The sequence below is a fragment of the Ciconia boyciana genome, chromosome 16, assembly GCF_034638445.1.
Source record: "Ciconia boyciana chromosome 16, ASM3463844v1, whole genome shotgun sequence".
NCBI lineage: Eukaryota > Metazoa > Chordata > Aves > Ciconiiformes > Ciconiidae > Ciconia > Ciconia boyciana.
Window position 1 is genome coordinate 5,699,704 of NC_132949.1, and position 72,089 is coordinate 5,771,792.

General features: G+C 42.0%; 2 protein-coding genes across 3 annotated transcripts in view; both read right to left on the reverse strand.

Annotated features, from left to right (window-relative positions):
• Positions 1-7,195: 7,195 nt before the first annotated feature.
• Positions 7,196-45,104, reverse strand: HLF (HLF transcription factor, PAR bZIP family member). 2 transcript variants are annotated; one of them, XM_072881313.1, is made up of 4 exons: positions 44,768-45,104; positions 42,992-43,327; positions 14,760-14,980; positions 7,196-11,603 (listed from the first exon to the last, which is right to left on the reverse strand). In XM_072881313.1, the coding sequence occupies exons 1-4, from the start codon at positions 44,871-44,873 to the stop codon at positions 11,385-11,387; spliced, it is 882 nt and encodes a 293-aa protein (XP_072737414.1). In that variant the 5' UTR covers positions 44,874-45,104; the 3' UTR covers positions 7,196-11,384. The 2 variants fall into 2 exon arrangements, with proteins under 2 accessions (XP_072737414.1, XP_072737415.1); XM_072881314.1 differs by having other exon boundaries at positions 7,196-11,600; positions 44,768-45,103.
• A 20,651-nt stretch (positions 45,105-65,755) lies between these two features.
• Positions 65,756-72,089, reverse strand: part of STXBP4 (syntaxin binding protein 4) — a gene marked incomplete in the record, with an annotated part of 77,254 nt that continues 70,920 nt past the window's right edge. The window contains 1 exon segment of the mRNA XM_072880802.1: positions 65,756-69,867. Within this exon segment, the coding sequence (XP_072736903.1) occupies positions 69,756-69,867 (112 nt within the window).

Consider the following 72,089-nt stretch of genomic DNA (forward strand, 5'->3'; position numbering starts at 1 on the left):
ACCAAACTGAGCTTAAATTGAGTGGTTGAAAGCAGCCATCCATCCCCAGCTCAGTCTGGAACCGGGGATAAAATCTGGCTGTGGCAGGAGCCAGCCTCTCCTCGCTTTGCTTCTCATTAGGCAGAGCAGGACCCGTTACCCTGTGCCGAGATTTACAGCCCCGCAGCGCCCTGCCTGGGCGGTTTCACGTGGGCTGTTTCTGGAGGTAACTTTATAAATATGGTACCGCATTTTATGTCTTTATCCTGCCTGGCATGGGTGGGAAGGGGGATTTTTCAGTCCCTGAGGTGGGGGCTGTCTGGGTGGTGGGAGCGGAGGGGCCATGGTCCCGGGGTTCTCTGCCAGTGTCTCCTCACGGGCGCCCGGCCGGGCCCCGCAGGCCTCCAGAGGGCACCAGGCACCGGCGGATTAAAAACTCAATTAAAAGCTGCCTTGATTGAGCCGGTTCTGGGTTCTGGTCAGCACGGGCGGCTGCGCCTCGCTGGGCACCAGCGTCCCCCCGCTCTGGGGCGGTTTGGGCCGGTACCTGCGGTGTTTGGGGACCGCGTGGCTGTGCGCGGGTTTGGGTTTGCAGCCCTGCAGTGAGTTTTGAGGGGGCCGAGCCCCGGTTCGGGCACTGCTGAGCAAAGGGGTGATGGTGGCCCCTCGGGTGGGTGCACGGAGCCAGTCAGTATCGGTCACGGGTGGGAGTTACTGTCGACTTTGTTTTAATGGTTTGAGGAGAGGGGTTGTGCCCGTTTAATGTTCTTTAACATTGGTAGTAAAGTAACCCAGCATGCCCCGAGCCTCTGCAGAATGGGGAATGTGGGACGGGGATGTGGGATGGCTTCAGCCCAGGCGTGCACCTTGGTGGGGCCGGTGTGGCCAGGTGGCCTGGCCTGGCTGGGGCTCCTTGCACAAAGGCTAAAATCCTGGGGGGGATAAGCTAAACCGGTGATGCTGCAGTGGAAAAGAGCCCGTCCACCTGCAGCCCGTGTTGCACGAGCAGAGCTGCACCACAGAGCTGCACCGCACGCAGAGAGCCAGCCCGCCCTGGGCCTTTCTCCTCGTGGTGATGCTCAGTGTCAGAGCCCCGCGCTGGGTGCACGGGGGGGTGGGGTGGTGGGGGGTCTCTCTCGTGAGCATTGGGGTGGGCGGTGGGGTGGGGTGGGGTGGGGGGTCTCCCTCCCTCTCATCTCATCTCATCTCAGCTGGGCTGCTGGCGGGTGAGCCCACACGGGTTTCGCACACCTCGATACCCTCAGCTCATCTGGGACGCGGATGGCCTGTGCGGTGTCGTTAACCTCCAGCAAGGGCGCAGGGGGCCAGTCCCGCCAACGGCTGGGCTGAAGCCTGGTCAGCAGCGCCTTGACACGACCTGACGGAGGCTTTGGCAGACGCCCCAGCCAGCGGAGGGGACGGACAGGGGAAACAACACACACAGAGCACACACAGACAGACACACAGACACAGACAGACAGACACACACAGAGCACACAGAGACAGACACACACAGACAGACACACACAGACACTGACACACAGACAGACACATACAGAGCACACACACACACACACAGACACACAGACACAGACACACACACACACACAGACACAGACACACACAGACACTGACACACAGACACAGACACATACAGAGCACAGACACACACACACAGACAGACACTGACACACACAGAGCACACAGACACACACACAGACTCACACACACACACACAGACACACAGACACACACAGACACTGACACACAGACACAGACACATACAGAGCACAGACACACACACACACACAGACACTGACACACAGACACAGACACACACACACACACACAGACACAGACACACACAGACACAGACACACACACACACAGACACAGACACTGACACACAGACACAGACACACACAGAGCACACAGACACAGACACACACACACACACACACACACAGACACTGACACACAGACACATACAGAGCACACACACACAGACACTGACACACACAGAGCACACAGACACACACACAGACTCACACACACACACACAGACACACAGACACACACAGACACTGACACACAGACACAGACACATACAGAGCACAGACACACACACACACACAGACACTGACACACACAGAGCACACAGACACACACACAGACTCACACACACACACACACAGACACACACACACAGACACTGACACACAGACACAGACACACACAGAGCACACAGACACAGACACACACACACACACAGACACTGACACACAGACACATACAGAGCACACACACACAGACACTGACACACACAGAGCACACAGACACACACACAGACTCACACACACACACACAGACACTGACACACACAGAGCACACAGACACACACACAGACACTGACACACAGACACAGACACACACAGAGCACACAGACACAGACACACACAGACACTGACACACAGACACAGACACACACAGAGCACACAGACACAGACACACACACACACACACACACACACAGACACTGACACACAGACACATACAGAGCACACACACACAGACACTGACACACACAGAGCACACAGACACACACACAGACACACACACACACACACACACAGACACAGACACACACAGACACTGACACACAGACACAGACACATACAGAGCACAGACACACACACACACACACACAGACACAGACACACACAGAGCACACAGACACACACACTCAGACACAGACACACAGACACACACACTGACACACACAGACACAGACACACACAGACACAGACACACACACACAGACACACACACATCCTGCAGCAGGTTTGCTTTAAACACACACACATATATACATGTACATTGTGTATATAATATACGTGTACGTGTGTGTTTATACATAAACTATGGTTACAGCTATGTGTAACATATATAAAATGTTACACAGATCTGTCTAAGTATATATCTCTATACATAGTTTTACATATACACACATTGAAATGTTTTACCTATCACCATAATCTATATTATATATATAATAGATTATTTTATATACTTATGTCTTATATTAATATGCTACTAAATATGCTCTATTAATAATTCTTAAATTTTATATGTAGATGTGTATGCTAATGATTATCTAATTGCATGTGAAAATCTTGTCATAGATATTAATGTATATAAAAATACAAACATCTCCAGAAGCATGTATTATCCACTATATACATTATATAAAACATAATAATAATAAACGATAATAATAAAAAGCTGCTAAATATACGCCTCATCTAGAACACATAACCCAGTACACATGCACTGTGTGGTGACTGGGATCTTATCTTTAGTGGGACTTGGCACCCGACAACGTTTGGTTCCTGTGGGCTCGGTGTGGGTGGGGTGGGGTAGCGCTGATGAAGGTGCATGGCCCGAGGATAATTTTTTAAATTATTTTCCTGTAAGCATGCCTTTATATACCACTAAAATCTATTTTCTATATAGAAATATAAAATGAATTTATTAAAAACATGCTGCTAAATATGCTTTCTGAAAACATAATTATTACATTTATAGCTACTTATCGATATAGCTACATCTGCACATACACAGCAAGATGCTCTGTGTGCACGTGTATTACAACTATGTGCATAAATATAATATTAAACACAGAACTTTATAGCAATAAAACATATAATTATAGATACATAAATATAAACCCAGATTATTAAATTCTGCTAAATATGCTGAATGAAAATATAACTGAATTTGTATCTGTATATAGATATATAAATACACAGAGATACAGCTACATAGACACACAAGCACACACATACGAAAGCGAGAGTGCATGCATATGTGTGTGTATTACGACAAATCTATTTTGTGCATAATATATAGCATATGTCATAAAAACAGACCTTTATAGCAATAAAATCTGTTTATATGTATTACAAAGCTATATTAGTAAATAGTGATAAACATACTATATGAAATATCATTATTGCATTTGTAGCTATGGAGAGATACAGAGAGTGAGAGCGACTGAGCGATACAGGCGTGCATGCCTATACACACACAGCGTGTCGGGGGAAGGCGAGCAAGTGTGTGCACGCCCCTGTGTGTGTATTGTAGCAAATACATTTTGTGCATAATATATATAATATATATATATATCTTAAACCCAGATGTTTTTATCAATAAAATGTGTGTGTATGAAAAGATATAAAGCCATATTAATTAACTAAATGCTGTTAAATATGCTACATGAAAATATAATGATTAAATTTATATCTATATCTTGTTATGTGGGTATACAGATATATAGATGCGTGTGCATGTGCATACACACACAAAGCTGGGGGGGAGAGAGAGAGGATTAGAATGAATATACTTTGTGTCTCGTATAACATATATTAAAAACCAATCCTTTATATTAATAAAGGATTATTATAATACATATTATTATATATTATAATATATCATTATAATACATATTATTATATATAATATATTATTATAATATATTTATAAATAAATAGAAAAGTGTAAAACTGCCTATTAAAATTAAAATCTGCTAAATATGCGATATAAAAACATAATTTTAAAACTTTTATTTAATACACTTTTTTATATATGTGTGTAAATATACATTTTTAAAATATCTCTCATGATTGCGCATGCACATACACACGTACATGCACACACACACAAGATGGTGGGGGAGAGAGTGTGTTTCTGTGTTATTAAAACATATTTTGTGCGTAATATATACTACATATTTAAACCCAGACCTTTATAGTTCAGAGATGACTATATTTATATGCATCTTTCTACAAAAATAAAAACACTACTGTAAATTCTATTACATACACTATATGAAAATATCATTATTAAATTTCTATATGGATAAATACTGAGAGAGTGAGGAGTGCTGGCGCACGCGTCTGTGTGTGTGCATGCGTGTGTATATTATACCTAATATACTTTGAGCACAATATGTACTGTATACTAAAATCAGACCTTTATAGCAATAAAATATATAATTACAGATACATAAATATAAACCTAGATTATAAAATTCTGCTAAATATGCTGTATGAAAATAGAATTGAATTTATAGCTGTATATACATACACAGATATAGCTAAAACGTCTGAATGTGCGTGCACATGCATATGCATGTGTATCATGACAAATCTTGTGCATAATACATAGCATTTATTGTAAAAGACCTTTATAACAATAAAAGCTGTCTTTATATATTAAAAAGCTATATGAAGCATTAAATTTGATAAATACACTATGTGAACCATAATTATTAAATTTATATCTATATAGACATGCAGAGAGAGAGAGCAAGCGTAAAAGCAATACAGGGTGTATGCGTACACACAGAGAGTGGGGAGGAAGGCAAGCGTGTGTGTGTGTATTACAGCAAATACATTTTGTGCCTAATTATAACATATATAGTAAAACCAGACCTTTCTAGCAATAAAATGTTGTATGCACGTGTGAGAAAAGTTCTAAAGCCATATAAATCAAGTAAATGCTGCTAAATATGTGATCTGAAAGTATAGTTATTCAATTCATTGCTGTATATAGCTATATAGATATACAGATATATAGAGCTACATATGCACATGCAGATATACACAAACGGGGCGGGGGGGGGCAGGCGTGCACACATGAGTGTGTGTGTATATTAAAACTAATATACTTTGTGTCTCCTATATATCAAAACCCAGACCTTTATATTAAAAAAATCTGCTGTGTATATTTATAAATAAATATTAAAACATAAAACTAACATTTAAAAATAAATTCTGCTAAATATGGTATATAAAATATAATTTTTTAAATTTTTTTCTATATACACTTTTTTTGTATATGTGTTAACTGTGTAAAATATATCCATGTATATATTCTCATATATATAAAAAAAACTAATGAGAGTGTGTGTGTGCATGTGCGTGTGTACACACACACACACGCGTGGTGGGGAGAGCTTGAGCAAGTGCATGTATCTGTATTACTAAAACATACATTTTGTGTATAAGATATGCTATATATGAAACCCCAGGCCTTTGTGTGTGTATCTATATATCATGCTCTGTATCTAGCTATGTGGCTAGCTAGAGAGCGAGGAGTGTGCACGTATGTGTGTGTATTATAACAAATATACTTGCTGCATAATACATAACATACCTATATTGAAAACAGCCCTATATCAATTAAATCTATTTTTATATAGAAAACTATTTTATTAAAATAAATTCTGCTAAATATGCTGTATTACAATAGCATATTATATGAAAATATAATTACTAAATTTCTAGATAGAGAGAAAAAGAACACGTGTATGTTTGAGAGCGTGTGTGCAGGTACGCACACATGCATATGCGTGTATTATAACAAATATACTTTCTGCATAATATGTAACATATATATTAAAACCAGACCTTTATACCAAGGAACTCTGTATACATATACAGATACATGCATACACATATTTTAATGACTAACTTGTATAAATAAAGTGTTAGCAGTAAGTTAGTTACACTGTCTCTCGCTCACTGTATGTACTGCATAAACTGCATAAACTATATATCTAAAAGCATGTAGTATCTGCTATGTCTTCATTCAAAATATTAAGTCTAATGGCAATTAAAAGTAATGAGTTACTTTGTAAACTAGAATAAAAATACTCCTTAATATACAGAATTTTTATGGATGTATTACTGTGTATTAATAAACGATCACACCTCATTATAAAGTGTATATAAAACATGTGTATATATATATATATATATGTATGTAAATGTGTAATATAGTGTACACTATAATTTTAATACTTATATGTAAGTAAGATACTTTATTAAAATATAAAATAGTTCTAAATATACTACACTTAGAAATACATTATCTCATTTAAATACACATTTGGTATATATATACCCAAGTTAACTCTCGCAGCCGGGCTGCCACCGTCGCTCTGGGGCCTGGCAGCAGCTGGGGCAGCTTGGGGGGGACATTTCCACCCCCAGTTACCTGGGGTCCATCCCCCCGGTGGGACACAGCCCGGGCTGGAGGCTACGGGCACTCACAGACCAGCGTATGGGGGAGAAAAAGAAAAATATACCCTCCCAAAAGCCTTCTGCCCAACCCCTGATACACCAAAGCAAGCACACAGGTGAGAGAAGAAAAATTTAAAAGTTTATTAAACATTAAGAATAACAGACAAAAAAAAAAGATTTGGGCTGAACAGCATACAGGATGCAATCCATTTCATGTCATACCGTTAATTTGATCTTATTTGTTAAACTTGTATTTAAACAGATGCTGTCTTGTGGTGTTGCCAGAAATACGATGGTTGATCACTTGTAAGTTTTAATATATTGGTTTTTCTTCACATAAAAAAAAGTCAACAAAATAAAAATAAACTGCACATCTCTATTGTAAATTACATGCAAAAATAGTTTTAAGCAATAATTGGGGTTATTACAAACCCACAGAGGCAAGATATTCAAATGTAAGGGGCCCTTCGGCACTACTGAACTCATCCCCCTTGCCCTTGCAGTTACAGAGCGCGTCTGTGCTGGTCTGTGTAGGCACAACTGAATAAGTCAAGCATGAAGCCTCGCTCAGGTGCCTTCCTTTCATTTTGAATTTCTTGCTTTTGTGGATCCAAGTCAGAACTTTATTTCCATGGTGCTAGGTTTAGTGACTTTAGCACCATTCAAAAAAGAAAAAAAAAAAATACCCCCCCACCCCCCCCGCAATGGGCTTTCCCATGGAGAGCCCCAGCGTCCTCGTATTCACAAATACATCTCAAATTCAATTTATTTTTAGAGGGCATTCTTTTTCAAAAAGAAAGAATTAACTTCTAAGTTTCAGCAAAAACAAACAAACAAAAAACAAACAAAAAAAAGACAAGCATTTTACCAATGCTTATGGTTTAATAGAGGTCAGTGAATTATTTAGACACGCTATTAATTATTCTGCAAATATATATATTTCTATTTTTATAAAATTACAATTTCATATACCTACAAGCTCCTTCATGAGCAACAAAGCCATCAGAGGTGTGATGAGCCCAGCTAAGCTGTCCTTGGGAACTGAAAATGAGCTAAACTTTCATTTATTTATTTGTTATTGTTCTGTTGGGGAGACACCCTGGTTAGAGAACCTGGTTTTTTTCCAAGTTTTAGCCCACATATTTTGCCTTCCCCCCCCCCCTTTTTTAAGGGTGAGCTTTTCAGAAGAGCCAGGGTACCTAACTCCCGTGGTAAGTGGTGAGTGCCTAAATCCCACAGGCTCCTCTGAAAGTCCTCACCCCCAAAAAAGAGAAGGCGCCGGCCTGTGCTGAGCCGGGTGCCCTGGCTGACGCTCAGCAGCCCTTCCCGCTCACTCCAGCACGCTTCCAACCCCCCGAGCTGCACGCTTGCCCGACGGCCCTCCTGCATGGCAGGATGGGGCGAGGAGGCATCTGAGCAGCTTTGGGGTTGCTGGACGAGGTAGCTGCTGGGAACCTCTGTGCTCCTCCGTGGCCCTGACAATAAATCTGTGATATCCAGCCTACAAAAACTACCATCTCCCACCCCTTCCCTGCCCAAAAGAAACAAAAGAATTTTCTGTAATTTTTTTTCCAAGCTGCCTTTTACATTTTGAAGAAAGTTTTGTGGTCACAATGCAACCCACCGATAGCCCTAGCTAGGTGCATACCAGCTGCTCTCACACGCACCGTTCCTGCTGTTCAAGCATCACACCAAGAATAATCATCGCGAGGGCAATTAGTTGATGCAATTTGCTATGTTGCTGCTAAAAGTGTATCCACAGCAGCGGCTGGCTGAGCCCTGCCACAGTCATGCTTCTTCCAAAGGAAAAAAATTAAGTTTATTTCATAGTGGCTATAGCAGATACACCGACTTGTGCCAAACACTGTCAGTCTCATTTCTCTACCCATGCATCCAGTGCTTATACTGAGCTTTAGAAAATAGCTTACTACATTTTAAACTTTGCTGCAGCACATGGAAATTCAATTTGCTGAATAAATGGTCCACAGGCAAGTACTGCATGTTAAGGGACGCTGACAAGTTGGGTATGTTTGAGGAAAAATACTGGAAAAAGGCCATTGATGCGAGGACATTTTTAATGCTGCACAAAATGTTGAGTCCTTTTGTAACAATCTCCTGAAGCAGAAATAATGATTTAATGGAATGAACAACCTTTTTATTTGAAAATAATGTCAAAACACTTAGAAAACTGTGAGCAAGACTTGTAGCACCATATTTTCCTCACATGTTAATAACCGTATGCAGTACGTACAACTGTATACATGAACAGAGCTATTTATAAAAAAATTTCAGCTGGAAACAGATTCTAGCAGCAGCAGCAGATCAGAAATGACTATGAGTTTTTTTGTGTTATATATTATTTTTCTGCCTTTACAAAATATTGTGTAGTCCAATCAATAGTTGACTAAAATCCATGTTGTGCTTTGTCCCTATTAAACAGTTTCTTTATGTGTTTCTGATGGAAAATAATAAAGTCTCTCTTTTTCAGTAATATGGAACACCCTGGAAAGCCATATTACTTCCATAAAAATTTAATTTAAAGCACAGAACATGCCGGTGTGCCAGTGGTAGGCTTAAAATATTAAAGATTAAAAAAAAAAAAGACAACCAACAAACCCCTAAGCATTGCCTTTCTGTACAATAATGGAGAATATATATCTTTGCTATATATTTTAAACATGGAATAGCTTTTTCTTTTTGCTATATATATGTCTTTCAAAATACATTGTCAGTATTTGTACTTGAAAAATACTGTACAAAACGAACATACTATAATTATTCTGTATAAACTTTATACATTTTATAATATCTATTCTTTTGGTCTATAGTAAACACTTTGATTGATTGGATTAACCACAGTATATGACAACACCATCCCCTTCTGAAATACACCAGTGTCTCTTACATTCATTTTTCAGAAGTCCACTTTATATTAGAACATACGTGTTCAAAAGCAAATAGAGTTTAAAACAATAAAACAAGTTTAAAACAAGTTCAGAACCATCAGTTCATGTCACACTCAAAACAACAATCACTAGGGAAAATGGGCTTTGCAAACCAGTGACTTCTTCTAACTGAATAAAAGTGATTTTTAAAACAGCAAGATATAATCCACAGAAAATATATTACAGAACATGGGAAAAAACAACTGAAGTTATGTATTTATTTAATTTTTAGTCACAAAATGGAACTTGAAGAAATGCATAACTAACTGAAAACAGAAAAGCCCCTCTGATTTCAACATCGGATCTGATTTGAGACTATTAATTTTGTTCTCGTTTCAACTAATTATCCTGCTTCTTATACATGCGCTCCCTACAGCAGGGATACAATTAGCATGCTCACGTTAATGTGTCTTTTACTTTTCAACTTTTTGTTAAAGACATCAAAACTCCTCTTGGGTAGGGAAACCATCCTACGTCCACTAGGAACATCCGGGCAGCATGCGCACTAGTGTACAATAGGATTATTGCTTCAGGTACAGACAGTGCAAAATACACACTCTGTGGTCTATCAACAGTACTCCTACCTACCTGGGGTCTGTGGAAATAAAAGGAACCTTAATAGCTATAGAGAAGCCATTATGGGATCTATAATGAGTATAGCTAACTCAGTCTAACAGCACTTTAAATCTGAAGACAATTATCACCAAAACTGAAAATACAACAAAAGCAATCTATAAATTAATATTTCTGCAGTGTAGTACTAAATTATTATTTGTGCACTTTATTAGCATGTTAACTTTTCTGATTAGACATACTTAAACAATAGCTTGTTACTCTCGAAAAAACTGAGATCTACTTTTTTTTCTTTTTTCTTTTTTTTTTTTTCATTTTTTTATAATTTATACTGGGATCTTTCCAAATAAATCAGGAGGATGGAACTGGTTACAATAACATAAAAACCCTACTCTGAAGCAGCACTGGAAAAATATAATAAAAAGCTTACTATGGCAGTTCTCGAGAGTCCAGGTAAAAATGTGGCACCCTTTGAAGAGGGCTTCATAAAAATGGGAAGTGCTGAGATGCGTGCGCGCGCACACACACACACACACACGCACGTGCACACACACAAGCGCACACATACACGGACGTGTGAACACACATGTGCACACATACACAGGTACACGCATACGCAAACAGAAAAAATAATGTAAGTCAGTTTTGTTTCTGCTTCTGGTAAAGTGCTGAAGACAGAAAGGTTGGTTTGGGTGTGGTGCTATCAAACAGGAAACACATTGTCCATCTATTCAAATGCCAACCCGCAACAAAAAAAAAAAAAAAAAGAAAAAAGAAAAAACCCCCACTCCCCCCCTTGAATTTACAGGGGGCCGTGTCGAGCTTCGTACTTTGCAAGGACATTCTTGCATTTGCCCAGCTCTTTCCGTAAGTCGGCCACCTCTTGGCGGAGAGCCGAGTTCTCCTTCTCCAGAAACGAGGCGCGGATGGCAATCTGGTTCTCCTTCAGCCGGCGGGCATCCCTCGATCGCTTAGCAGCCATGTTGTTCTTTCTACGCCTTGCCCAGTATTTGTCATCCTGCTCATTAAACACAGAAAGAAACCAACAAGATATTAGATTTCAGTAAACTGAGCGGCCACCAGGATGTGCTCTTAGCCACAGCCTGCGGGCTGGGGATGACTTAACTCCGCACATTTTGCTTGCCTGGCCCAGCGAGCCCTGACAGTGCCAGGCACTGCTGGGACAAAAGTTACAGATTTACATGGCATAATCCATCCAGGGAGCACAGATGCCTGCCCATGTTTCTGTCAAAATGTTTACGCTAACTCCCTCATCCTCTTGACTGTGAATTCCTCCAAGGAAAAATGAAGCAGTATTCCAGTGGTACAATTCATCTCACATCTACGCTGACCTAGTTAGCACATCCACCTTCGCATGTGATGACTCACCCTCTACCAGTTGCTGGAGCAGTACTGATTACCTCGTGTACGTCCCTGCTCATCTTTGCCAGCCAACACCTGGTTCACTCTGTTGGTGTCATCCATTTCATCTACGGTTCAGATCTTTTTCTCTGTTCAAAGCTCTTTTTCTACAGAGCCCCAAAGCTTTCCTGTTTGCACCCTAGAACAGCAAGTCACTGAAGAGGATTCCTTGGCACAAGGATGGCTGCTTTGGTATCATCCGCAAAGAGATTAGTACAATAGGCTTTGACTGTGGAAAAAAAACATTTGCCAGAAATAGGTCCACTAACTTCTGAAGTTTTGTAAGCTAACACATTCCCAAAGCATTATCCCTAAAGACTCGCCTCTAGGAGATCACCTTATTGCATTGGTGCATCAATGGTGCTAAAGTCACGACTTAATTTCACCTGATTTTTCCACTCTTCAAATGAAGTGGCCTTCAGTGAAATGGCAGCTTCAATGTTGCTTTGAATTAGAGTTCTAGAAATTTGGAACAACTCAGTAAATACAAAGTAGGCAGAATCTCTCACGAAAAGTGAAATTCAATCCCCTGCAGAACAAGAGTGATGCAGCCATTCAACCCTCAAATTGCCTGTTCAAGTCATACAGCTCAAACTTCCGCTCCCACAGTCATCCCGCCATTCTCATATGCTTACATTTGCTTGTGTGGCTTTCTTGTTTCACCAGGCATGGTAGCACAGTTCCATATCCACTACAAGGACCAGGAGCCATCTGCTCCTACATTGCACTGAATAGACAAGTACCCCACCTAGACAAACACCCCACCAGTCCTCTGTCTTTCAGCACGAAGCATGCCAGGCCTAATACTGCTGCTCTGCATCTTCTCCTGCTGCCTGCATAAAGGCAAAGCAAGAGCAAAACAACTGCTAGAAGTACTCTACAACTGCTTTATATTAGTTTAGCTTAACGAGGTGTGCAGCAATCATGATTTGGAGCCAGCGTATCTCTAAATTGCTCTTCACCTGTACTTAGATGGGACCCCCAAAAATCCTCTTAAAAACAAGCATGGAGGAAAAAGCTATGACCCAAATCTTGTTTATAATTTCCCATCTCATTCCACTCTATAAAAATCAGCTTTAAGCAATTTATTAGTGTGCCACCTAGGCTTCATCCATCTTTATTTTAACAAATTGCTATGGCAAATCCCTTAATCCAGGCCTGAAAGAGGTAAGGCTGGCATTTCAAAATCACATGCAACCCAGAGACGATTGACTGGTCTAATCTGCTTACCCTCCCCCAGAACTCAACAGCCATTCCACATGCCAGGGCAGAAGCAGCACTTGGGTCAAGCACTCTGAAATGAGTCAAGGGCAACTGATGTGATTATCTCAGGGAAATAAAGAGACCCTGAACTTCCAGTTCAGTCTTAGGTTGAAAACCTATGTGCCCCACTGCTGCATGCAAGACACTGATATTTTCCACCTCTGGCATGAAGTAGTGCAACAGCATCTTTGGCAAAAATTTGCTTTGACAAATAAGGATACGTAGGAGATAACAGAAAATGACAAATGGCACTAAGGGGCAAACTCCAGTCTCCTTACACCCGCATAGCCATTTCTGTATCGAACACCTCTCTTTAGGCAGACCTCTTGGCACACTGCAATGCCAACACAGCATCACTGGTAGTAACACATTTGCCGAGGTAAGTAAGGGCATGGTGCACATAAACCTTTCTGAACGAAAGCAGAGGATACTGCACACAAAGTGACAGCAACGTACTGCCTGAACACTACTGGAACTGTGATTTCTGTGCTTTTAACTTGCACAACATTATCCTTAGGGATAAAAATAGCGAACAGCATCAGCTTCTCTCCTAGCTAATAGCTAATGCTATCAATCTGGTATAAACACATGGCATCCCAGTCTCTTCGCACGCACAGCCAGAGATTCCCACCAACTCCAACAGGCTTTCAGTCTGTGTCCTGGGGGGCGACAGCAACAGCAGAATGAAATTCTGCACTGACTACCTCTCATAAAAAAGGTCCTCTTAGAAATCATGTACTGGGGATAGAATTTTGCAAATAATGACAATTTTCACAGTTGTTTGATAAACTGAATCAGTTGAGCAATTTGTTCTGCTCTCTTCATGCTCTTTGCTCTTCACATCTCAGAAGCAGTGACAGGCATAGACAAGGGTGCTCTTTCTTTTTAAATATTGTATTATTATTATATTTTAAATATTGTATTAAAATACACTTCTCAGCAGAATAATTTTGTTCTGTTTTTCTACAATTAGTTTAGATTCTTTCATCTAGATTAGTAGTGTTTACTATAGTGTTCCCATTGACTATTAAACACAGAGCTAAACCAACTTCCAAACAAGACACAATATACTTCATTCTGTCATTATCAGGGACCTCCATGCACCCTGTAAGAGACGGATTCTTCCTTGAAGAATTCACAGTCTATGCTGATGAGACAAACAGAGGATGGAGGAAAAGGAAACATGATCGGACTGTTTCATAAGTGGGAAATATGGGACAAAGCAAGCTTGTCCAAGGTCACGCAGGAAGTTTCTGGCATACAAAGGAAATGAATATTGATCTCATGAATTTCAACTGTTGCATAACTAATAAGGGACATCCTCCCCTCAGTCTTATTCAGAACCATTAACAGTTTCATTCTACAACAAAGTCATGTTTAGTTTGGCAGATTTACCTTACATGAGAAAACAGATTAATGTTCCAAACCTGTACCTCAGAGAGTAACTGTCATAGAGTCTCTATGAACAACCTCATCACCAGTTCCAATTTACCTTCAGGTCATCTGGAATGAAGACTTTGCGAGCTTTCTTAATCATCGGCTGTGGTTTCAGCTCTTCTTCAGAGAATTTGCGCTTACGAGGGTCAAACATCTCCTGGCCAGGAATACTGGAAAGAGCAAGATCTGCAGGATCAGGTTCGTAGCCAACAGGAACTTGGATAGTCTCAGGATCAATGGGACTTGGTGTGTTTCGGTTTGCTGGCAAGATTTGACCTACAGAAATAAAGGATAAAATCAGCTGTGTTAGAAGAAAATATGTAAATAATATCACTGAACATGAATTTTAGAAGATCTCTAAATACTTTACAAGCAATAATTCTTTAAGCTTTCACTGTAAATTTTATATCTACTCTTGCTAAATATTAGATTGTCCATTTCGTAGGGTGCATATTCAGATCCAGACACGCTCTTGCCGTTATTTTCAGAACTGGTTCCTAATTCTGGTTGCTAATCTTGGATGCCCATGTGAGATCACTGAATCCAACACTGAGTTGCACTAGACTGCACGCAGAAGACATCACTCCAACCTGTGCCAGTTCATTAAGATCACATCCTCAGGAACAAATCATACGTACTGTCACTTATCTCCGATTTATCCACCACACTGTAATCCTTCCCAGTTTTCTCGTACACAGATTTCTTCATATATACCTTTGAGGGTATGTTTAGTTTACAATCAAACAATGTACAGCACTTGCAATAGGACAATATCTCATGAAAATGTACTTTCAAGCTGTGCTGAAGCACTCCACTAAGGAGACTGCTATTTCCTCTGAAATCCTACCAGTGATATTCTAAAAGACAGTGAAGGAAACTAGCAACATGAAAGGCTACAATGACTACTTAAACATGCTCTGCAAAAATGAAAGAACACTTATTTATGCCACATTGCTCTTTTATGGTATATAAAATCTAATAAAAAGGAGCCTATCCCCAGACAAGAATAGCATCTACTCCATTTTTCTTTTTTAATCTTAGATATAGCCTTCAACATCCTACAGCATCAATTCAGGCACCATTCCCACTAAAAATCCAATTTAAAATCTCATCCAAAGGTTCCAAAAATAGGATCCTGAAGTCAGCTGCCTAAACATGGACTATCCCGGGGGCAAAATTTTCAGAAGTTTTCACATGCCTCAGAAGTACAAGCCTCATAGACTTCAGAGGGAGGACTTCTGATTGAAGCAGATATTCTTTTATAATTTTGGCTATTAGCTAATTCACTTTGACATGAGAGATATGACGGCTTTCATAATAACTACACAAACATCCTGTGACTGCATAATATTTCCTTATTTGTGCCCGCATCTGCAATATTTAGGATGTAAAAATGAAAAACATTACATGTCCAAACCAAGGCCAGTATTAACAATTTAGTTTTTATTTTAATCTAGAAGATCACGGCAACAATATTGGGACTGCACAGAAAACGCACGGGGGAATTGCATTGCGCAAACCAGGGCTTGCTAACAGAGACCTTGTGTTTTGCAACTCACATTTTAAAACAGCACTGATAAAATCAGCTTCCAGGAAAGGCTAGTAAGGGCCTGGGAGAAGAGAAAAGGAGGATCAAAGTTATTAAAATATATATACATCTACAGGAGAGCGAGCGAGAGGAAAGGATCCCGCTAGCCGCGTTGCACCAACAGCACAGCGCGTCCTCCTCTGCCCCCGCACCCAGCACGCCGCTGCCAGCACCTCGGTGCTGAAAACTCGACGTTTCCTGCTGCGTGCCTCGTTGACAGAACCAGAAACCACCGCCTGCCCGACTGCCGGCCACAGGGGCGGCGGCCCCTCTCCGCGCTGCCCGCGCGGGGGCGCGCCCGGCCGCCGCCCGCCCGGCCAGCCCCGCGGCGTGGCACGGGGCCGGGGCGCGTTCCCCAGCCCCCGCCCCGCGTGCTCCCGCCAGCGGAGCGAAAGGGAATTGCAGGGAAAGGCTACGGGCAAGGCTGCAGCCTGCTCGGCTTTGTTTGCCTGGCGGGTTTTCACAAGCAGGCGCTTCAGCCCTCCCTGGAGAGAGCTGCGCTTAATGCACGCGTGTTTAAAGCATTCTGATGTCTGTAAATGCGGCGGTGGGGAGACCCTGGCTAGGAATTGCTTCAAAGCCAGCCCAAACGGCTCAATGCACCGAGGCGTTCTCGTAGCCTTGCTTTAAACGGATGGCTGATGTCATTACAGATATATGGGCTGGCAGAAACAGGCTTATTTAAAGGATTAAATGCAGGAAAGCTTCCTTCGATATGAGCATGCTTGTACCAGAGCAGCCAGGTATTTTTTTAATGCAGACAAATACATAGACATACACACATACAAATCTTGCAAATTCTGTAATACAGATAAAAATGGAGCATGACACCAGCTCTGAATACTTGTATAATATTTCTGGTGAGCATGCAGGGTGTTTCTAAAAGTCAAGTCAATTGTGAAATCTGCCCCAGCTTTCTAATTGCCCTAAACAAAAGAGCCTGTATTTAAATATTGCTGAAGTTGTAGATACACGGTATCAGTTCACATATCATTTATCTATAATGTGCCCTATTACACAATTACATGAGCTTTGTAATCACTGGCCTCAATAAATTTTACAATCTCTCTCTGAAAAAGGAAAGGGCAAAAATGCTCCTTTTAAACATGGGAAATTGATGTATTGAATCTTACCAATGGAATAGCAAAATAAAGGAAAGAGCGATGCATCTCCAAGGTGATCTGGGAGAAGAACTACAGCAATCAAGATCCTGCCTTGTTCCCTATGTGTGCACATTTCACTTCTCCCGGTCTAAGATGCTCTCACTACTAAAGACCTGGTCCTTCAGCAAACGTAAGATGTCCCAGGCGCCAATGCGAAGCTCGTTCAAGGTGAATGCTCGCTAATGCAAAGCCTGAACAAATCATGCACACAGCTAAACGTTATCACCTAGGAGCCTGAAGACTATAGCCCTGTAAGATATTCCTATACGCACACTGCATGCACACCTCTGTCAGTCTACATGGGCTCACTCTCCATTCTGTCACGCTCCTGGTAAATGATCAGGAACTCCACTGAGAACAACAGAGTTAATAAGGGTGTCCAAAACCCCAGGCAGAAAAAACAGTATTTCCTTGTCCAGCATTTTACGCTAGGCAACTCCTGGCACTTGGTATCTTTTTATTTATTCTATCAAGTTTTGCCAATAATACAAGCCAGGAACCTGTCTTCGTTCATTTACTGGCTAATGGCCATTACATCTATGTGGTGCTGGAACTCGTCGTAACCCAAGATGACAGCGTGGGCTGCGCTGGACCTGGCGCTGCTATTACCGCAGGAGTACAGTACGTGGCCTCACATTACATTGCTCTCCAAGCTCCTCTCCCTGTGTATGCATGGCACTTTAGCTGTGCATCCTCCTGCCAAATTTGTTCAGGGTGTTATTTTTATACACTAAATTCCTCGCAATTGGAGGTAGGTCAAATAAGCACAGCAATCTGAACGTCACGTGCCCAGCAGCCGACTAATCCTCACATCAGCAAGCTTCACAGCTGTCACAACATCCAGAGAAAGAGCTGGTCAGAGGCTATGATGCACAAGGAATCAGCCAAGGAGGAAGCCTACAACACCAGCCGCCAAGGCCAAACAAAGGTAAAGCACCTCACTGCTTAGCATCGGGAGCCAGATGCCTTTGTTGCCAGTCTCTGTATTATTTAAACACTCTGCGCTCACAACAGCAGCCAAATTTTCACAACAGTGAAGCGGCTGGACTGTTTAATGTGCTTAGCTTTGTTCTCAATGGGGGCTGACGATTGCCAAGTGTTTTGGAAAGAACTTAGCCCCTCTATTTAAGTTGCTGAAATGAGAGCTCTTGAGCATTAAGCTCTTTTGGAAATCCAGCTGCAGAACTTCACGGCGGTGGTGGATGCAAGCTGGGAACAATGGTTAATGGAAACTTCCCCTCATACCACCCTAGTGATGTCTCTCAACCATGGCCTGGAGAGACCACAACTATGTCAACACTGGCCTTTTGTCTGGAGACTTTCCCACTTGTAGAGCTCCACTCCAGCAACACTGAGTATGCCAGGACAGACGCAGCTCCAGGTGTTTCCTGGCAAAGGAATCAGCAGGTTTTGACAACCCCAGGACTTACAGCTGCCCCAACACCTTGCCTTCACTGATGCTCTTGGTGTTGCTCTGGCAGATATTAGCAATAGCGGAAAATTTTCCAGAAAAAAGGATTTGAAAGAAAGTTGGCTGTTCTAACCCTTTCAGTCCTCCTCCTCCCAGCAGAGACTGCCAGTGAGGAAGTCCAATGTAATGGCAATATTTTCAGTGTGGTTCCTTGTTCAAAAAGAAATGGACTGAGGCCATTCACTTGTGTCATCTAGGTCACCAAACGGCTGGTAAAAAAACCAGCAGCTTTTAATTGCTTGCAATAATTAAAATGCACAATTCAAAAGTGCAGTGGCATTTTTATACACCTGCAAGAACAAAATGCTGATCTGGTATTGTGGGGAGCTCAATCACCGCATCCCGACTCTTAATTTCCCCCTTTTGAAACATCTCACCTACCAGCTGTGCCCAGGAGACTTAAGACGGAAATAACCTCTTCAACTGCACCAATGCTTGACAGGCTTCTTATTTGTATTGCAAGAGATCCCCAGTGAATTATGTGGAACTCAATTTTGAATCATTCAACTCCCATAGAAATGTGCCTGATTTTCAGAAAATCTCCCTTCTCGCAGCCCTTCCACACTTGTCATGAGCTCAACAGCTGGCTGGAGAACAGCGACAGGAAAAAGAAAAGAAAAGGGAGTGAAAATGCTCTAATCAAAATATTTTTCCCTATTTTTTACACATCTATTGGAGGGAAAGAAAAGAGGAGTTTCTTATTCAGTTTATTAGCAGCCCAGAGACAAAATATATGTTTGCTAATAATTTTTCTTTATATAAGCTAAGGGCACTTTGGGTATGTCAGTCGGACTATATAGTACGGCAGTTAAATTGACAGATAATCCTCACCCAGAGCTGCTCCAGAGAACCCCATTGCTCTGCCGACATGTTTTCCAAATTGTCTATCCGCTTGGCAGCTGGCCAGCTATTTGGAATAGTTCTCTTACTCCAAATCATAGCCTGTCCCAGACTAATCTGTCATCTACTTCTGCATTAACTCCTTCAGCCTCTAGGAAAAGTTATCTCATATCAGAACACAAGGCAGCGTGCAGGAATCCAGACAGGCAAAAATCCCCACAGGCAGTAAAGTAAAAGGATTATTCTGGAAGCCAAGACTTATCTAAGGACAGTATCTTGTCACGTTATAATTCCTCAGTTACAGTATTATAAGCATCATATAATTTCCCTACTGTTAGGATTTTAGTGTCTTCCAAAAACGGAAACATTTACATGGATAGTAAGACCGTAATCTATACTAGCACTAAAGGGAATAACAAGCCACACTGCATGAGCTTCCAGCCCTCACATGGCAGGACAAAACCAACCAGTCTCTGCCTGGGGGTGAAGATGACACTTCACCCCTGGGTATATTTATGTAAGCAGCTATTAGAGGAGCTTTATTTTCTTCCGAAGCAACAGGAGATTACTGTATTTTGACCAGTGCTCTACCCTGGCACAGCCATTCCTCTATTTCTTATCTTACACAAACTTGATGCTGCCGAATGTGGGGTGACTGCAAACACTTCTGTGGAAAGAAGGATCTTAATCCAATGCAACCACAACACAGTCGCTGCTCTTAACACACACTAAAAGACTGGCACATAAAAGTGTTTTTAAAACGTGTTACTTCTTAAAGATATCAGCATTGTTTACAAACCTTGTGCATTTAATTATAAAAGAATTGTAATTTCCCCTCTCAGCATTGTGTGCCGCCTGCTCAGGGCCTCTACAGTATTACAGGCAGGACTGGTAGTCTTAATTAAGATCGTCTGACACTTCCCATTAGAGGATGCTATCTTCAGTTCCTTAAACCTTTGCCAGATTTCAACCTTTCTGTTTGGATTTCTATGTGCCAATTATGTTTCTGCCAAAATGGTTCTACAGTTTCCCGAAAAAGGTTCAGCAAAAATACTTTGTTTTGAACCTCTTAAAAATTTCTGGCAAACTTTTCACTGAATTGTGCTAGGGGCCTGTGCACCAGAATAGAGGGCAGCTCTTGGATCAATGTCATTTCCCTTTCGTTTGCCTTCTTAAAATCTAGCTACTGCAAGCATGTTAAGGCTGGGTGAGAAAGGGGCAATTTGAGTAAGTGGTTAGAATTGAAAGCTGAGAAGGGGGCAAGGAGGTGGGGAAGGTGAGGATGAAGGAGACTGGGAGCCGAAGAGGTGAGTAGAAGTGCCTGGAAGAGGAAGGCTGCTTCAGCAAAGGCTGGGATGAACGTGTTCAGTAGAAGAGCATCGTTGAAGGGAACAGGGTAGGAGAGTGCCTGTGCTGATGGTACAGATGCAGCTCCAGACTCCTGAGTCCCACAGATCCTCTGCTATCAGCAAACAGTGAAGTGCACTGGCAAAGCTCCCTGTCCCCCTTCACCTCCTCACAGCGAGAGTAAGTTGTCATCCTCTACTCAGTCCAAGCGGCAGGACACTGTGGGGTGCTGTCAGGTCCATTCCTACTCATTTCCACTGTGCCTGTTGTAGGAGTGGCACATGAGAAAATCCAGGTTGTCTTTTCAATTTGTTTTTAAAACTAAATGCAGGAGTTGTTTTAAGAAGCACAGTCATGGTTGCAACAATCTTTAAACCTCGATCACATACTACTTTTTCCAGACTCTTTCCTCATGCAGGAGTCACTTGTTTCTCCCATTTTGATTTATGCAAATGAGCCCATACATTACTTGTCACAAATTCTTCCAACCTCCTGTAAAGACACAATTAGCAACTTTTCAGGAGTTCCCTCCAGCACTGATGACTACTGCATCTGCATGCTTCACAGAAACAATTTTTTTCCCCACAAGATCCCCGTGAAAGAAGGGGCAGCACTTCCTCTTTGCAGGTGCAGGACAGAAGTACAGACATTTTAAATCAAAAGTACGCAGCCAGCCTCTCAGGTTAGCTAAAATTATAGGCATTGTCTGCATTTCAAATCAACTCTCACCGACTGCTGTGGCAGGTTTGGGGGCTGTACACCGACATAAGTGAGGGCCACGCAAGGTATCAAACTGGGCTCCTCACAAAAAGAGAAGCAAACAAGCAATGTGACAAGGTCACATAATCAAGTGACTTGCTCACAAATCTGCTGAAACTTTGTGGCAAAATCCAGTCTCTCTAGACAAAATCCTTCTGTCCTTCCTGCCAGATTTTCCCTTCTCCTCCTGCTGTTCCCTGCATCCTCTCACATCTGCAGTAAATGAGGTCAAGATCCAAGATCCTACAGACAACCGCTTCCTTCCTGATACAGCCCTGATTCAACGCAGAGCTGGTCTGACCTCTGCATTCAAAAAGGGAAAGGGAAAAAAGAGGATATAATGTAATTAAAGCCTGCATCTCCAAGCAGACGGGGTGTCTGTGTGTATGTGTGTGCGCTATCTGAAGCTGCACACATGGCCTTTGGTCGAGTGTTTGCAGGCTTTTGAGGTCTCAACTTTGCAACTCCTGCATGGGGTTAGCATAAAGTGCATGTAATATGCTATGCCTGCTGTGCCAGTAACATTCTGCCTTTCAAAAGCAACAAACAAACAAACATGAGGCACCACCAGTTAAAATTTTCCACTATGCCTACTGGACTTAAGACTCTACCCTTCTGTAAGATCCATACTCTGAAAACCTTACCCTGTCTTTAGCCTGCGTAAAGGCAGCACTTAGCTCAATGAGGCCCCATTTCTGAAAGCCACCAGGAAATCAAGCTTTCCTTCCCTCCCAAACCAGCCCCTGACAACTAAACTGAAAGAGGTCTGAAAGCAGTTGTTCCTGTTCTGAACATTTCCTTTGCAGACGTGCTACCTGCAGAAAAGCGACAGGTTTAACCTGCTCCTGGGACGCTGCACAGGGATTTTAAAATTCTTGAAAAGCATGAAATCCACAGCCCTCTTAAATGCTTTTCTGATTTTTTGTAGGGTCCTGCTTTCCTTACAAAGGTAGGCCAAGATGACATTCAGTGAGGATAGGGCCTGAAGAGAAGCTGCAGGGAAGAATGTTCAGACAGGTATTTCATTTTGATTTACACTTGGCTTAGAAGCACGTTTCACTTCAAGATGCTGATATTCTCTGGTGCATTGGAGCTTCGTGACATCCTTTGGCATATCTGTGTATATTTTCATTAATTGGCAATTCACATATAGTAAGGTTCCTCAAAAAGTATAATTCTTCTTTCTTTTCTTAAAGGGAAGGTTCCAGAAAAGCATCAGAAGTGTTAACCTGTTCTGAAGGAGACAAAAAGATCCATTTTTCTCTTTCCTTGGACAATTACATACCGAGCTTTAATAAACCAATCTCAAACGGCAGATTTTAGAGCGAGCCCCTGCTTTAGATAACAGCCTCATACGGCATCCATAAATATGCCTTCACGTGGAATACCACTCAAAACAAAGACAACACTTGTCCTCAAGATGCATTCATGCCACTGCCAATGTGCTCTGCAAGACTCCAGACCAAGTAAGTTCCTCTCACATTGTTTTATTTATTTGGCTAATGAACATCGAGGACAGCACGCTCTCAGTAAAGTACTCAGTCAGTAAACAGGTCTTGCAAAAAGCCATCGTGTAATCCTGAAAGCATATGCCACTCATGACTCATGTATCTATTACCCAGTTCTGGTACCCAAGCCCATCTTGCTTGGGTGTGTTATCAAAACACAGCCACGTGAGATTTCAAATGGCATGGAAAAGCCACGTGAAACAGGTACATTTCCTCTAACTCCCAATCAGTAGCTAATGGCAAGCCTGAGAGACAGACAACAGATGCTATCAGCTGCTCTCTGAATACAAGAAAAAAGGGGTCACTGGGCAGAGTTACAGGAACTTGAAAAATCTCGCTTTCTCTTTTGATCTGTTCTGTACGTACAAATTTGAACTATCTGTTGAAGTAGCTTTCTATTTTTACTTTTTTACATTTTTTTATTCACTAAAACAAAGTATACTCTTTGTGTGACAAAACTAAATTGATGCTTTACAGAGGATGATTTGTATAAAATAATCACATTTTAAGAAGTAGAGATGCCAGAATGGGGACGCACTGTTCCCATAACCTTCTAAGTAAGACTTAGTACATTTTCTTTTCTCTCTGACTTAAATTAGGACCCTCTAACATGTTGTGGGAAAAAAACCAAAATAGCAAAACCCCAAAACTTGTATTTGGGCTGTTACAGCCCAATAACTGCAGAGGTCTAATTTGCTTTTACATACTAGTTTTATTCCCAATGAGCACACACAAAGAAAGCACAAGGGTGTATGGCTGTATCTTTTTCTCTACTGATATATTTATCTTCATTTACAAAGTATACAAATGCATCAGTCTCCGGTAGTCTGAAAAATGGGTCAGAGGAGGAAGGGAACATGTAACCACGGCTTAGGGAAAATTCCAGGAGAACAGACTCTTGCATACGGACGTTACCCGTGTATCCGTAATTACTTCTTTACAGCTGCTACATAATACAGGTTTCCGTGGCACATCAGACACAGGCAAAAACAGGGAACTTCAAAAAGTGACTCTGATTAAAAGAAATGACGACACTGAACTCCAGGCAAGACATTGTCTTATAAATTCACTTCTAAACGTGACTTCTAAACGAGTCATCTAGCACCAGAAAATGGCAAGAAACTACTATGCTGAGGAGTCTCAAAAACCAAATGAATGCCTGCAGAGATTTGTGCATCTAAGACCAGCGGTCACATTTTTATAGAAAGATGAAGGTAAAGTGAGCAAAAAAATCTCAGGAAAAATTGACCAGAAAAAGCAACATGTAACAAAATCTTTATGTTTTTATCTTTTAAAAATAGTAGCAGTGAAAAAGGTTGGTGATGGAATATTTCTTGAAGAAATTCTGGAATCCTAATACTTATTTTCCTTCTTGTGACCTCCTCTGCAAACTGTCCATAGCCCTGAACTGAGACTCTGAACACACTACGTACGCATGTTCTGAACACAACAGATATGCAAAACCTGTGAAGATTTTGAACTATGTCAAAAATTAAATGAAAATACCCCAAGACACAAAAGTCAAACCTCCTTCCATCTACTGAGTAGTGCATTTATTGTGATGCCTTCAGGAAGCATCTCAGCAAAACGGATCAGTAAAACTTAACTTGACTGCCATTTGAGATTCCTATTTCTTTCAAACTCTTTTCCCCCAATTTGCAAGTAATAGAGGTTTTACTTTTGCTATCACACACAGTGTGGCTCTTTGTTGCCAATCAATGATCAAAATATTATCAAATTAAGTTGATATATTTAAAAAAATAAATATATTAAAAATAAAAATATATTTGAGTGTAACCTTCAGGCCAATGTGAACTGGCAAATCACTTATCAATTCACTGCATATGGGAGCTTTTAAACATATGTGGCTGTGTTTTATAAATGTACATAAACACAGAGGACTCTGTTCACTGAAAATTATCATTAAGACAATGGCAGCCAGCATACAGTAACTGTATTTATTAATAAAGTATTTTCATTCCAGTAAGCATAGCTGCAAATTTCAAAATTAGCTGCCAATCCAGACATACCAAATAAGTTTCAAACAATATCTTGGCACTGAAACATTTCTTGAACAGAGACCCTTCTACCCCTTTGAATACAGCAAATTTCATAGAAGTCTCTGCCCGCTCGGAAACAAAGCCCTCTGCATGCTGCGCTGTACTCGGCGCTTCCCAGCAGCCAGCCAACCAGCTCAACAGCACTCCGATTAAAAATTATATGTTTTCCTACTTTCATAGGCAACTTATCGCTGGTGTGCAGCACCATTATTTCAGGTTTACTTGGGAGGGGCGAAAGTGCCAATGTACTTACCTGTGACACCTTCAGTTCTACAATACTTACAATTTATAATAAATATAACAGTGCTTTACTAAAAGCTGATTCCCACATAAGTAAATGACTGGTCTGGCTTCCTTTTACAACAGTGCTCATCCCATTCTCTATATGGGATACCTGTGAGACAGTATATGCCTTATAGTATTTTACTGTCCAAGGCTTTTGAGAGGACTTGGGGGGAGGACGGGACACGACACAATCCTTCGTGTTATTTTCCTCTTATTCACCAGGTCACCTGTAGGCAAAGACACTGCAGGCTTCACTGACCCCGCAGAACTCCCACTATATGCCCCTGCTGAATACAGGATCGGGTCTGCAAGAGTTGGCCATGAAGAAAAAGGTGTATCTATGCGCAAATGAAAGGAGAAACTCTGGAGAGTTGGAAAGCACTGCAAGCTGAGGGCAGCAACAATTCATAGGCTTGGAAAATTATGTGGGCTTTACCTTTTACACTCCTGTTAACTCTGATTTTCATGGAGTAGGTGGTGTTGCTACAGCAACTGTCATATCACATCACTTCTGCTGTCTCTGTCACAGAGATCATCTTATTTTATCTTAAACTCAGATATGCAGCTTTTCTTCTCCTATTCTAAAGCCCTCTGTATTTTGGATATAAAAATTACACAAAATAGAGCTGTCCCATATAAATGATATTTTTTAAAAATGTAGCAAAGCTTACAGAACGTTTTTATTTGTTCTCCTTTTATAAATGCAGAAGGAATAAAGAAAACAGCACTGACCAGATTTATGGTAATCCAGAGTTTCAGAAATAAATTAAGAACTGGTCTCATGATAAAGATGCTTTGTGCTACCTTTAATGTGTTCTTCCTACAGAAGCTAACCCTGTATTCTGGTGCACTTCACCAGAAGTAACTCATCTATTCACAGGTGAAAACACCATGCTTCCTCATGCCCAGGCCATTTATGTACATAAATTCCACACAATTCACACCCAGCTTAGACGATGCTGCCCATCCACTGCACACAACACGCTGTTCAACTCGCATACCTCACCCACCTAACCTGCAGCCTGGAAGAAGCATCTACTGAAGCAGTAGTCTCAACGCATCTTTACCTGTTTCAGGTTTGTCCTAGCTGCTAGGGATAAGGTCACCACCTGGCTTTGCAGTGCTCAGTAACCCGAGAACTTGGCTCTACTTCCTTTGCCTCCATTTTGCTGCCTGGATAAGGTCTTTGAGGACTCAATGCACAAGCAGAACTCAGTAAAATCCTGACGACAGAAAGGCTCTATTAAATTTTTGTTATTAACATGCATTCCAACTCATGCACTCACAGATCTTCCTTTAAAAAAGTAAAACACCCATGTGGAACAGTAGTAAATATTCAGTTATGCCCTCAGGCTACTCAGGAACCGAAAGAAAGCCTTATCTATAGTCAAAGGTTGTTGCACAGACCACTCAGCCGCTAGCACAGCTCAGACCTCCAGATCAAGCTCTGCCACAGCCTAAGCTGGTAAGTATTTGTATCTGCTTCTTCGTAAGCATTTCCAGTCACTTTCCAATCAATCAATGCAGTCACCAAATTACACTTCACTTCTACAAAGACAGGTCCTGGGCAGATGGAAATCTGCCTGCACGGATCTAACCTGTGAGCAAGAACTGTATCTTGTGTACCTGGTTAAAGGCTATGCACACAATTAAGATACCAAGTGGCCTTTCTGTTCTTTCAATGACTTTGCAAGCTTCCTTTCAGTGCCCCAGTACTTGACAGTTATTCTTCAGCTCAATTTCCTAGAGAAATGAGCTTTGTGTAATCGTGCTGTCCACTTCTGTCTAGCCTCCTCCCAACAACTTCTGAAACTGTTGGCCAGTTTCAAACAAATTTGGCAGAGAGGTATGGACATGTATCACTAAGCAGCTTTGTGAAAACAATGTAAATGAAAGAAGCTCTTAACTCTCTGGCTGAAGGAAGGCTGCAGGAGCCTTATTATACACATCAGAGAACCCACAGATTTTGCTCCTCATGGAACAGATTCCTTGGGCATGTAGTAGGAAGGAAAAAAGGAAAGTATTCACCAAGTTATTTGTTACGGCAGTCAAGAAAGTCACTTAGTCCTCCTGTTCTCTACTGGAATTGAGAATATCTTTTCACCTTATCCCACCCATTTACTATTTCCAGTAATCATAAGCAAAATTATTTGTTTGACAACTGCACTGCCACTTGACAACCTCTGAATTTCACACAGACACATCTGGTATTGGTAGCCATTAAAACAGTCATGCACATGTCCTGTCTTAAAAATCAATGTAGAAGACAGTCAGATGTGGACAACCCAGCTGCCTGGTATCATCTGAGCATTTATTTATTCTCATAATATGTAGTGAAAACCAGAGCTCTACTAGAAAGAGCTTTTTTCTATTATCCACTGCACTTACTACACAAGTAATTTAAGTCTTCCAACCAAGACACAGTAGGAGTGTTTGGGAATCAACAAATTTGCTCTGGCAGCAATGAAGCATTCATTATTGGGTTTGGGGTGGGGAGGGGTTTGGTTGGAGGGGGGAATTTTTTTTTTTTTGTAAAGATTTTGTTAAAATGCAAGACAAAAAGCTAGGTCAGGAATGCTGGCTAGGACTCACAGCTAAGAATTAGAGTGCTCTAGATTTATGCTGGAAACTGCATGTCTCTGCCCATTTGAGGGATACACACTAACACACAGATCAGTATTTGAAGGATCAGAGATCCCTTCTAACCCTCTTCCTTCTTACTCTCACTGCTGTTATTTCAGTGTTACTAACGTCCACAATTACTGAAGCTTGGGGAAGAATGGGTTAAACTTAGCAAAGAAAAAACAGGCAAGAGAAACACCTTTCCTCTTTCTGCTTAACTGGATAATTGCTTACCAGGAACCTGCTTGATGAGTTTCAGCAGCTCCTAGAGATCAGGCAAGGCTGTTTCTGAGAGAGGCTAAAGCTGCCGACTGTATAAACATCTTTAAGCTGACCAACAGGGTACCCCTTGCTAAGGTTGGTTTTTTTGACAACTAAAATTTCCAGAAGGCAATGAAGCAGTTTGTATACCAAAGATCCATCCAAACCCAGTAAAAGCAGAGAACTGAACTATTTTAAGCAGAATATTTTATAGATGTTATATACATAAAACTGTCCTATGGTCAGAATAAATAGATGGTTTAAAAATGTTTAAGGAAATGAAGTAAGACTAAGTAATTCTCACGGCAATGGAGAGAGCATAACAGTAAGATTCAAATGAATAAATAACAGGTTCTGTCCGAGTAATTTAAGGCGCTAAGAAAATTCTAGTTCTGAAGGCTCATGTGACAAATCAAAGCGCTTCACTGGATCTGTACAATCCTCTGGGCTTATTACTTGATACCATTTATCTATAACGCAAAGATTTTACTCAAGTAATTAGTGATTTTGAGTCCAGTTGGCTAAAAAGAAAGTACACGAGGGTTGATTTTCACACAGGGATTATCTTGTCCTATATCAGATATGTGTGCAAACACATGAGTTTAAAAAAAAAAAAAGAAAAACCCTGGTAAAATCTTGCTATAAATTCAAACCAGTCACAACTGTATAATCACCAAAGCAGCAACTATAGCAATCACTGCAAAATATTGGAAAATATTTACTTAGCACTGTCCATATTATCATCTTCATGTCTATTTATTCACCTTGATGTTTCAATCAACTAAACACTGCAAATGTAAATGGACATTTATACACACTGAGTTTTAACATCAAGAACCAAGCTCTCCCTTCCTGAAGCTCTGTCAGTTGACAGCAGCTGGGAGTCTCGCCAGCTCTTTGTCCCAGGTTCTCTTCTCTCTGAGGAAGCAGAAGAGACTAAGAGAAGGCAACTGTAACTTTATATCCTAAAGAACAACGTACAGATTTGGGGAAAAGTATTTCAGCTTTTGCCAGTACTGATCTGCTCAGACACAGCTCAAAGTGTCTGATAAAAGTTACCATAAAAACAGACTTCCAGGCTCAGTACTGTCCATATAAAACAAACCAACCAACCCCTCCTCACGTTTCAAGAGAGATGTCCCTTCATAAATAACAGGAACTGCTCCTCAAACACTACTGTTTGCTTCTTTTGTACCCCCTCCCCAAGTGTTATGTCTTTTTGTACTATTTTTTCATGCAAGGGTGCCCTCAGAGATGATGGGGTTTCAAACCCAGAGCCAACTTTCCAAAACACACTGTATTTTGAAAAGCCCATTTTTGTTTCACAGAGAAATAAATGAGTTTGCATCATAAAGCCTTTATCCCCCCAAACCCAAAGCCTCCCATACAGTTAAAAATCAAATCCAGCTTTATTTTCCTGCATGAGTCAGGCTGCATGCAAAGAGCTTCAGAGGAAGGCAAGCCTGGGGTGGAGAATAGAACTGAAGAAAGAAATCCAGAGAGGGATACTTGTTCTTCTAACAGCACACTCCTATTTTCCCAAGACATTTGCTAGTATTTTCATTTTAAAACTAGAGGAAAGCCACCCCCTTCCCCCCAAAAGAGGTTTTAAAGATTATAAAGACACACAAGGACACACTTTATTATTTTAACAATTATTGCTATTTTCAGAGCTCCAGCACAGCTATTTCCTTCCAAAATTGGACTTCAATCAAACCCTAGTGAAGCTTTTGATCTTGGAAAGAGTAACAACATAGCTCTGTTATCGGCACATAGGGGGCAAAGAGTAGGACATCCAGAATTTTTCAATAAAATAAAGTTAATTGCTTTGACTTCTATTTATCAAAGGTCATGGCTACAAGTTCTGAGTGCACATACATAACGGTGCACACTGAGAAATCTTGTATAGACTGGCCAAAGTAAGTGTTGGGATTATACCATCTGTGTGCATTAAAAAAAAAAAAAGGGGGAGAAGAAAAAAGCAGCAAAACAATGCTAGATTACTATCCAAATATACCCCAGTGGATGTCCTGCCAAATAGCAAACATGTGGCTGTAAGCTCCAAACTGAAATAAAAGCTTGGCCAGAAGCCCAGAGCTTGACTGTATTTTGCTCAGCTAGCCATAGTCTGGCAGAACAGAGTGAACACATTCTCAGCCACGTGATAAAGAAGCCCGTCGGGCCAAGCTGATTTCCTTGTGTTGGTTAAATGTGATCTTCAGACTGTATACACCAGCAGTTTTGGGAAAACGTGAGAAAGTGGGGAAACAACAAGCCACGGGCTATAAACTGAAGGGCAGCTTTCTGAAGATTACTTAAGGTGTTTGCTTAAATGCTAGTGTTGCCAGTGCTGTATTTTAACAAGGTGTTAGCTGGGCTTGTAGGGCTGAACACATTCAGCAAGGTGCTGAGCACTGGGCATTCATCTGTATTTTGATAGAAGTTACATACTCCTTCAAGGATGCAGACCCTGAAAGGACCCGATTCAGAAAAGGCACTGCAAATTCTTCATTGTAGAGGATTATGAGAGCTTCCCATCAGTGGCTCAAAAATGCAAACTGCTAAACTACGTCAAATTCCATATTCAGGAGAATTAGAGGTACTTAGGCCTCTCAGGATGTGGCCCAGTACCATGACCCATGACTCTGATGGTGGTATACATCCCCTATGGCTCAGATTTTGCTGACACTACTTAAATAGTCACCAAGTAGCACTACTGAACACAGAGAAACATTCATGACGTGAGATAGAATTTGGCCAAAGGATTCAATCAAAAAAACATGCAGGGTCTAATGGGACAAAAGCTGCCCCAATGATAAGATATTATATTTTGATAGTAGTGATAATAATGTTTTTAAATAACTGACTTAGGAAGAGACAAACAGCATCCCTTGCCAGCATCAGAGGTGCACGTGACTTGTGAGAGCATGTTACATGTGGAAGCAGAAAGAAAAGCCTTCAAATGCAAGACCTCATAAGTACATCCCTGCTACAGATAAGAGCAACTCAGATGAAACAGTCATGAGAGTACATAAGAAAAGTGAGATTTGTTTACTTCCTAACAGAAATAAATTGATAACCTAGACTCTTGCAGCAGCTGGTGAAAACAGAGACACACACGAGTTGACAATTACCCCTCCAGTTCTTTCCTTCTATTTGGCTAATGATGTCTTTTCACGTGTTCAGAACAGCTTCCAGACAGAGACTACCACAATTTTCAGCAATGACTTCAACCATGTCACACTGAGAAAATTGAACAGATAAGAGAGTTTGGAAAAGTGTTTCTTAAACCTGGTGATGAGTCCAGTCCAACAGAAGGATCAGCTTTTCTGAAAGCGGCCACGTGATTATGGATGCAGGAACATCAGGTCTCAAGAGTCTGGACAATCCATGCCCGGATTTTTTAAGTGCTGAGACACCAGCAGCTAAGGTGTTTCAAGTAGACACCCAACCACAGCTGTCCAGTATTTGTAACTGGAGGCTTGTGGTTTAACCTCCTCAAAAGGTGGATATTCAGGTTAACTTTAAATATGCTGCACTTTTTCCTAATTCTCTCAATTAAGTATCCAGTTGAGTGATGCAGGTGTTCACAAGGTCAACTTCCTGCTCCATTTTACTCAATTTGTGTTATTCTCAAAAAATGGCTCAATCACCAGACTACTACCACTTCAGAAAAACCTTCATCTAATGAGCAAGCCCTATTTTTGTTTTGCTTATGTGAATTTGAGGAAGGCATTGTAACAACATACGGCTAAGGAACATGACACAGTCTTGATATCTGACTTATTAACCTTATCTGTTATTTATGCTCTTCCAAGAAAAAGAATCTTCACTACAGGCAGGGGAATTAATTCCTCATTTTTCAATGCAGATTTACTGATACAGAGGGCAGGCCCTTAGACAGGTGGTGGCAAAGGCCATACTATGGTCAGTCCCTTGTGACTAACCTGCTTGGGTAGGTGTAGTCCCTGGAGAAGTCTGGAAATTGAGAGTGGGAATTAAACAAAGGTGCCCTACACTCTCCAAAGTCTGCACACTCTTTACTAGTCTTCAGAGCAGTGACCACCCAGCTCAACAGGGCTTTGATTCTGGCCACCTTTCTTTAGCTACCTAGTTGCAGTCACTTGTTACTGCACCCTCACTCTGCAGTAGGCAAAGAGAACTGGGCTACTCCATGGGGCTAGCCCAGCATAGAAAATGGATACACCAAATTAAATTATCTCAGGATGTATGTAACACAAAAAAACCCCCATTGTGCAACTACATGCTGCTGTGAAAATTTTGCTTTGACATCCATATGCCGCTGTGGTGTACTTCAAACAGCAGTGAGCTCAGCACTTGCAGTTATTTCAGATCTGTATCTGATTTTTTTACTCTTCCAAAGTTAAGCTCAAGGCAATGTCTTAGACACAGTCTAAAAAAAAGGGGGCAAAGCAAAAAAAAAAAAAATTGCAACATTTCCCAGTAAACTTTCTCCAACTTAATCCTGAGAAAGCAGGAAGAAACTCTTAAGTGTCCTGAGTGTCTTTTCATACAGGTTTTTGGGTTTTTTTTAAAGACAATTCATATAGCGATGCCACTGCCAGACCGAACAGGCTTTTGGGCCTCAGATAAGTGTTACCTTACCACAAAAGGTATTGAAATGTCTTGATGGTCTGCTGGAAACAGAACAAAGGAAGGTAGAGAGGTTCTAACAAATTTCTAAATGCCCTAACAAGTATGTGTGTTCAGGGGTAGAGAGAATGGGATGCTGAGGGAGCAGGGGAGTCCACCCAGCCACGCTGCATTATACTGCGAGCATGTTGTGTCATTACAGCTTTATCCCGACACACCCATATTTACAGCACACAATGTACTGTACAATTCACAATGCCAAGAAACTCAACATATCTAATCTGGCAGAAAAACAAAGTCATATCAGGTTAATCCAATTCTTAAATTGCACAACTTTGAAAGACCAATCGGAAAACAAATCTTCCCCTAGCTTGTGCTCCCCCTATTCCTCCTCCCAACGAACATACCCTGCCATGACCTACTATTCCACTTTGATCTCTCAACATTTTTAGCCCACTCTCGCTGTCCCCTGCTTCTCATTCACTGCTAACCTACCTCCACCCCAGACCCCGGTGGCAGAGTGGAAAGTTACGCTGATGAGAGCAAGCCGTAAAAGGCAGCTTTGCGCGCAGCGCCCCGGCTGAAACATGCTGTGAAGAATGAATGGTAAGATGCATACACAAGGTCACTTGGACACCTGCCCGCATGTGATACTGCCATAATTGTGATAAGATAACAACCCTCAAATTTGAAGTTGGCTGACTGCAAGGTAGTTTCAAACAGGGCAGCGGAGCTGAGGTGCTTCTGCGGCACAAAAGGAACAGGATATATAGCAAGGTTGCACAAAAGTTCAGAAAAGTTTTAGCTAAAATAATTGTGCTCGACTTTGGAGATGATTGAGATCGTTCCAGTGCCTGGTTTCAGTGCTTTCAAGATCTTGCCTACAAACCTTATTGCTGTTTTTCTAACTTCTATTTTTAAATGAAACCTTTGAGTCTCATATAATCACAAGACTCCAGGAGCTGATGATTTTAAAAGAACAACAACAGTGGAAAAAAGTTTGTGATACCCCCCCTCAACACACAGTAAACCAATTAAACCTGGTTTCTTGCAGATTTGTTTCTCAAAGTGAATTGACATCTCATAGTGTCTACAAGGGTGTCAGCTTTCCCAGAAGCATTTCACACAGATCAGGCATTTTAAAGGTCTTATGTAAATTCTCTGATGTAGAAAATGCACATTTACATTACAGCTCTTCCTGCTCAGTAACATATTCCTTTCCTATCCACTCATCTATTTTTATGAAACTTTAGGAATGTAATTACTCTTTCAGAATCACAACTTTCTTGCCACATTTGGTTAAAATCAGCCAATATACTCAAAAATCATGAAGCAGGAACACGCAAGAGGCCACACATATCTAGCATGACTGGCTATGGTTTATTTTCATAGCAAACCAGGCAAAAAAAATACCCCAACGCTCATCTATCACAGCAAGCAACAGAGCTGCAAGGGTTACATACATAAAACGGCCAAATGCCCCACGCTGCAATGAGGGGCTGCAGCTGCAGGGATTACAGAAGTCAGTAACATCTATATTTCCACTATGCAGCACAAAGGAAGAGGGAACAGTGGTATGCCTGATTGCTGCAGGGTCTTTCAAATTAAGTCAGTTTAACCCTCTCTGTTTTGATGAGGAACAGAATTTGGTTTTGAGTGCTTAGTTCCTACCTACTAAGCATTAGAAGCTAAGCACATAAGCTGTTTTCTAAGTAGACTTCTTGCTGGAGTAGGACTCACTTCCAAATGTTGAAATGGCAAGTCTGTAAAAATTACTAAATTGTTTTAAGTCATCTCCTGTTTCAATGCAGCCCTCTCGCTTTCAGCCTGTGTTTTATATTCTGCAGCCTTGAGTAATATACTCTTCCTCAAGAAGGTTTAGTGCTATTATGTCAGTAATCTCACTGTGCTAAAATATTGATTGCTCTGTCAAACGTAATTCTGCAGGAGTATTTTGTGTTTAGAAGTTTCACACTATTGTTCCTTCCGTTTTTCAAAATGCAATCTACAGTTTCCTTTCTTGCCTCCTTAGATTCTCAAGTTATTAGCAGTTACTAGTGGGACCGCATTTAATTTCTGTTTTGAGTGCTTTCATCTGTATCATGATTGCTAAGTTACCAGGTCACCTCAAATATAGCAATGTCCACATACAAGAATTAAGTAAGTGGGGAGCCTTGCAAGTGATTTAAAAAGATTTTAAGATCCAACCATTGCCACACAAAGTAATGGATCTTGCTATGGATGGAGAACCCTGTTCATTCATTTGTTTATTAAATTCAGGAGTACCAACCAGTTCTGTAATGAATTACTTAATCTTTGACCTATTGTCCACAGCCATGTTCCAGAACAAAGAATTTATAGCAAGCTGAGCTCCCTAAGGCTAATTGGAAAAGAACACTTTTTTTTAAATCATTCTCCATCCTCAACAAATCTTTGCCAAACCATGTATTTTTGCCTCTCTGCTTATACACCTACATACCTAAGGATGACATTTTGTTACAGATGAATTATTGCTGTAGTTCACTCTAGCTTCTGCTTGTAGTAAATGCATGCTAATACATCGATCTGTGGGTCCCTGTCAAGTTTTGTTTCAGTAATCATCTAGATTTGTGTTCCAGTTAATAAGGACCTGAGTTTTCTAGGACCCTAATACAATTTGGATTTTTTATTTCCTCCTACGAACAGCCATACACCAAAACACAAGCAAAGAGCTTCAAGACAAACATTTTAGCTGGGCCTGTTGCGACAGGACAAGGGGTAATGGTTTCAGACTAAACAAGGGTAGGCTTAGACTAGATAAAAGGAAGAAATTTTTTATGATGAGGTGGTGAAACACTGGCACAGGTTGCCCAGAGAGGTGGTAGATGCCCCATCCCTGGAAATGTTCAAGGTCAGGTTGGACAGGGCTCTGAGCAACCTGATCTAGTTGAAGATTTCCCTGTTCACTGCAGGGGGGTTGGACTAGACGACCTTTAAAGGTCCCTTCCAACCCAAACTATTCTGTGATTCTAAGATCCTCAATGCCTGTTTTCATTAAATGGCAAATACTACGAACAAGAGAATATTACCAGTAAGATGAAGAGCTAAAGCTGTTTCTCTAAGTTGAGCAGAGAACCCTGAAGCAAGAGCATGCCACATCAGAGAAGCTAAGCAATGGTGTTGGATGGTGTGCAATGAAAATCTGGGCCAAATTTAGCCCTGGCAAGATTCAGTTCAGAGAATGGGATAGGGAAGCATAACTGTACAACAGCTTCAAGTGTGTCAGAAATTGTATTCGTTTAAAACTTGATAGATAGCACCTCAGTTATGCAAAGCTGAAGTGCTATGAACAGCTGTAGCAGAAAAGAAAAAAAAAAATGTTACAACACATGCTGCCTTACCTACCTGTGTTAGTTCTCCCTACATTAGCTCTGAAGCTCTCAGGACCAAATTCAGCTTTGTGATAAATAGATGGCTTCTTTAATGCCATTTGTTCATTAAAAAAACCCCACACAACCAAAAAACCAACAAGCTACAAAATCTGTTTGTCACTCATTCATTTTGACAGTCGTACATTTTACATTCATTCTCTATACTAACTCATTATGTATAACTCCATTAAATGGAGTAGATTTGAGGTTGAAGTAAATAGGTTTTTCAGAGCTTTCATTATCTACTTAATGTAGAAAAAAAATCAAACCACCGTTTTTCTTGAATAACTTAGTTGAAATACTCTTGTCTGATCATCCCAGTCTTCTTTGGAATTCAGACAAAATATTGAAAATGTATTTTATTTGTTATGGAAGTGAGACTTCAAAAAAAGGAAATTTATGATCATGTTTGTGTGATACAAATACTAAATAGCTCTATAGCACACTGCCAGCCAACCAAGATTCTTATTTCATAATGCTCTAAAGTCCTCTTTACCAACGACGAGTATGTCCTTTCATCCTGAGAAAACTCCACCAGTGAACTGAGAGCCACTACCCCCCTTAAAAAAAAAATCCAGAAAGATGAATGACAATAGAGTGAATGGTGACATTTTGCTGCTCCACCGAGGAGCTGATGAAGGAGAGCCAGGAGCTGATGAAGGAGAGCCGTCAACAAGCTGCTCTCCTGCTGAGCAATACTGAAATCAGTAAGACTGCATGAGGAGTAAAGTACTCATTGCTGAGATTAATTGGGCAGAATCTGGCCCCTACTAGCTCCCACGATTGCCAATCTGCTGTCATATAAATATATAGAGATTGAAACAATTTAATGTGTTTCCTAGTACCTTCATCTAATCAGATAATATCAATGTCTTGTTCATATACATATCCTGATGAGGTCTTCTCTCTTAACTGTAACATATTATTCTATGAAAGACTTCAGGGTGTACTCGCTTCTTAAAAATCAAATCACTGCACTAGAGAATCATTTAATCAAACACTCTCCAATACACTTTGAGATGGGAAGCAAGGCTCCAAGAAAGACACTGTACTTTTTCTAGGTAATTGCAACAAGTTAGACACTGGGACATCCTTGAAATGTCTTTCTAAGGGGACAAAAACCCTTACTTGTTCCCTCTGTGTATCCTCTTCCTAACACTGGATAGCCCTTACTTGCTTCAGTAGCTCTATCTGTGTGGAAAGCACTATTCCCGATGAGAACTGAAGAGTCAAGTCAGGTATATTTTAAAAGTATCGCATAAAACCCAAGATGTTTCATGCTGTTTACTGTTTGAACTCCAAATTAACTTCAAGTTCTTTCATGCAGCCAAGCAATTATTTAACCAATAATCAACATTTAACAGTGAATATTAAAATTAGATCTCTTGAAGGAGACACAGTGTTCTTGCTTCTAGCATTAACAAGGCTTGTGCATTCAGCACTTTTTTCCCTGTTATCATGTGACAGGCTATTTTTAATATTTGCCTGAATATATTTTGCATCTTCCTTTGATCCAGAAAGCAGTTTTGTGAGGCTTGTCGGCATATTGTATTTCCCTTGCCGTAGCAGTCTGGAGCGAAGCTTTTCCATTTCACTGCAATTTCGGCATCAGCTGGTAATGGCAGGAGCACACAGCCGTGTGTGCGTGCGTGCCTGCTGCTCTAGCAAAAGCCACGCTGAGCAGGCTGCACAGGGGACTGCCACGTGCCTAAAGCACATGGTCACGCAGGCAGCAGCCATCCAGAGCTTCACGTGAGAGTCAATGTGAAGAGCAGCTCTCGGTACCAGCCTGCCTGACGGTTTAGCTGGTCATTCCCATGTTGTCACGTGGGAGAACAAAGGTCAGGAAATTCCCAGCTCCTCTTGGTGCTGGAGGTAGAGTCCTTTGACTCTAAGAGAGGGGGCTCACGCTGTGGCTCATGCAACACCTAGTAACTGCTTGTAAACAATGATTAAAGCTTAGGAGAGGATTCCACATACAAGCTAGCAGCTGGAAATGCTGCCCTTCACACTACAAAGGCTGTGCTAGAAGAGGAGGTCACGTTAAGAAACACAGGGGAAGGAAGACTGCAATAAAGGGAGTGGTGCACACACACCCTTTTGTGGGCTGCCCCTTCACCAAGTCATCCCCACTATGCAGTTGAGAGGCTGGATGGAGCAAGAACAACCTCTCCCAGTTGGCTGCTGTGCCTATCGCAAGCAAGAATTAAAAGAAAATGTCGAAAACCGCCCAATCACACCTAGTGTCAATCATTACAGTTTAGTATCTATGTAAGAAGTAAAAGGTAATGGATACCGCACTCTAGATGAAATATCTCGTCTGAATAAATAAAAGATGGCATTTAATAAAATCTCTGTGTTCTTAGGGGGTGGGAGGTGTAAGTACACTTCACATGGAAACAGTTTTCAGCTTTTTGATTAACGCACCCCTAAATCTTTTTTTTATAAACTGAAAATGAAGACTTGCAGATACTGCACATACATGTATTTCCACAACACATTACAAAACTTGCTTTTCTTTTTTTCTTTCCTTAAACAACCTTTGACAGATCCTTTGCAAGTAGTCTGAGACACTTGCAAAGACACAGTCCAGGCAACACAGACTGAAAACCACTGTCATAGGAACGCAAAGAATGAGGGAGATTTTTCAAAGCCTCCAACAGCCCTATCGTCCTTCAGGAGTGGAGCAGTAACAAAACATGGGCTATCACTGTGTCAGCAGTATCCCTGTGACATAGCCCTACATCCAAGGCTTTGGTGGCAAACAGAAAATTCGTATCTAACCACAAAATCCCCCAAACCTAATTAGGGCCTTCTACCAGACTCTGAAGTCTACTTCATTCCATTCAAACCCTTTACAGTAGCTGCCCCATTCATCCAAGTAAGGGCTACAGAGGGAAGAGAGCCAGGTAAAAGCAACCACCAACTAGTTACCTGCAAAATATGAACCTCCCTTTACATACAAACAGCTACAAATACTCCCAATTTCCTTAAAGGGCTCTGCAGTTAAATGGAGATTTACATTCCACCAAAACACTGGCAAAAGACAACACAAGGTCTGCAACAGATGAAGAACCACAAAAATGTGTTTGCAGTAAGAGGTTACTTCAAAAGCTAGCTTTGTAAAACCTGTTTTTCTGAGGGAGACTACAGATTTCAACCAACTAACCAGCATCCAATACAGGGAGAGAAAAGAAGTTTTAAATGCGCATACACATTACAATGAATGGTGGTCTGCAATGCTAAAATAAATCAAAATACTATTTTTTATTAACAAAATCAGTACTGTGAAAAAGTATCAGATTCCAATCTTGCAACAGCCATTACCCTGTGTCCCTCCTCTTCAAAAGAAAACCAGTATTTGCTATACGTGCATTCCCCAAACAGAAATTTATGGGAAGGTGCTTGCTTTATTCTTTGCTATAGTCCAGAGAACAGATGATAAACTGGTGAGCCTAAACATTTTTCCATCGACCAGACAATCCAAGCTGGAAATACAGGATTAAGTTAAATTTATAAGGAACCTTTTTGTTGTTGTTGTTGTTATTTTTTTACCTTTAAGGAGAAAAAAAATCAGTGAGGATTTTGTAATTTCATGTTTACCATCAGGGTCAGGTCATCTTTGCTGAGCCTGATGACACTTCTCAGTGACTGCCAATGTGGATTTCCAGATCTCTTCCAGAGATGGTATAAAATACCTATTTGGGCAATACCATTAGCTTCTAAAGACAGCTAAGGCTTGTATTTCAACACACGCACAAAATTAAATCTTCTTATGCCGCTCTTCTATGGACCCTCTATGTCCAAGTTATACCACGTATGTACATGAATTACATTTGGTGTTCCACGTGCACATCTCCCCCGTACACAGTACATGCAGGTATAGGAGTTTTGACCAACTGCACACAATACGCTGATGCTAAATGCTGCGGAGCCATTTAAAGTAGGGACATAAGCAGTACAGGATTTGACCCTGCCTTCAGCCAGAGTCCACAAGCTCAAAGAGGCTTCCATTGCAAGACAAAATTCAGAGGACGCAACAACGAAATATTTTTAGAATTACTATCACCTAAAAAAATCAGTTTTCCTAAAAATAAGATCATATGAAATTAAGTTTTATTGAAATTGTATACTTTTTACTATTTGTTCTCGCGTTTATTACAATAATACAAATCACAACAGCCATGCATACTGGAACAGTAGTTCACACCAATTAAAAAAACCTTTCTTCATGTGACAGTTTAAAAAAAAAAATTTAAAAGTCTTAAGATATATTAACCAAAAGGCTCCGTTATAATGATTTTAACATTTACCTCCAGACTAACTTTTGTATTTCAAAGCAGCACATTTGCCTTGGCATTTTTACGACAGCCTTAAGTGCTCATTTTTACTTTTACTAAAAATTTGTTTTTAAAATATATACTGTCTTATTTTAAAACTTGCTCAAATGCTAAATTCTAAGATGATCTTCTCTTCAAAACAGCTTGTCAAATTAAGATTTTTACATGACAGCACATAAATTTCAACAACCTGATAATAAACCAGACTACTGTTAATTAAGTCATAATACCTATCGGGGAGAGGGGAAAGAAAATATTATTTTAAGAAATGGTTTTAAAATGGTTTTAAAAACCACATTTAACAAAAAAATTATATTATCCCTAAGGCAAGATGGCGTGGGGAAAAATACCTGCAAATTTAGATGTTTTATCTTACTCCAAGAGACACGACTTCTTTTACAACAGTAAAAAAGTTTACAGAGTTTATAGTGAGAAAAGTTTGTAACCCTGAGCTGCAAATGGGTCAGGAAAAACTAAAAAAAAAAACCAAAACCCAATGAGTTGAAAAGTCATGTGGACAGCTGATTACAAATAAATTCTGACAGGTGATCATTAAAAGCCTGGCTCATAACCAGGCTCCTCTGAAAAAAAGGAATGAGGACAGATTATCTGCTTTTAATTTTACATGTGCATATGCACCAGAAAATGGTGTAGCATATACGCACTATTTTTAAAAACTGGCTCAGAAAAAGCAAGGGTTTTTTATATTTTGCTCTTGCCGACTCCAAATATATTTTAACTTTGGAAACCCTTGTAAGTTACTAGTTAACTATGAAATGCCTTGAAACTGAAATACAAACCAAAGTCAAATCCACATAAAGTAAAAGTAAGTAAATGAAATCCACGACTAAACGCACATTTCTGACTTGCGGCCAAGGAGTCGTTAACAGGTTTGGGGTGTTTTTGAGGGTGTTTTATTTCTTTTTAATGAGAATGGAACATTGCAGACTCATAAGACTTTTCTATTTCATCCTGCTCCACAACTTTTGTCCTTCTATTTATTTATTTTGCCTCCTTATCAGATGATTCCAACAATGACTTTGCACGCTGAGCATGGCAAACGATCAAGCCGAAGGGAGAGGAGTGGTTTCCTGCTCCCAAGAGCACACTTTGCTCTAGCAAACCTTGTGTGAGCAGAAGAGCACAATAAATAAGTCACCCTTGGTCTTTTTTTTTTTTTTTTTTTAAGAAAAAAAGGCAAAGCTCCATGTTTTCCAAACTTCAGTGTTGACACTATTCCACTGACCGTGATCTCAGCCATGCTGGTGTCAAGCCAGAGCAGTTATACTGGATTTGTACTAGTGTCTCTAAAGAGATGATTTCAAGTGCTAATAAACTAATAGAAGACTTCCACTGACATCAAATGGGTTTGAATCATGCATTACAATCAGAACTTGGACTCCGTGATGTTTTCTTTGCCTACAGCTTAAGGTGACTATAGATGTAATTTATCAACTCGGGTAAGAGTTACACTCAGTTTATGCTAATCTAAGCAAGATTATAATGCAGTTCCAAAATTTAGTTCCTGCCCCATTTACTCTGGCAAATTTTACTTTCCTCAACAGAGAATGAGATTATGGACAAAATTTCAAACAGGAAGCACTGTCTTTAAGTTTTAACTTCAAAATAATTGCCCACTCCTGTGTTCTCACATCAGATATTGGCCAAAGGAATACTCTCTTTCACGGTCCTTCTCCCTGTTCATTTAACACCACTGCATCTACGCATTACTATTCCATTTGTGGTCTTTTTACTTGCTAGTAGCTAAGCTATCAGCAAAGAAAATAAGATAGGCAAGTTTTCTTGGAATTCCCAGTTTCCTTACATACTTTAAACAAAAATCCCTGTGGAGGAATTTAGCAATAACTAGAGCTATTATTTTTATTTTTTGGAGTGTGAGTGACTTGAATCATATTGTCTCTCTAAGCTGCCTGTCAACCATACAGGGAGAAGTAATTATTGACACCGGAGAGCAGGGCTCAAGCCAAAATCCATAGAAAGTTCTTAGGTCTGGTTTACCTGGTCTGACTGGGCTCTGCATGCAGTTCTGCGACACCATGCCTGGATGGACTGAAGTAGAAGCCCTGCTGCTGAGGTCCATGACAGAAGGTGATGCTGAGGTAGCTTGCTGGAGACCTGACTGGTGCGGGCTATGCTCGTGCTGGTTTGGGCTGGGTGGAATGCCATTTTCTGAGAGGAATTCTTCCAGGTCCATGTATTCCAACTGGAAAGTGTCTCCATCGTATGGCAGTGTCTTGTCCCATAATGTTGGGCCCAAGAAAGCTGACTGAGGGACTGTGGTACTGGTGCTGTCATCATCTAACTTCTTCTCTTTGTCTTTTTCTTTACCAAATGCTTAAACAAAACACACAATAAAGATATAAGAGCTCAGTAATTAAAATATTGGCTACTACTACTTCAATTATTTCTGCTGCACTCTCAGTTGTAAGAAACGAATACTCCCTTCATAAAAACAACTCCTTTGATTCCCTGTTTGGTAGAGAATTGACAGGTCAAGCCAACTGAGCACCTTTGCTGGGGCCAACCATGTTTTTGAGATTTTCCTCTATTTTTAGTTAACAATTCCACTGCATTGCACGGCTTTGAATGTCAGCTTCAATAAGTACTCAACAGACTTAAAAGTGAGTATTTAACTTACGCCAAACTGGAAGATGTTGCGGTATTCTGTTGAAAAGGTACAGTCTTAACCTGAAATGCCCATAATTTATTATCCTGTCATACTTCTAAATTAAGGTCCCAGTCTTGCTAGTCCTTAACACAAGGAAAGTAGTCCTCAAATTCAGTACTTCTTAATGTTACTAACTTACAACAATGGTGAGGTCTGACAGAATATGTATTTTGATGTGCAGAAGAGTTAACAAAAAATTCAAAAGTAGAAGCAAAGCAAAAAAAAGTTAAAATTATGCTTCCTACTCATCCCTACAATATCCAGTGATTTCAACACACATTCCTGAATGGAAACACATGGTTTCTCTACAAGATTTGCAAGAATCTGAACTGACAAAACTTTCTGTCAACTACCATGCCTTCTTAACATTTTCTTTTCAACCACATGCCACAACCCCGGTGAAATCCTGCGAGTCGCTTTGCAATGAAACTCGGAAAGCCGAGGACACAGAAAGCCTTGGCTCTGCAAGACCTTTCATAGGGTTTTGTTTTTAATGTGCATTTGATTCATTGGAAATGCAAGGTGCAATTACGTCCGCACTACCTTAGCTTCCCAGAAAAGTTGCAACTTTCTACTGTTAAAACGCCTTTCAGTTATACGGGGCCAGGTTTCACGGAGGGTGAGTTTTAAACGGCGGGCAGGACGGAGCAGCTGGCCGCCCCGAGGGGAGGCTGCGGCGGGACCTCGGCTCAGGCCGGGGGGTCCGCGCCGCCGCCCTGCCCGCCCCCCCCTACCCAACACTTCGCCCGAGGCAAATCGCGCTCTTTCATTTATTTTTCTAGGCGGCCGGAGCCGTCCCCGCGGTGGCTCTGCAGCGGCGGCGGAAAAACCGAGCGCCTTCCGTTAGGTCAGGCCGACTGCGCCCATCGCTCACCACCTAATACCCTTACCGAAATCACCCCATTACTTAATCGCCTGGGGGGGAGGGGGTCGGAGGGAGGGGAAAAAAAGGGAAAGCGAGGCAGCAGTCCCTGAGGTGACGGCAGGATGGGGGCCGCCATTTCGGGGCGCCTGCCCTCACTGGGCCAGGATGTGAGGGGGCCGCGGTGAGGGCAGAGCCGGCCCCGGGGCGCCGGGGAAGCGAAGGCTGCCCAGGGAAGCCTCACCGTCTTCGTGAGCGAGCGGCAGCTTGAGCGGGTTTTCCAGCAGCGACTTCAGCACCCCGTAGGTGGGAGGTAGGAAGGTGGGGTTCAGCGGGAGCGGCCGCGACATGGTGGGCTTCCCTCGGGGCAGCTGCGCGGCAGCGGTTCCTTCCCCTTCCTCTCGCGGCGCCGCTGCGAAGCGCGGTGAAACGGGCGCAGAGCCGAGCCGAGCCCCGCTGGCGAGGGGCGCCTGGAGGCCGCCGGAGCAGGGGAGCGGGAGAGGCCCCTCCGCCGCGCAGCTCCACCACCGCTGCCCGCGCCGCTCCCGCCGCCCGCTCTGCGCCGCGCGCCCCGGCCGCGCGCCCATGTGCAGGCGCTGCCGGCGCTGACGTCAGGCGCGGCGCGGCACCGCCATTGGCGCGGGGGGTGCGGCGGACGGCCCCGCCCCCCGCTCCGCCCCGCCCCGCAGGGGGTGTCTCCCGCCCGCGCCCCCCCCCCCCTCCCGGCACGCGCGGCGGCCGTTACCCGCGGCGGGACGGGGGCAGCCGCGGGGCGGTGGGCGCCAGGGCTGGCCCGTGCGCGGGGCCTCGGCGGGGAGCGCGGCCGTGCCGCTGCCCCGCAGCCGTGCCCGGCGAGGCCGCGGCCGGGAGCCGTCTCCCCGGTAACCGGGCGGAATGTTAATGAGTTTGAATGTTTGACCTCGCTCGGTGCATCTGAGCGTGAGGGCAGCGGGGAGCGCGGCGGCACCTCTCAGGGGAGCGGGAGCGGGGTGGGCACCCCCCGCCGCCGCGGCCTGAGGGACCCGGGCCGTGCCGCTGTGTGAGGGGTGGCGGGTCGTGCCCAGCCCAACCGGGAGCACCGCGGGCTGAGGGCGGCTGCGGGGGACACGGCGGGGGAGCCCGCGGGCGAACTGCCCTGCGCCCCGAAGGAGGCGAGGCGAATGGCATTTTTATCCATTTCTAAGGGAACCGGTTACTGGGCTTGCGAGCATTTAGTTTTGGAGCCACGGCAGATCTTTTATACGTCTCATTTCTGTAAGCAGAGTGCTACTCTCACCAGTTACCAAGATAAACCAGGGTGAGACAGCTGTCACCGCTAGCTGGGTTCCCGGTATCTTGTCCCAGTTTTGTGTCAGAAGGGGCTTTCCTCTCTACTTGCAAAGATCCTCGTTGCAAGTACAGTTGACTTTCTACCTGCTTAGGCCTTCAGCCACCCTCTCAGGAACTGAGCCCTACCTGCGTGGACTGTTGAAGAAGTGCAGTCTCGCTGCAGTAACTTCCACCACCCTTCAGGTGCTTGTAGACATTTGTATGTCCTTGCTTCTCATCTTTGTTTTGGGTGGCATTTTGCAAAGCTTTAACATCCATCTTTAGTTGTTACTCTTTCTTCAAAAGTCAGTTCTTTTACCGTTAACAAATATAAATAATAATAAATACTTACCATAAGCAAATAGAGGTACATTATGTGCATAAACTTTTACTTGGAGTGCCCAGTATTTAGAAATAAAAACTGCCTGCGGAACAAGAGTCTGAACAGTTACGTTCTCCCCTTATGTATCATGATTATGTGCACTGACTAGCATCTGGTCAAATGATCCGACTAAAACAAGCAACTAATTAAAGTCCAAAGTACATTCAAATCAGTAAAATTGCTCTGGCACAACCAAAACCTGAAGATGGGTAGTTGTAATCGTCAGGCCCTTCAGAACCAGAGACAGCGTAACATTAACGTATTTATGGCACAACTCGGAAGGGGTTATAGAAGAACCTTCAAATACCACAGGCGCGGCATGGTTTGTGACTGGAGGGGCTTCAAGCAGGAATGTGATAGTAGCAGCACAGTAGTTTTTAAGCCACCTAACCAGGAAAAAAACACTAGATTATTAAATTATTGTACACATACCAACGTTGCCTCAGATGGCAAAATTGCTAGTTACTGGAAACCCCTAATTACAGAGGTACAGAGTGAGTGACATAAAGATTGGGGCAACGATTGGCAATCCATATGCAGATGTGGTACAGAATGTTCTTCTATGTAGTATAAAGAAAAAAAAAAGGATACATTTAGGAAATTTGGCAAGCAAGAAAGAAGAGTAAACAGAACAGAAGACGTAAAAGTAATGGGGATATTGGGAAACACCAGTAACAAACAAGGTTAGTTAGGGACGTAATGAAAGCTCAACTTGAGCAGAACCACTTATGTTTTTATGGTTATTGACCATTACAGAAAAAATATACTCGGCAGAAAGAAACAGCATTTTCAGTGCAGCAGAATGACAGGAAAACTGCACTGTTTCACTACTGGACATTGAATAGGATTCGTTATGTGTAGATCTGTGCAAGCGTGTAACAAAATGAAGCAACCAGACACTGAGGACTCCATACAGGCACAGACCCTGCATTCCCAACATGCAGGAGCTGGGAATTTCCTGGGTGAGAAAGCTGAAACAACTCTTCCCGATACACGGACCAGCCAGAAAAGCTGAGCAAAGTACCTGAGTGCAGTGGTCAAGCTGTTGTTTTCAGTCTCGCACTACAACAGCAGCAGTAACTTAACTCCAGCCTTGCCACACAGGCAAGTTTCATACCAAGGAGCCTAAATTGCCAGGCTGTCAGGACACCACGTTGTTTCTGAACAGGAGTGTTGTGTGTAGCTATGAGTTACCGATTTCTCCTGGCTACACTTTTCCAAAGGTGGTTCCCAATTCCTTCATGCTATTTCAACCCCTGGCTGACCCCACGCACTACACTCCAGGTAAGGCTAACGACTAAAACAGAGCTAATGATACACTAACTGGGTACCTACATTTTCCAACCAAAATACCATTTGTTGGCATGTATTCTTAGTTTAGCATTCACCCATAAAATGTTTATTTTATGGCTCATAAAGGACTATGACAGCTACTTAGGTTTTTTTTATAGAAAACATCTTGATTGGTCCCCCATTAAAAAAAAAAAACAAGCCTCTCAGCCAATGTTTGTGTTTCTGCCCCTGGTGTTTTCATCACAGAAATGTGATGTTACATGGCCCAAAGATCCTATTTTTTTCAAACCACGTACACATGAGATAATACACCATTTTCCAAGTTCATCTTTTTTTTTAAATGTAATTCTTTTCTTTAGCAAAGACAATCTGAAAAGACAATTTTAAACTCAAAAAGCCTTTACATTTTTAAGGGGTCCTTCTACCTACGAGGCCAAGCACACAAGGACTAGAAGCCCCTGTAAGGACAGCACAGGCCCACACCACCGGGCTGGGGGAGGCCCCGTTATGACAACCCTGGGGCATCCTACCAAGGCAGATGTTGCCTTGGGAGTTCACGGAAGTGCTCTGAATGCAAACCAATTTCCATAAATGTATAGCAGTTGATAGACATATTGTCTTTTCCTTTTTTTCAGGAGGGAGTCTTACAAACAGGCGCCTGCAGGGCTTCACCCCAGCACTGCGCCCTGCCCAGCTGAGGTGGAAATGGCCGCCGTGCTACAAGGGTGGCGGTGCGGCCGCCAGGGCCTTTCCCGCTCCGTTCCCGTGAGCGTTCCCGGGGTCCCTCATGCGCTCTAACGCTCCACAGGGATGCAGTAACGGCCGGCCTGCGGACTCCCCCTGCTCGCAGCCCTGTGGGGCTGAGGAGGGCCCCGCATGGCGGGGAGGAGCAGCCACCGCGACTGCCGCCACCACGGCCGGCAGCTTCGGCGCTGGCCCTGGCCCTGGCCCTGGCCCGCTCCCGCCGCCTACGGAGCGGCCGCGCCCCGCCCGCCGCCGTCGCCGTCACGCGGAGCGGGGGGAAAGGCGCGCGAGGGCCGTCACGTGAGCGCGCGGGCTGACCTACTTTGGGCCAATGGCGGGGCCCGGGGGCGCGGGCGGCTCGCGCGGTCTCCCGTGCAGCCCCCGCGCGCTGCCCGCGGCGGGAGCGCTGCCGGCGGGGCGCGAGCTGCTGGGGGGGGGGGGGGCGAGCTGCGGGCGGGAGCGCTGCGGGCGGGAGCGCTGCGGGCGGGGCATGCGGCGGCGCCCAGCCCCGGGCCCCGCGCTGACGCTCCGGCGTCAAACCCGCGAGCCCGGCAGCGCCGCCGCCTTCCCCACGTTTCACCTCCCGTGAACCCGCTTTGGCGCGGGAGCGCTCTGGCCCCGGTGCCGGCCCGGCGCTGCGGGGCGCCTGCGCCGCGGGCTCCGGCTGGGGCGGCTCCCGTGCACGGCGTGCGTTTATTTTTACTGAAGCAGCACCCGCCAGAGCTGCGGGAGCCCCCGGCTCCGGTCGCCCCGGGGCTCCGGCTGCTGCTCCCGCCCAGTACGGACCGTGGCGGGCGCCCGCGGGTTGCCCACGCGGGGAGGGCTGGGACCCGCGGAGGGTTAAGCTGCTTGTTGGGCGCTTCGGGCTGCGAAACCTGACTCAAATCTTGATCTTCCAGCTAGAGGGAAGGGGGGAGTCGCTGGTTGCGTGTTTTTGTAACCCTTGGCACAGCTCACATCTGATCAGTCTCTTGTTTCTAAATCTACTCGTATCCATGCTTTTAAAGCTGAATAAAGATTCCCCCCCCAATTATTTAAAATAAATTTTTAAAATTAAGTACTGCTTGTTTTTAGTAAAAAATCTTCAGCATAGTTCATAAGAAAGGTGTTTTCTCCCATTTTGCTGCAGTTTATTTATTTTGCTGCAGTTTAAGTTCTCTTTTTCTATTGCATTTGCATAGCTTGTAATGGTAATTGAGAATTCTGTTCTGAAATATCTTCTGGAAACAAGATTGCAGTTTTTCTTCCCCATATAGAAAGCCCGAGTGAACATTTTCCTTGGGGATCCATCTAACCAGTATCTTCCAGGGGACCTACTTCTGTTTTCTCCATAAACACGGATAAAAGTAGGCCAGGAAGACTGTTCAATAATCACAGCTCAGCATAACTGTCGATACTGATAGATGGAAAGATACCAGCTCCTGTACTGGAAGACAGTGTATCACAGTCAACTTGTAATCTAGAGCTCCATCGGTATTTCGGTATAGATTGGTCTGGAGAATCCAGTCCTTTTCTCTGACCATCTCCTTCTGTCTCAGGGTTACATAGGAGCCAGTACTGTATATGCAGTTTGAGAAACCTCTTGAACTTGAGCAAAACTTCCCCTGATCAGGTATGCATATGGTCACAGTTGGACTGCCAACTAAGAGGCACTTAATGCCTCTATTAGGTTGCTTTCTTTTAAATATGTTCTGTCCGGAGAAAAGAATTGCAGAAGTCAGGGGGAAGGATAACAAGCTACAAGGTGAAGAGAGAGGATAAATAATGCAGGAGAACAGGCTTTTGCATCAAGGCACAGGACAGATTGGAAAAGCAAATGGTTTACAGTACCTTAAATACCTACCGGTTTATCGACAGCGATCCCCACCTCTCGGCTCCTCTAGGAGCCAAAACAATGGATGAAAGGATCAAGTGAGATGCACAAAAAAATAGAGGAGAGAATTGGAAGAGACCTGAATATTCAGCCTTTGTTTTAGTTCTAATTTGTCCTAAAACAGTGAAACGTTCCCGGATTGGCCTCAGATAGTGGTACATTTCCAGCTATACTATGTGACGCATAACTTGGAGGTACATAAAAAGCCACATGAGTACGTTCAGAAACCCACACCCTAACTGGAGCTAAAAAGCAGCAGCTTTGGAAGGCAAGGTTAAGAAGCACCAAGGAGCGAAGCCTGTCCCCCACTTCCTTCACCATCGTAGAGGTTCTGGAAGTAGCTTGGCTTGGCTTTCCAAGTGAAAGCTGCTACCAACAGCGCTGAATTACTTAAAAATTGTTGTTTATTGTCCACGTGGTGTGCAGCTGAGTGAGCTGCTGTGGCTCCTCTCAAGAGGAAAAATGCTTGTTGAATGAACCATGATCTGCCCCCGCCTGTTTTTTTTTTATTATTATTATTATTTTATTTTTTAGGTTTAATTGAATGTGGGAGAGACAGGTTTGGAACTGCTTTTGGGTGATGGCAGAGGAACTTCACTTAAGTAATCTGGGGTGGTTCCAAAAGGCATTCCAGTTCTCAGAAAAATAGGTATTACTAGTCATTGCTTATATGCTATGAGTTGAAAGATTAATAATTTTCTCTGCCAAAGTTTACAGTCAGCCTTTACCATGACAGTAGATCAAATACATGTACTTGCCTGGGCAGCTGACCTCGTTTGAACTTAGCAAGTGTTACTCTCAGTGATGACTACATTTTTGGAACAAATACTCTGCTATGCTTTTTAAAGCAAACTTAACCTTGTAAAGCATTAACCAGCCTCTCAAGCCCATTTCAAGCACCTAGTGCCCTTGGTGCCTTGGCAAATTATTTAGACCCAGTAGGTGTAACCAGCCAGATGACAGAACTGGATTGAGACAAGCGATAAGGGAGTAGCTGCCCTGTTTTGCAGTCAAACCTTCCCCTGAATAAGGACAACTCCCAGCTGGTGCCAACGGGAGAAACAACTTGATCCTTCCATTTATTCCTCTGCACTCCATTCCTCTTCCTTTCTCACTTTTGGCTTGCATGCTGCAGAAAGACAGTTAGAAATAGCTGTTCTTACATGCTCAGGCTGTTTGATTTTGGAAGTTGGCATTGGTTTTACTGGAGATAGAAGAGCACCCACGAGCACAGAATGAAACAGCCCATCCCCAGGCAGAGCTGTAACAGAAGGGAGGGGTGAAAGGTGCAGGAGCTGAGCATCTCCTCCTTATTCAGAGTTTCTATTGAAGCCAATGACCCAGATTTCTCTGACTTCAAATGGCTGTTTTCAGAGAGCTTGCCGGAGGCACAGTGCTGGGGAAGGTCAGGCAGAATTTAGCCTGAAGTATTCTGCATGCATAGGCTTATCAGATCTGGATTGTAGAACTTGATACTGAAAACCCATGTTCTTCAATGAGGTCTGTGAAAGTCACTAAAGTGACTAGTACCCTGGGCTTCAGTCTTGCAAGGCTGCCCTCAACCTGGGATTTCTTTCTGTCCTGTACTTCTGTGATCAGTTCTGTGACATCCATCTTGCTCCCAGGTTTCCCTCTTAAAATTTTTTTTTTTTTTACAATTGCGGAAAACCCAAACTAGTTTTTAATCCCATGGGCTTAGATTATTAAGAACCCAGAAATGTGGCAAACCTCTGTTATCTTTGGCAAGACAGCCTGACCTTCTGTGGAAAACTGGGAAAATTCCTATAGGCAAAAATCAGGCTTCTAAACATAAAGGCATTAAAGTCATGCTATGTCTCTTTATGAAAGAATCATTGTAACTGCACATATTTTAAAAGAGCAGCAAGTAGTGCAGAAACGCACATTATTAATCTGTATGCAGTTTATCCTGTAGGTTTAGATTCATTAAGTCCTGCAGATGAGACTGGTTTGGATCCCCCCCGCTTTTTTTTAATGTACTCCCACTTTCAGTTATATGCAGCAGCAGAACAGGTTCCTGATATTAATGTCGGCCTGCAGCACCCTCCCTTAGCCCAGCCAGGGGGATTCTGCAAAATTATCATCTCCCTTATGGCCCATTTTATTCTGTTTAAATCTCTCATCAGAAATTTCAGTTAGAAACTAGTTGCTATCTCAGTATCAGAATATGCACGTTGAATATGTTCTATATCAGTGTACCAGGCTTCCCAGGTTTTTGGAAACGTACTTATGCAAATACTGTAATGCAACATAGAAACAGTGACAATGAACACTGTCTTAAGAGGCAAACGTGCCCTGGATTCCATGCGTGTATCTCCCTTTATTTGATACAGAAAGTCTGATTAGATCTCTAAAGATTACAGTTTAAAAGAGCTTGGAAAAAATAGAGTACTAGTAACTTGGATTTTTTTAATGTATATTCAAACATAGAATCAGCTTTACTGATACAGAGCATCCCAAAGCTGGATTTCAGTCGTATTGCTCTGTGTTTATCAAAAGGAAAAGGAGGTATTTTCCCATATCATATGTTGGCTTTGTCTTACCAGTGTCCAGGGCCACCGCGTGCTGTGATGCAGGATGGAGCAGCTGCACGCTGGGGATTGTGCTCCAAGGGAAAGGAATAGATTCAGAGTGTTCAAACCACGAGTCCTCCTACCTCTCCTTTCTGCTGGAGTCAGCAGCTCTGCAGAAGTCCAGCTCCCCGTTTTATCTTCTGAAAGAGTAGACTAATTGCTAATGTCTTCTACGAGGACAGATGTATACAGAAAAGATGTACACTAAAAGAGATGCATAATATTTGCCATTTCAAACAGTGTTCAGCTTTGTCAGCTTTGTAAAGTTTCTTTTATGCATTGAAGCGAAATGTTTAAGTTAATTGAGATGAATACAATGATAGCTGGCAGCTGGATAATAATAACCCTTCGATATACACGTGGACACAAGGAAGCATAGAAGCATTGCTATTGTTTGTCGCTCTATTCTGCCTTTGACTTTTTTTATTAATGTCATGTTTTCTTTTAAAGTTATCTGCCCTGATCTGCAGTAATGTGGGTGCATAATTGACTGTATTTGGACTAAAGATATTCTTCGAGCCAGGCATTTCGACTATAAGCTATATTGAAAGCATCAGGCAGAAAGTTGTACTGAAAACATCAGACATAACTAGTTTAATATTAAACCAGCTTTGTATTCTTTTTATTCCCATTTATTTTTAAAGCCTTTTAAAAACAGATTTTTAATTGCCTTGCAGATTAAGTTGTTTTTGAAGGCTCACAACTAGCATTTTCATAGGCAGGTTGGGGATTTTTGTTGTTTGTGTTTTTTTTTTTTTTTTTTTTTTTAAATCACCAAAGGGCATGAACATACTTACAGTTTTCTATAGCCATCTGACAGCATGTATGCAAGGAAATAAAGATGTCTTCCTCCTGTATTTTCCCTTAAATGGCTTTGTCCTGGAGAATATATTATGTTGATTGGCATGAGAAAGAAGGCTGTGATCTTATTTTTACTGTTTGTTATAGCAGTTTCAAACTTATCAAAGGAAGAAATAGAGGCTTTTTAGATGGCTGCTTGCCAACATCACTAATCAGAATTTTAATGAGATTTTTCTTTTCGAGGCCTAAATTAGGTCTAATTAGCAATATATAAAGCAAATGTATAATGCCATAAAAGGGATGCAGCCTACTGCAGATAGAATGTGTTTCAATCTCTTTACAAATAGAAATATTGAACAAAATACGCATTCTTATGCTGTTTTAAATATATGCGGGGGGGGGGGTATTCTTATGCCTTAATTAACAAATTGCCTTTAGAAAATGTGGTCCTAGACTTTTATAACAACTTTGACATCTCTGAAGAGGAATAATGCAGGTGCTTATGGCTGAACCCCCTGTACAGTTTCCGTTCACTTTGACACACTCCTGAAAACCCCAGTCCGACACACGCCGCTATCACACCGACAGCGTGAGCTGGGCCCTTTTCCTTCCCTAAGTGCTCCATTTGCCATCATCACGTCTTTGGATGGACCATGTGTTCCTATTGTTTGTGGGCTGGATAACTAGCCTGCAGCTCCCATTTCCCAACCATCACAAAAGGCACAGTTATATTTAGTCTACACATACTGTTTTTCTCCAAGCATTTAAGACAGAAAATGATTAACAACTGCCAAATGTCATCCTCAAAACACAGCCTTGTTTCTTCCCCCAAAGTATATTTTGTGCAAAGAGGGATAAACCGAAAGGACTTTTCTCTTTCCCCCCTGCAAGATTTGGTTGTTATTTATGGTACTGTAGTTCAGTTCTCTCCTTGTCTGGCTTATCTGCTACACATGAAATATTTCAAAAAAGGAAAGCATCTTTAATCAGAGTTGCTCAGATGCAGCTTAATGCAATTAAACACCACAAAGCATGGAACTGCAGTTTCTGCCTAAGCAAACCATTTTATTCACATACTGCGACCATTAACCAGGAAGCCTCTTGCAAAGCCTTCTTCCAAATTTCATGTTTGGTAAATCTCATTTCTTTATTTCAGCTAAATCAATATCTCTTCTGATTCGTTTAGCTCATGAAACTGAAGATGAATAGCAGCAGCAACAATGGGGGTAAAAAAAGCCTCCAAAGCACACCAGAACAGAATGAATATAAACCCCAAACCAAATACTCTCCCTTGCACAAGCTCCAAGTCATCATTTCCAGTACCATTGGGCTGAAGTGACCAGAACACGTGAGCAGGACTTTAGGTGTTGCTCTAGACCACGTTTATCTGGAAAGCTGCAACTAGAGTTTATGCTAATTGGTAGCATCTGTAGTTAATAAGATAGTCTATCAACTGACCATTAGCTTCGAACTAACATCAGTCATATTCTAAGTAAGCTTAAGTAGCCATTTCAAATGTGTATTTCTTGAAGTGTGTAAATAAATATATTCACAGCAATTTTAAGGAAAGAGCCAAACCACAGGGCAGAGGGAGCCAGAATAATTTTGCATCTGTTACAACACTCAGGATAATGTTTTGGTTGATTTATAGTGGAAATATTTGTTTTTCAGCTGGAATTTTGGTAACTTGGAACAGATGTTCACAGCAACGTTGGAATACTGTCTACCCATGCTTCTCTATTAAATCAAGTGCTGTTACACATTTAAACTAATCTAGGAAAAAATTAATATACTTTGTAAGATTAGTAATTTCACAAGGTACATAGTAATGGGATTCCAATTTTATTATCTTTCAATTTTATCAGAATCTCAAGACATACAATAACACATGCAAAAAACTACCAAAGTGGCTAGATTTCGTCTGTTTTGTGACCTTGGATGGAGGAGAAGTGCTTGTCTATCACTATTTTTTCAAAGCTTTGTAGTGTTGAAGCAACTCAGCTTTCTGACTTTTTTCCACCTTCACTGAGCTAGGGAATATTTAAACAAGGGGAGCAAAGAAGGTTCTTATAATAACAAAGTTATTTGTATCTCCTAAAAATCATTAGGAATTCAAGTATATTATTTTTTAAAAGTCTTATTTATATCACTTAAAGACCCCTGACTACAGAGCAGCCATGAATACAGTTCTCTCTTTCCCACTGATTTACTCATGTCCCTCAACATTTAGCCAGAAAAGGAGAGGGAGCACACCTCCACACTCATGAAATTAGCTGGGGGAGCAGCGTGTTCTGAAATCCATAGACACCTTTGCATTTGCTTCAGGGGCACCAAGCTCCTGAGCTCAGAAGTGAATGGCACTTCTGTCAATTTGGAGAGGCTGCCTTTTTTTCTTTCCTTTTTTCCCCTAGGGAGGCAAGTTACAGTCTTCTCTCCAAGTGCAAACATCCAAAGCTATTTGCTGATGCAAATTCCAGATTGCCAGTGGAACTTTGCCTGATGTCTTTACCTTATGAGGGCTGTTGTTTCTTCTAGGAACTTTCAGATGCTCTACTGCAATGTTCTTGCTTCCCAGGAAAGATCCAAGTAAACTGGCATGCAGCTATTTAATGGTTATCCCATTTGCAGCTACCTTTCTTTCCAGGTGGCATCACTATATTCTTAATGGCTGAAAGCACTAACAAAGTCAGAGGGGAGCCAGCGACTTGTTTCTGTGTGAAGCAAACATTTTGAATTACAGTTACTGCATTAAGCTCTTGAAGATGTACACAGAGATGTTTCCTCACCAATTTGATGCACTCATAATAATGCTTGATAACATGCTCAGCCTAGGGAGGACTGCCTGCTGCTCAGTCCTTAGTGCCGTCAGCTGAGAAAAGGGGAGGCAGAGCGTGTGGAGCACGGCTTCTTTTTCAGCCTCGGCTATTTTACACCGGTATCTCATCCTGAGAGATGCGCTGTTAACATTGGAAGAAGTGGAACCTCAGTACAAGCTTGTTGTGCAAATGCAGTACAAATGCAGATTTTACTAGAATATATTCTTTGCAAGCAAGGTAGTATTTATAGGGGTGACATGAGTCACCTTCATAGACACCATGGATACAGCATTTCATCCACTAACTCCATTAAGTACAACCAGCTTTTCACAATATTTTGCACTTGCACTTGTACAACCAAGTGGTTGTTTCTCCCCTTGGGACACTCCTTCCTCTCTGTCCTGTCCAGAACTGGAGCCAACGGGCGCTGAAATGCCTCTACGGCCAAGAAGCTTCTGTGCAGCAGAAACGAATCTTCAACTGCTGTAGACTTTCAGACAAGCTTTTTAGAACGCTTCTCTGAAGCTTTGCTCAGACATCCAGCACCGTTATTTTATCATGGACGTTATCTACCTGACTTGTCAACTGTTAGATTATGCGAGTTCTTCCGTGGAAAAGCTGTCCCTTCTGCAAGCAGGGCGATATTGTCTCATTATTTGAATGTCCTTGAGCAGTAGGCATTAGACGCAGGCACCCCTGAGATACTGGAGTGCTGGGCTTGCACAGCTGTCTGCATCCTGTACTCCTGGTCATAGGTTTGAGAAATGTATTCATTCTCGGTCTGTCTACAATCCCTTATATTTGGGGTTTAAGCTACAGGGCATCTCAAAACTGAGGCCCCAACCGGGTGGGAAGAGCCGTGCAACAACACTGAAAGGTGCAGAACTAAATCCGATATTTATCATACATGTGGTCCAGGAGTTTTCATCACTGGAAATGATCTTCCATGTGTTACCAGATGGAAGAGTTCAGAACCATTTTTTTAATACTCTGTTTGAAGAATAAAATTTTCTTCTAACTTAAACCTTTACACCTGATCTGCAGTCTTCACTTATCAAGAGAGTTCAGTACAGGGGTTGAAGCACTAGGCTGGTGACTAGTGCTCATGTCTCCAGCCTCTGCCACCACTTGCTGTGTGACCTTGGACCTCTCTCAGTTTCTGTCAGTGTCCTCTCCCTCATTGTTTGTCTCTGTTTCCTGTAGGAGCAGGTAGGAGGATCTTAAGAGAGTAACATCTGTATCCCAGGTGAATATTTGTAGGAGTTAGCTGTGTGATTTCATATATAAATAAGGTAACGAGGTCTGTTGTGACGTTGACAGATTGCAAGCCTCTTGTACACGACAGCCAGGTACTTGTTTCCAGTAATAAGTCCTGTAGCAGTACATTATATTTCTCTGAACCTCACAGTAATATGCTCTTGTTGCTCTCTCAAGCCCTGTTAATGAGCTGCTCAGAGGCTGGGAGACGGCATCTGCTTAGTAAGAGTCGGTATTGGTCTTGGTTATTGCAGATTTCTGCACTTTGCTAGCACAAACAGTCTAATAACTGCTCATCATAGGAAATCTGAACTGCCTAGATGCCAGTTAGATTCTCAGGGTTTGATCCTGATGGGTGCTGAGCACTTGTTGAGAGCCAGGCCATCTTCAGCCCATCAGAGGGGGTAAAGGCACTCTGCGTGCTGCAGGTCCTGGCGTGGACAGGGAACCTCTGCAAGATACTGTCCTGCAAGAAAACTCCTTGGTTACTCTGGGTTACTAGCAGGCAAGACTAGTTTACTTACGAGTTGTGCTGAGGTCCTTTGGAAGTCAGTCAAAGGCTTTATTATGCTCAGATTAGTAGCTCATGAGTAATCTCTACTAAAACAATTCACTCTCACTAGGCTGTTGAAATTTCTCAGGTGCTGTATCTCGCTGCCACATAGACTGGTTTTTAAAATCAAAGAAATCTGTGGAAACATTGCATTTCTGGCATAGGGGTCAGAAAAAGGTCCATCGTGGTCCATGCCACTGTCTTTTCTGGAAAACCTAACACTGGCTTTATTATAAATGTAAGATTTGCTGTCATCGGAAGGTGCTTGTAAATTTTAACAAAAAGTAGAATATGCACGAGTTCATGGGAGAGGATTTTGTAGCTCTAACACACATTGCAGTTACAGACACAAAATGTTGCACTTTTGGTTCATTTAGAGAATACACATTTCAGCCCTCGGAGATGCCCTTGTGATAAGGCATCAGCACAGACAGCACTAATGAGAGTTTGCAAATCAACTGAGAAAAAAAATTAATTTTAAGCTTTCCAGTTGTATAATAGATAACAGGAGATGTGATTTCTTTTCAATATTTGTAACAGCTCCCCTCGAAATTAAAAAAATCAGCCTGATTTAGCTTTTTTCCAGGTTGTAGGTGCTCCAGGGGAGTAGCTGCTATTCCTTAGCAAGGGAATGTTGCATACAGAGAACCGAGCACCCTGACAGCCTGTTCCTGGCCATCCCCGCTCACCGAGCGAGGGTGTAACAAAGGACGGCGGCAGCTATTCCGAGCTGCTGACTCCCCAAAGTCTCTTTGCTTTCATTCAGGCATGGTTTTTCTTCTGCTCCAATAGCTGCCATTCCCTGTTGCAAAAAAAGGTGTCAGCCAGGTTTCCTGCAGCAGAATTTTGCTCTGCTAGAGCCCTGAGTCGAAGTAGTCCATGTTTCCCTGTCCCTTGTTTTTTAGGTACTATTTTACAGATGTTCATGTGGCTGCCATAAAGACCAGAAGAGCAGCCTGGCACCAAGCAATTCCATCGCAATATTGCCATTGGGTTTTTCAAGAGAGATAAAATTTCACTCTAGCTCTGGATCTTACCGAAGGATCTTAGGTTTAGTGACTTCTCCTTGTGCCTCAGTGTTTGGACAATAAGGGTAATGTTTGCTTGCCTTGAGAACTACAGAGGAACTACAGCGTTCCCATGAGTATCAGTCTTGTTATGAACGCAGGCGAGGCTTCCCTGGAAATGTGGTACCATTTCAAGTGGTGACTCCAGGGAGAAGTCTGCTAGCAGCCTTTTCATCTTCTCTGCACCCCGACTCATGAATAAACATAGGGAAAGAGGGAGCTAGATGAAAAGCAGCTAGGACCCATGTTGCTGTAGAGCTGTGGATCTTCCTGGGCATTAGCTATAATTGGCTCCTCTCTTTCTGGGCTATCCAGTATTTTAGCAGGTGTTTCAGTGCCTCCCCAAAGAGAGGCAGAGCAGCCCATGGCACCAGCGTGCTAAAGCAGCTCTGACTGATTTTAGGTCACGTTAACAGCAAATCAGGGGGAACAGGCAGCCTCGGAGGGAGAGCTGTGCTCCCTCTCCTACCTCGACTTCAGACAGGCTGTGGATCAGCCTGCTTGTGATCTGGCTTCGAGAGAGGCTTGAATCTTGGTGAATCCCACCGTTACAGATAACTTTAACATGTCCCTCACCTCCCAAAATTGTGTGAACCGGCACAGGGCTATCGTGGCTGAGGTTCTTATCCAGAATCTGCATGTAGATGTGCAATAGTCTTAAAAATCTTGACAGGTTAACTTTCAAGAAAATGCCTTGTTAGGCAGTAGTCACTACTAGCAATTACCATGCTTTTATCTGTAGCTGTCAATGCACTGTAAGAAGTGGCTGTTATTCCCATTTTATAGAAGAAACAGATGTTCTAGGGACGTCTGAATAGATTTAATACAGAAATTGCATGCCTAAAAGGTGTTCTAGAAAATCCCATCATTATCACATGACTGATTTTATTCAGTGCACCCAGGAATTCAGCAGATCTGCTGGTCGTACTTTGCTTCTCTTCTTATTTGATTTAAAACAATAGTTTTGAAGTTTTCATTTTACTCCCCTTCTGGGGCAGAGGAGAAGCTGAAATGAGTTGATCTATCATCAGTTTCTTTTTAAGGCAAACTTTCAGGTAGGGATTTGTTCGAAACTTCTTGAGGTTTAAGTTGGTTTTGTGATCAAGAGACACAGAAGTCGCATTTGTGAAATCCAATTAGGCTCCAGCCGTGGCAAGGACACATGACATAAGGCACATACGTCCATCTGATTCCCTGTCCTTCCCTGCTCTCAAAACCTTCAGCCTCCATGGCAGAGCTGTGCTTCTTATCTCAGGTATTTCGGATTACTGCAAACTCAGTTTACCTGTTTGGGAGTTGCAGGGTTGCAGCCTTTCCCTTGGAGACATGGCAGATGACAGGGAAAAAGGCAGCTGAGAACTGCTTCACTCTAGGGGAGTGATCAGAACTGGGTAGGGCAAGAGGAGAGCTATAGATGGATGTTGTGCTGGCGTCGGTACCGGGAACAACTACTAAGTGCAGTTAGTGCTAAAAGTGACAGGAGGCTGTGCTGTGGCCTTGGTTTTAACAAGGAATTACAGAGACTTCTGTGAATATCTCTTTCATTTAAGCTTCCTGCATGGAGCTAGAATAGTCAGTACCTTTACAGAGCAAACTTTTTTTTGATTGAGGACTTTCCACTACAATAAGCTAAAAGTTGTTAGAGCAAGGAAGAGCTTACCTGATAATGATCCTTCCTCAGGAACCAGCTCTCATGCACTGCGGATTCAAGGGCGTGATGATGCACCTGACTGCGTGCCACTGTCTTCACTACCAGCTGCAGAGTCCTTTGGCTTGCCTTTCCCATCTGGCTGTAGCAAAAAAAGAAACTAGTTACTTCTCCTTGCTTGGAGAGCAGCAATTTCTCTCAGCCACATCAGAAACCAAACTGCTAATTACCCTGCTGTGCTGCTCACCTCTCTGGGCGATAGCTGTCCCTTGCCTGGAGGAGTCCTCTTGTAGCACCCACTTGTGCCGTAGCAAAACTTCATTTCCAATGGCTAACAAGTTTTCTTGTAAGAGGGAATCTATATTTTTATGAATGCAGTGAAGTTACTAAGGCCTTTTCCTTCACTTCCCTGAAACTGTATTCACTTGTAAGTAGGTTAGTTTGTGTATACGTAACAGTCAGGACAAGCAACGATAGCAAACCTGGACTGAAATAGTCTCGGGAGTTTTGTACCAATCTCTGAGCACAGCAGTAAAACAGACTTTTCAGTTACCCTCAGCCAGCCACAGGACTTTCCTGTTACTATTGATTTGATTTTGGGTTTTTATATCATTCACTGTGGGACTCTAAATGGTTATTGGAACACCAGAGCCTACCTTACCATGATACTTCAGCATCTAAAATCAGAATGGGTTAAGCATATACATAGAGAGAGCTTAGGCTCAAGTGACTAGGCTACATGCCCAAAGATGAGCACATGGAGAAATGAGTAAGATGAGAATTAATTGCATTTACACATTTTCCTTTAATGATAAAATAATTCCTTTCAGTTGCATCTTTCAAATAGCCAAATAGCAAGACAGTCACACTTTAACACTGTTGGCATCCTATTTCCTGTTCCTCTTTATTATTTACAACACTTTTGTATTTAATTTGAAGGAATAATATGATGTGAGAGTGACAGGCAGCTTTCTTAATTGGCTTGTCTGCTCCTGCTCATGCCATGACATCAATTATATACAGTTGTCTTTGACTTGGAACGTGTAACCCCCATGGTGACTAATTCCGGTACCTAGCGTTAGGGTCCCCAGTGGCACAGACTAGAGATTAATAAGTGCAGTTCAGTCTGCTGCTTGGGGACGGAAAGCTTCACTATCCCTGGGGAGTTCAGTGCTCTTGGTTTTCTCAGGCCATTGGGGTTGGAAAGGAATGGTGATGCATTACCAGCCTTTGGAGTAGAAATGAAAACATTAGAAGGAACCCCAATGCTTTGCCTTTCCTAAGATCCTTTCTCTTTCCCGTATCAGTGCTATTATTGTTACATTTTTATTTTAGGCCACAAACATAATTTTATTTCTTTTTCCATTTCAATTGTATGTTTTAATGAATTCTTTTCACGTACAAGAGCAAGGATTGTTCTTGATGATAATAATGATTGGGCCAAAGGGAAATATTGACTGCTTAATAGCTAAATAGCAGGGTACTTAGAGATGAAGACATTTCTGATTCATGTATGGCTTTTGGGGGTCAGGGTGAAATTGTGACTTATCCAAAGCAGTGGCAAAACTACTGATTTTTCATGGTTTGCTTTTAGCCAAGAAGCCTAGCAATCAAACTGATATTCCCATAATGACTGTCTTGAGAAGCTGGATTCTTTCTTGTCAAGATGAGTGATCATTTCAGCAAACTCCCTCATTTGCAGCCCCCAGTGAATAATAAGGCATCGCATAGTTGCAGTTCAATACCTCTATTCATCAATATCCTTCATAACTTGAAGGAAGAACATAGCTTATATACGTTTTGGAAAAGATGCTGGACTAAATTCTGTGAGTCTTGAGGACCATTCTAACTACTAAACAGATCATTGTCCTTTCTGTTATGCTGAGAATAGCTGAACCTAGATGACATATATGCTCTAATGCAAGAAAATATCCTTAGACTGTAGTTAACCCTATGCATATTTAAGCTCAGCTAATCCTGGAAGTTGTAAATGAAGATCCTTATCATATACATCAGATCAAACATGGCCTTATGGCTTCAGGGACAGAATCTGCAGGGGACACGCTAACCTCCCAAAACATAACTGGGAGCAGGAGGGAAAACTTTTTTTTTTTTAAATGAACAGCTTTAACTAGTTTGGATTTGACTCAGATACTGTACCATAGGGACAAAATCAGTATTGGTTATTAGATTGCAATTTCCCATCCTAGTATTTGGAAACATGAGGCTCTATTTGTATCAGATTTTGGCCCATTCCATTTTTTTCAACCATATGACTTAATGATGGATGATACAAAACTCACTGCATCTTTGTGGAAAGAGAATTCAATACTAATATCTTGTAATAAAATAACTTCTCAAAGTGTTACAAAAATATCAACCTATTACATCCATGGCAACATCAGCCACTGTCTGGGTGAAAAAATCTAGAATGAGCAATAAACAATCAAGCCACCAAAAATATGAACAGAATCTGGATGGTACAACCTGTGAGATGGCTGGTAGTTTTAGTATTACATGAAAACAATCCCCAGGGAAAGGCAAAGCTGGTTACAGAGGACAAAGGTTAGGCTTTATTCATTAGTATTTGATTTTCGGTACGCTATCATTGCAAGCAGTAAGGGGAAAGATTTACTAAGGTATTTAGGTACCTAAACATGCCTAGCAGCATTTATAGCAGCATCTAAGTAGGTTAGGTGCCTAATTCCCATTAACTCCATCAACATCTTTAAGCTGCTAAACATCTTTGCAAAGCGGGCCCCAGAGCCTGAGCTGACAGGTGTCTCTGTTTGAACTGCTGTGGCTGGGCTCACTGGCAGCGGCTGAAGCTCGAGCTGATGCTCCTTGGAGCAGGGCGGTATGGACGGTACATGAGGTCCAGGAGCACAGACGTGAACAAAGGCTCCTGAGCTGACTTGAAGGTTTGTTACTGACAGGCTAGAGCCACACAAAAGTCACTCGGAGCAATATTTGCAAAAAGGCCACTGAATTTTGGTGCTTGGTTTGGAATAAGCATTAAGGTTTCTGACTCAGTGAGTTTCTTGAGCCGAGTGTTAAGAAGCCCATCAGTTCCCAGAAAAGTCAAGATTTCACAAGCCAAGCCATAACAGCATTTGCTGAGCTTCAGGAGAGCCTTGCCCACTTTTCAGTCCTGGACAGCCTGGCCTGTTCCACAACCACAAACATTTTTCTTAAAGGATTTTCCTTGCCTTAACTTAATGCCAATAGACACCCTCCTGTCTGTCAGAAACAGACTTAAAGAAATCTACCAAATCATTTGTTTCAGGTTCATAAAGCAGCCTGTCACGCGAAGCATTTAAATAGATGGTGAACGTTACGTGGGATACATCAACCCGCGTTAAACACTTTGCTTGACTGAACCTGTCTCTCAGTACTCCGGCTTGTCAGGTTTATCTTCCACAGCAAAACATACATGGTGAAACCTGGCTCCCTCTGGCAGCGGGTGCTCGAGGTAACTCCAGCTCCGCTTGGTCTGAGGAGCAGATGCGGCCACCAACAGATAGTGTCCGTGAAGCAAATATATGCTGAAATAAACCAGCAAATTAAAAGGATAAGTTACAGGAATTACCTCTATTTTATTGTATTTCTCATTTTAGTGTAAGTAATTTCTTATTCCTTAATTTACAGTAGAGGCTAAAGCCTCCAACTGATTTCTGGATAGGATGCTATTAGCTTCTGTTCCTTAAACTACATCCATGGGGAATGTAAGTAAAGTATGTGAGGCTCCACAGAAACCTGCACAGGAATTGGAGCAAGCCTGATTTGCTTTTTAAGCTTTCTTTAAAAACTGGATTTGGGTAATTCTGAAAAATTTTATGTTAGAGCAGGAAAAGTGAGATTTGTTCTCTCTCTCTACTTGGCCGACCAAAACTCCTAATGGGGTTTTGCCCCATTACGTGCCTACAACAGCTCTAGAAAGTAAGCAAGAGCTGATTCAGTAACATGCATAGCCCAAGTAGATAAAGAAGTGATTTGTACTGTTTAAGTACAGAAGAAGTAAGTACTTTCTATCACTGAAGTACACAAGAGATTTCCACCACCACAAATGTTCTTGAGTACAAAGAGGAATGGTAGTCTGCGTCAGTTATGGTTTTAAAGGGGATGGTATTAAACGGGGCTTTCTAGACAAAGGCCGAGTAGGACCATCCTTTGAGAATTAACACTACTTGAGAATTTACAGTGAAATTCTCTGTACAGAGTCTGGCACCACTGTAATCCCACGTGAGTCCTTAAGGCTCCAAACGAAATCAGTGTCAGAACAGATTTAGTGCTGTAAGGTTGTGTCCAAGGTGGTCCTTGCTTCGCATTAAATGCCTGTGTGCAAATAGCAACTGTTGGTTTTTCTCTCTCTAGAGAACCCCATCTTCTCTATAGACTTTACTGTAGAAAACTACAGTGCAGCCATTACATGGCAGCATGGCCGTGCACCGGCCAGCACGTGTGCCTGACTACCATGAATATTTAAGTGACGTTTAGGGAATGGCCAGCTCAAATATGTATGTGTGGTTATATTTATCTGGTGGGGTTGACGAACCGATCATCTAATTTATTGAGACACTGAGTAGTGTTACAAGGAAGTTATTTAGCACCTATGAAGCTGAGTATCTAATATGCCTGTGTAGGTATTTGTGTTAAGCTATTTGCTTTGATGGGAGAAAGTGCCATTTTAAATTTACTAGAATATTTGCAGTATTTGAAGGGCAGTGTAGTGCAAGTATTCAGGTGAAGACTAACACCAGTGTGTACAAGAACAGTATTTTTCACTATGTCACCTTTACATGGAAAATAAATAGAGGTACAGGAATCATTTATGGCCCTTCCCTTATAAAGCTGTAGTTTCATTATTTTAAAGGATATAACGCACACTTTCATTTCTTTTCCACTTAATTTTTTTTATTCTGGAATAAAAATGAAAAGTTGTTGTTTACAGTGTTGCATATTTTGACAACTGCTCTTTACAAATTCTTTTTAAGTTATCCTAGAACCATTTTGTCAATATACACAGTTCAGCGTAATCAAAATAATTTCACAAACTATTTCACATAAAGGAAGAGACAAGGGAGAGAGAGAGAAATAACCTAGGAAACAAGTATGCCAGTGTACAAAAATAGATTAGAACATTTGGAGATTGTAGGTATGAAAATGTAGTCTCAATAACGGAGAATTTGAACCAGTGAATTATCTGAAGAGGTATGCTTACCAGAGAAGAAGCTAGATAGATGCAGAGATCTATTTCTAACGTCTTTAATTTCTAGACAAATTTATAAGACAGAGGGAGAAATAGTCTCCAAGTTTCTGAAATGTTCTCATGTGTGGGTGGAGACAGTAAGCAGAGCAGGCAGATCGCCAACATTTTGTCTCAATTTCTCCCTGCCTCGTGCACAGCAGGCTGGGCATTGCATGCTCAGAGCCAGAGATCATTACCAGCTCCCCAGGAAGGGCAAGCAGGATGTGCATAGCTGTCCTCCTCCAGCTGATCTAACAGAAGGACAGCTTTAAATTGCTCTCTATAAAGTCTCTGCTCATGCAGCCTGCCTGATCCATAGTCTCTGTCCCTAAATAGCTTCTCCTTTGAAACACCCAGCTAGCTGTCACAGAGCCACTAGCAGAATAAATCAAGACTGTGAGGGTCAAGTGGAGACTCAAACCTCTCGAACAGAATTGGAAAACTGCAATCTATATGCAATCTGAATAGCATGGAAATATGAACTGAAAGTGCCTGTCACAAAGCATCCAAATGACTACTAAGGCTACAGCAAATATTGCAAGGAATTCAGAACATTATATATCCTCTATGGATCATCAGTCTGTGCCATTTTTGGAAAAGAGATTTAAATAAAAATGCTTCTACAGCGTCCAACCCTGAAACTGAGGCACATGCTCTGTCCCTTCAGACTGTGTTCTCTGGGAACACAAAGGAGGCTGTGAAGCACGTAGGAGCCACTGGAGCAAAATATGGCTAAAGCATTTATGTGTTATTGCTATGAGAAGTTTTCTTAGAAATGCAAGTTACTGTGGGTCTGCTGAGCAAGCTCTTCTTCCTAATCCACACCACCTGTGTAGATTCATGGATAATTTGGTTCTGACCTAGTTAAAAGTAAAAAACAAATTTTCCTATTTGCTTATTCAATATATCCTGACATGGACTTCCAGCAAAGCCTGCAAAAAACTCTTTTGTGAGCTGCGCTTTGTTCCTCCAAGAAGAACATTTGGTGATGTGCTCTACAGCTCACAGGCCAAATGCAGTTGATTGCTGCACTGCTATTCAAAGAAGAGACTTGACTTGGGTTTTAAAAATTTATATATTATTTTTGATCCAAAAGGATCAACAGCTAGTGTGCCTGACTTGGCACAGCTCTGTAATTCTAAGGACAGAGAGTGTGGCACAGGCACCAGAACTGCAAATAAGTCTGGTCTTTATACCCATTCCTCAGAGTGCAAGGATTTTTAAATCCAGTGCCACACCTGCTGCAGAGGCACCTCCAAAAAATGTGATTGCACAGCCTCATTCCTTTGTATCATCCAACAGAGCTGAGCTGGAGTGCAGAAGTGTGCCTGAACCTTTCCAGGGACGTTCGGAAGTCCTTAAGTGTGCTGCTCAGAAAAATGCCGATTACAGCCTATGCCTTCCTCACACTGTTACAATCCCGTTCTGCTTCTTGGACTGAAGGTCAGAGATAGGGTTTTCCTTTAGCATATTCATCAGTGCTTCTGCAGAGATTCAGGTTCTTCATTCATTAGTCAACACCTACTATATATATTGTACACATACATACATACATATATATGAAGAGCCTCCAGAAAAATGTAGCATAGAATCATGTATTTGACAAAGCTGGCATTGTACATTGTGTTGTGAATAATGAGATTTAAAATATTCTGTGCTAAATCCTGTAACCTGGCCCAAACAGACCAGGGGTGGAGACTGTAATAAAAATACCTTTAAATTGTTGTAACCCGGGATTTCAGTTGCATATTACAGGAATTACTATAGCAGGAACCACCTGAACCAAGGGAGGACAAGCCTTACAAGAAGCGGTGGAAGTGCAGCAGTGACCCGACCTGAGCTGGCTTTGGTGCCCAATAACTTCACACAACACACCACCTCTCCCGTCCTGAGTGACCACCATAACAGATGGAGCCCAAAGTCATGGACTAAATGAGCTCAATGGACATTTGTGGACATTTGATGGACATATTACAGGGGTGGTCCATAGGCTAGGGGAATTATATCTGTGTATTATATCAGAGGATGGGAAGGGTGGTGGTGGGTAATGAGAATGTATTGGATAGTGTGAGACCTGAGGATGATGTAAATGGTATGAAATAAGGGGTGGAGAATGTGCTGGTTTTGTCTGGGAGAGAGTTAATTTTCTTCACAGTAGCTAGTATGGGGCTATGTTTTGGATTTGTGCTGGAAACAGTGCTGATAACACAGGGATGTTGTAGTTACTGCTGAGCAGGGCTTACACAGAGTCCAGGCCTTTGCTGCTCCTCACCCCACCCCACCAGCGAGGAGGCTGGGGGGGCACAAGAAGCTGGGAGGGGACACAGCCGGGACAGCTGACCCCAACTGCCCAAAGGGATATTCCATACCATATGACATCATGCTTAGTATATAAAGCTGGGGGAAGAAGGAGGAAGGGGGGGACATTCAGAGTTATGGTGTTTTGTCTTCCCAAGTAACCGTTACACATGATGCAGCCCTGCTTTCCTGAAGATGGCTGAACACCTGCCTGCCCATGGGAAGCAGTGAATGAATTCCTTGTTTTGCTTTGCTTGTGTGCGCAGCTTTTGCTTTACCTATTAAACTGTCTTTAGCTCAACCCACGAGTTTTACCTTTCTTCCGACTCTCTCCCCCATCCCACTGTGGGGAGGAGTGAGCGAATGGCTGTGTGGGGCTTAGCTGCCTGCCAGGTTAGACCACAACAGAGGTACAGTGAAACCTGTTCATTAGATTGCACCAGCACCCCCTGTCATTTTCTATATCCTCTTTAAATCATCACCAACGTGTACAAAATGATTTTGTTCTACTTAAAGACCAACTTTGAGGAGGTGACTGATTTCTGCTGATCCTGGAGGTGGTTTCACAGGTTTCATTGTACTTGAAACTTCACAGCTTCCACTGAAGTATTTGATGCATGTATGTATCAGTTTAGCAGAGTACAAAAGTAGAATAATTTTCATTCTTGCCTCATATTGTTGACAGAGTATGATGTCTACCAAAATTGTTTCTTTTTACTTGACAACTTATCAAAGATTCATTTTTCTAAAGCCCAACCACCAATCTTAATAAGTATTTGTTCTAAAAGTCACCAGGGCTCCAATACTTGTAATAAATTGCTAAATTTCTATTAGCAAAACTTATTTGCAAATTTCTTTCATAAAAATCAAAATTTTCAGTAGTTAAAGAAAAGGCATCTACATTACACTTACTAGCATTGGTTAAAAAAAGGAAAAAGCTCACCTTGCATCTTTCAGTCAACCATTACCTGGAATTTACCATGTGAAATTACAAACAATGTCCTAGTCTTAACTCTCATGCTGGTCAAAGCTGTGAAACTTTCACTTCAGGTCAGTGGAGTTACACCAGTAGAGAAGTCACAAAAAGACTGGATCAGGCCTTAAGATAAGACTGATCCTTGCACACAGAACTGGGACAGATTAAGGACTGAAGGGAGACTTCTGCAGCGCCTGCATCTTTTGTAGCACCCATGAATAAACCCACCTAAAAATGGCAGAACTTCTTCTGACTTGAAGGGGAGAAACATCATCGGGTACTATTACATTAGACTAGAAAGTACGTAGATTAAAAAGTGTGCATCTTTTCACTAATGTACTGAAACTAGACAAACTACTTTCTGTCAACAGATGTCCTCAGCTCTTGGATCCAGGAAGCTCTCTTATTCCATCGTCATCATCCTCAGAGCAAAGCAAGCTTAGTGCGCTTGTTACAGGATGGATCCATGATGTTGTCTGTGTCACATGGCTAAGCAGAAACAAGGAAAAAAAAAAAAAAAGAGGTTTACCAATCTCAAAACAAGAAATACCAGATGGAGTCTGAAGTTGTAATGATCATTACAGCACTTTCAAATACAGAATTCTCTTCTTCTTGCTAACTGTGAGATTTTACAAACAAAATGTGGAGTCTTCTGGGTGCTAGAACCTGGACTGAAGGTCTCATTTCCCAATACATTAGAGAGAATGCTTTTGTAAGAGACTCCTGATATAGACTGGTGACATTTCCTGTTAATTAATAGAGCTGTAGACAATTAACCCAGCAACAGTGTACAGCCCAGACTAGCAAAGTCTTAACAAAACTCCAACAAGCTAGCAGGGTATTAACATTGCCATCATACCAGTTAAAGGCTGAGGCATAGTGGTCAAAAGGAAGTTGACCAAATGTGGAATCACATCACAGAAATACACTCAGTTTGTTAGAACATGAACTAATATTCTAGCATCATTAAGCCATTCCTCTTCTTGCAGAAAAAGGCTGACAAATAAATCCAAAAAAGAACGTTCTTTACATGTCCCCTAGACCAAATTCTAGACATGCTTCCACAGCCTTTACACATGTAATAAAAGGGAGTCAGTACTACTTTTTAAGGCTTAAACCCTACATTTGACAGGCAGTCTAAGCTGCTTTACAGTTTTTGGTAAGATTCTATATGAATGGAAAGAACCTGATCAAGGCTCAGTAAGGACAGATAAATGGAATAGGCTTACTGTTTGCGGGTGAGAACACTGTACACCTTATGATTGCTGGTATGCATGCTAGCCATACTGTGTGTGGGCAAGACACAGCCTCTTCTCCCTTCTGGAATAATGTGTTCTTGGTAAAGGAAATAGCTTCTTTTCACTTAAAAAAATCTTGCTAATAAATTCACAGTTTTTATAGTCAAGTCAGTGCAAAGATGAATTTTGTAATATAAGTTCATTAAAAGAGCTAGTTGAAAATTATTGTACATATAATATACACCATAAAAGACAAACCACCCTTCTCACAACTTCCAACATACAGTGTACCTATAGCCCATGCCTATACTCACCTTTCAGGTGCACCGGTTTAATTAAATATGAAGTGCCACGATGGAACTACTCTAGATTTACCTTTTCAAGTGAAAACAGATTTTGTCTTTCTGTCTTCAAGAATGCTCTCTTGAATATCCGATTATGGAAACGGATTGGTTAAAGTAGGACTATGAGTCAATGTTCCACTACACTGAGTTATGGGCATGGGGATCACTTTTCCAGTCAACACTATTGTGCTATGATCTTATCTTGTATTCACACCTTTCATTTGAGTATACTGAGCTCAGAATAAGTTGGATATGATGAGGACAACAATACTGTTCACCAAGAGGTAAATATGATGCTAACGTAAATCACATATTGAGCTGCGTTAAGTAGATTAACCTACCTCTGAACTGGTAATCTGTGAATTTAGCCACTACTTCAATTGAAACAACACCTGAGTAAGGGCCAAGCAAGAAAAACAAAATGTGGAAGATAAAGGCCATATCTTCAGTTCTTATCCTTAAAAAACAAACAAACCCAAAAGCTCCAGTTATGTGTAAAAGCAATGCATAAGTGCTTTTTTGGTCAGAGCAGCACTGGATGGACTCCATTCCTTCATAAGTATATTACAAAAATATGCATCACCTTACTGGAGCTGTAGAGATCAATTTCGCAGAAGTTAAAACAGAAGTATAACTGAACAACATGTAGCTACAGAGAATACAATGCAGCAGATACCGACTATTCTCAAGTACGGTAACCATTTCATTCTAAGAAAGTGAATGTACCATTTTTACTAGGAGTAAGAGCAACTTTCCAAAAATTTCCAATGCTTACCTTTAGCAAGTCAGACGATAGCCAACATGAAGAATATGAAGAGTCCTTATACAACATTTTATGAGAGATTTGTGAATAAAACTCCATTTTAAGTGGAAGTGGTCTAATCAAGAATATCATTCTCATTATTCCACAACACAGGGAAATATATGTATTCATATTTATATTATGAATATATTTATATTTGTAAATATACTATTGCAAATGTCTTTGCTGAATTTTTCTGCAATGTTTTCTATTCTGTCAGGAAATGCCATAATTTTTTTTTTCCAATTAAAAACATTAGTCATTATGGCTTAATACTGAAGATATCCCTCTAAATTAAAGTCCCAGCATGTGATTTCATTTATCTGC

Bases quoted from the DNA above. Each gene is read 5' to 3' on its own strand.
- HLF (XM_072881313.1), bottom strand. From the start codon at position 44,873: ATGTCGCGGCCGCTCCCGCTGAACCCCACCTTCCTACCTCCCACCTAC. The intron at 43,328-44,767 runs GTGAGGCTTCCC...GTTTTGTTTAAG, and splicing joins GCCGCTCGCTCACGAAGACG to CATTTGGTAAAGAAAAAGAC. The intron at 11,604-14,759 runs GTAAATTGGAAC...GTGTTTAATGAG, and splicing joins TCATTCCAGATGACCTGAAG to CAGGATGACAAATACTGGGC.